Source organism: Arachis hypogaea, chromosome 15 (assembly GCF_003086295.3).
Source record: "Arachis hypogaea cultivar Tifrunner chromosome 15, arahy.Tifrunner.gnm2.J5K5, whole genome shotgun sequence".
Classification (NCBI taxonomy): Eukaryota; Viridiplantae; Streptophyta; class Magnoliopsida; order Fabales; family Fabaceae; genus Arachis; species Arachis hypogaea.
The window spans coordinates 65,427,048-65,499,136 of record NC_092050.1 but is presented as its reverse complement, the minus strand read 5'-3'; the positions used below and the strand labels follow the sequence as shown (position 1 = coordinate 65,499,136).

At 38.0% G+C, this 72,089-nt stretch overlaps 2 non-coding genes across 2 annotated transcripts; one reads left to right on the top strand and one right to left on the bottom strand.

The window, feature by feature from the left end:
* Positions 1–43,650: 43,650 nt before the first annotated feature.
* Positions 43,651–43,757, top strand: LOC112753978 (small nucleolar RNA R71). The gene has a single exon (XR_003178336.1). It is a non-coding gene; the product is annotated as a small nucleolar RNA R71 (small nucleolar RNA).
* A 14,413-nt stretch (positions 43,758–58,170) lies between these two features.
* On the bottom strand, positions 58,171–58,278 carry LOC112753069 (small nucleolar RNA R71). The gene has a single exon (XR_003177469.1). It is a non-coding gene; the product is annotated as a small nucleolar RNA R71 (small nucleolar RNA).
* Between the last annotated feature and the right edge of the window lie 13,811 nt (positions 58,279–72,089).

Genomic DNA, 72,089 nt, shown 5'->3' with positions numbered 1-72,089 from the left:
GAGCTCTGCTGTGTTTCGATGAATTAATGCAACTATTTCTGTTTTCCATTCAAACATGCGTGTTCCTATCTAAGATATTCATTCGCGCTTAATTATAGAAAAGGTGATGATCCTTGACACTCATCACCATTCTCAACCTATAAACGTGTGCCTGACAACCACTTCCGTTCTACATTAGATTGAATGAGTATCTCTTAGATTCCTCAATCAGAATCTCCGTGGTATAAGCTAGAATCTATTGGCGGCATCCTTGAGAATCCGGAAAGTCTAAACCTTGTTTGTGGTATTCTGAGTAGGATTCTGGGATTGGATCACTATGACGAGCTTCAAACTCGCGAGTGCTTGGCATAGTGACAGACGCAAAAGGATAGTAAATCCTATTCCGGTATGACCGAGAACCTACAGATGATTAGCCGTGTGGTGACAGCGCACCTGGACCATTTTCACTGAGAGGAAGGATGGTAGCCATTGACAACGGTGATCCAACAATACACAGCTTGCCATAGGAGGGACGTGCGTGCGTGAAGAAGAAGACAGGGAGAAAGCAGAGATTCAAAAGACAAAGCATCTCCAAAACTCCAACATATTCTCTATTACTGCATAACAAGTATTTATTTCATGCTCTTTTATTCCTCGCAATTCAATTTGATAAGTGAATTGTTTTCCTGACTAAGAGCTACAAGGTAACCACAGATTGCTTCAAGCCAACAATCTCTGTGGGATTCGACCCTTACTCACGTAAGGTATTACTTGGACGACCCAGTGCACTTGCTGGTTAATGGTACGAGTTGTGAAAAGTGTGATTCACAATTCGTGCACCACTACAACATGCAAGTGAGAAAATAGTAGAAGCAAATGGCATACCAGTGGTGCAAAAGTTGCAACAAATGAGGGAGAAGTGTGGGTAATGAAAGACAATATTAATTCATGTCAATGCCAAAGTAATGCCAGTATTATAAAAATTAGCATTGAAATATAATTGATAATACCCAATCAGAATAAAACAAGTCATGAAGCACCAGAATAATTCAAGAAAAGATGTAACAGTTGAATAAGAAAATTTAATACCAATGGAAAAATGAATTTAGAAAAGAAAAATAAAAATATGCACTAAAGTAAAATGCAATGAATGAAAGTATGCAAATAAATTAAATAAAATAAGATGAAAGTGAAAAAGGATGAGAAGTTAAAAAGATGAAGAAAAAGAAAGTAAGAAAGGAGAGAGAAAGAAGAAAAGATAGAAGAAATTACGGTTAGAAAAGAAAAGATAAGATAATTGGCGCTGATCTGGATGAGTTGTGCGGCGCAGGTGACGCAGACGCGTGAGTGACGCGGTCGCGTGGTGCGCGATAAGGTCAGGTGACACGGACGCGTGGGTCACGCGATCGCGTGGCCTGATTTGTGTGATTGGCGCGAGTGCAGCCTTGCGTTCGCGCAACTCTCTATTCGAAACTCTTTTCGCCAAATTTTTGGGTGACGCGGTCGCGTGGTTGACGCGATCGCGTGGATGGCCATACTTTGAAAAACGATGCGGACGCGTGGGGCACGCGTTTGCGTGCTAGGGCTTGTGCTTCTAGCGTGGTTCCAGCCCCATTCCAGCCTAACTTGCTGCCAAACACCCTTTTTACGTCGATTTTCAGGGCACCCGTTCGCGTGGGTGACGCGGACGCGTGGAAGGCATTTTTTCGCAAATGACGCGGACGCGTCAGCAACGCGGTCACGTGGATCAATTTGTGCCAAAGGCACTCCTCTAGCCACGCTCTCGCGTGACTTTCTGTTCAATTTTCTTTTCTTCCCAATGCATTGGTGACGCGGACGCGTCAGCGATGCTTCCGCGTCGCGTGCGTGCTTTTTTTTTATGCAGGATGCAAAATGCAATGATAATATGGATGCTATGAATAATTCCAGGTTCAATGAAAATAGAATAAAATAAAACTCAAAAATAAACAAAATGAAATAAAATCAAAATTGAAGAAAAATGAACGATCATACCATGGTGGGTTGTCTCCCACCTAGCACTTTTAGTTAAAGTCCTTAAGTTGGACACTTGGTGAGCTCTCTATTATGGTGGCTTGTGCTTGAACTCATCCAGGAATCTCCACCAATGTTTGTAATTCCAATGGCCTTCGGGATCCCAAATCTTGTTTCTACACCCGTCTTCAAATTGATTATCATGATTCCATTCGGGTGGTTCAGCTTTAGAATTCTCAGTGAATCGTCCAAACAACTTCCTATACCCATTCAATTGAGCTCTACACCAACCTTTGCATTTAAACTTAAAGATTCCAACCATAATGAACCTTGCAGGACAAAATTTACCACTGACCATCTTCCTCTTACTCTTAATGCCACAAAGAGCTCTAAGCTGACAATCCGTCTCTAGTAGCCCATATTCAAGTGGGAAAGTAAAGGTTAAGGATGAGAATTTTACCCACTTGAATGTTGTGTTCGACGGTAATGGCCTTGGAAGAGGTGTTTCTAATGAACTTTCAAGCTCCACTCCCTTGTGCTCTTCTTTGACAACTTCCACCTCCTTGTAAGTTTCTTCAATATCAACCTCTTCCTCTTGGTAGTTTTCTTCCAATTCAATCTCTTCTTCATTGCTCACCAAGGGCATGGGAGGTTGTGCTTCTTCTTCTGTAATCTCCATCTCTTGACCAACCTCTTCCAAGTCTTCAGCTATGATATGCCTTGGAGGTTATACACCCTCCTCAGTATCAATTTCAATCGCCTTGGAAGGAGGTTCTATAACCTGACTCTCCCATGGAGGTTCAGCATCCCAGTAGTTTTAATATAAAATCATACTCATCCTTGATGATTTTCTTTCCATGACAATTCCTTTCAACTATTCTTTCATCTTCAAGGGTCTTTACTACCTTCACCTTTAGGGCCTCCTCTAGCTCCTTATGAAGTATGGATTCGCGAAGATGATCCCTTCTCTCTTGTTCCATGTCAATAGCATCATTGGGATCATGTTGCTCTTGGATTGATGGATGTGGGTGCTCTTCCATGGATGGTGGTGATGGGATGGAGAGATCATTCTGTGGTTGAAAAAGAAGTGCACTAGAGCTTGAGGGTTGATTGTTGAAGGTATTTGGTGGTCCGATTTGGGCGACAAGAGCTTGTATAGTAGAGTTTAGATCGGTAAGTACTTTCTCCATGGAGGTTTGGGGTGGATAGGATGGTTCATTTGGCTTATAGGGTGGTTGGTATGGTGGATACGGGTTAGGGTCATATGGAGGTGAATGGTTGTAGGTGGCTTGTGAGTATGGTGGTTCAAAGCTGTGTTGAGGAGATGGTTTATAGGTGTATGATGGGGCTTGTCGGTAATTACAAAGGGGTCCACCATAACTATTGTCTTGACATGCATTAGTAAATGGTCGTTGTCCATGGTAGTTTGGAAGGTGTTGTTGCCTAAAGGGTTGATCAGATCTTCGTGGCTCCATCCATCTCTGATTGTTCTGACCTTGATGCATGTTCCTGTTATAGCTTCCATTCCTTACAACAGCATTAGAACCAGCTCAAAGCGATGGAGGTGAGAATTCATAATAACAAATAAAAATTAAAAACGAAAATAAAAATAATTTTAAATTAAAAGGTTATTGAAATTTAAATTTTGAATTTGAAAATTAAATTTTGAAATTTGAATTTTGGAATTTGAAATTTGAATTTTAAATTTTTGAAATTTGAAATTTAAATTTTGAAATTTGAATTTTTGAAGTTGAAATTTGAATTTTGAATTTTGAATTTTAAATTTTTTGAAATTTGAATTTTGTAAAAGTCAACAATATAAGATAAAGTTTTGAAAAAGATTTAACTTTTGAAAAGGTTTGATTTTTTAAAATTTTAAATTTAAATTTTGAAATTTGAATTTTAGAATTTAAATATTGAAATTTGAAATTTGATTTTGAAATAAGATAAGATAAGATTTTGAAAAAGATATGATTTTTGAAAAAGTTTTGAATTTTGAAATTTAAAACTAAGATAAAAAAAATTTTAAAATAAAAATCTGAAAAAAAAAATTTTTTATATATAAAAACAAATAAGCAAGCAAAAAGCAAATATTTACAATAACCAATAATAAGGCACACGTTTGCAATTCCCCGGCAACGGCGCCATTTTGAAGAACGGATGATTGACGGTTTAGAATTTAGAATAAATTCTCGTTGCAAGTATAGTTTCTAAACCAAGCAATCAACCTTTCTTACAAAAGTTTTGGTTGTCACAAGTAACAAACCCCTTTAAAATTTATAACCGAAGTATTTAAACCTCGGTTCGTCTTCTCAAGGAATTGCAGGGAGGTATGTTCTTATTATTGGTTATGAGTTTTGTAAATTGGGGGTTTTTGAAATAAGGAGCAAGTAATTTAAATGACAAGAAAAATAAATTAATAATAATAAAATCTCTTGGCAAGGTATAAGAATTTGGAAGTCCTGTCCTAGTTATCCTTATCAGATGTGATGAGAATTGGGTTTTAATCCCACTTAGTTAAGTCAAGTGGACTAATTAGCTTGATCCTCAAGTCCTAGTCAATCCATGTGGGAAGACTAGCTTTAGAGCGATCTAGATCAATTAGTAATCTGCCAATTTCAACCACTGCTGAGTTTGACAACTCAAGTGTTACCAATTACTTAACCAAATCCAAAAGGAAGAAAATATCTAAATTAAATTAAAAGCATTCATAAATAGAATAAAACAATCATAAACTGAAATACCTCAAATAATATTAATTAAGAAAATCATAACATGAATGTAGCATAAGCCAAATTGAAAAGATAAATAATAATTAAAGTAATAAATAAAAATGGAAAATAAATTAAAGGAATATTAAACCTGTACTTGAAGAGAAGTAATCCTAAAATTAAGAGAAATCCTAATCCTAAATCCTAAGAGAAAGGAGAGAGCCTCTCTCTCTAAAAACTACATCTAAAAACCTGAAATTGTGAATTACGAGAGCATGTTCATGAATGGATGTATTCACCCACTTTATAGCCTCTAATCTGTGTGTTTTGGGCTGAAAACTGGGTCAAAAACAGCCCAGAAATTGCCCCCAGTGATTTCTGGTACGTTCAGGTGGCGGGAAAGTGACGCGGAAGCGTCGTCCACGCGTTAGCGTGGATTGGGGTTTCGCCAGGTCACGCGTCCGTGTGATCCACGCGTTCGTGTCACCTGGATTCAAGGCAGCTATGGCAAATTATATATCGTTGCAAAGCCCCGGACGTTAGCTTTCCAATGCAACTAGAACCGCATCATTTGGACCTCTGTAGCTCAAGTTATGGTCGTTTGAGTGCCAAGAGATCAGGCTGGACAGCTTTAGCAGTTCCTTCAGTTTCCTGTATTCCTTCTAATTTTGCATGCTTCCTTTCCATCCTCTAAGCCATTCCTGCCCTGTAATCTCTGAAAATACTTAACACACATATCAAAGCATCGAATGGTGATAAGAGGGAATTAATTTTTGGTAATTAAAAGGCTCGGGAAGCAAGTTTCCAATTATAGAATAAAATTAGGAAGGAAAATATAAAACCATGCAAATAGTATGAATAAGTGGGTAAAAAGTTGATAAAAACCACTCAAATTAGCACAAGATAAACCATAAAATAGTGGTTAATCAGTCCACCATATCCATTATCTTGGTATGCATCATGGAATGGCTCTTGCTCGTAGTACATTGGAGAGGGTTGTTGCCATGGAGGTTGTCCATAAGCTTGAGGCTCTTCCCGCCTTTGATTGTTCCATCCTTGATGCATGTTCTCATTGTAGCTTCCATTCCCTACAACATAATTTGAACCAAACTCATAGCCAAAGGGGTGAGAATTCATAGTAGCAAGAGAAAATAAAAACAAAATCTAACAAGAAATAATGAAAATAAACTCCTAAAACTAGCAACAACTAACAAAGAAACAAAAAGGCAAACATATTCACAATATTCACAATAACCAATAACAAGGCACACATTTGCAATTCCCCAGCAATGGTGCCAAAAACTTGACAGAGAAAAAATTGTCGGTGAAGAATTTCTCAAAAAATTCTCGTTACAAGTATAGTTCTAAACTGACAAGCAATCATCGGTCAACGTTTAAATTGTTTGTTACTTAAGCGAACCCAATAAAAATAAGCCGAAGTATTCAAACCTCGGGTCGTTGGTGCACGAAATTGTGATCTCAACTGTGCCAACAACTTGGTACACCCGATCATAATCTAAATTCTTTTTCATAATTCCGCACAACTAACCAGCAAGTGCATTGGGTCGTCCAAGTAATAGTCGATCCCACGGAGATTGTCGGCTTGAAGCAGTCTATGGTCATCCTTGTAAATCTCAGTCAGGCAGATTCAAATGATTATGAAGTTTTGATGATTAAAAGATAAATAGAACATAAAATAAAATAGAGATACTTATGTAATTCATTGATGAGAATTTCAGATAAGCGTATGGAGATGCTTTGTTCCTTCTGAATTTCTGCTTTCCTACTGCCTCCATTCAATCATTCATACTCCTTTTCTATGGCAAGTTGTATGTTGGGTATCACCGTTGTCAATGGATACCTCCCATCCTCTCAGTGAAAATGGTCCTCTATGGTTTCTGTACGGCTAATCAACTGTCGGATTTCTCGTCTCGGATGAAAAATACCAGGCACAGCTACCGCATGGCTAATCAGCTATTGGTTCTCGATTGTGTCGGAATAAGATCCAATGATCCTTTTGCGCACTGTCGCTGCGCCCCACAGTCGCGAGTTTGAAGCTCGTCACAGTCATACCTTCCCAGATCCTACTCAGAATACCACAAACAAGGTTTAGACTTTCCGGATCTCAGGAATGCTGCCAATTGATTCAAGCCTATACCACGAAGATTCTAATCTCAGATTCAGATGCTCTGTTGTCAGGAGAGACGATGTGAATCGTTGAAGAGAGATCCAAGAGACACTCATTCAAGCTTGTTTTCATGTAGAACGGAAGTGGTTGTCAGGCACGCGTTCATAAGTGAGAATGGTGATGAGCGTCACATAATCATCACATTCATCATGTTCTTGTATGCGAATGAATATCTTAGAATAAGAATAAGCTTGAGTTGAAGAGAAAAATAATAGTACTTTGCATTAATTCATCAGGAACAGCAGAGCTCCACACCTTAATCTATCGGGTGTAGAAACTCCACCGTTGAAAATACATAAGTGAATATAGTCTAGGCATGGTCGAATGGCCAGCCCCCAAACGTGTACAATATGATCCCAAGATCACTGGTCTAAAAGACTCTTTAAAATAAATCACTAAAAGTCATTTTTATACTAAACTAGTAACTAGGGTTTACAGAAAATGGGTAAATGATGCAGAAATCCACTTCCGGGCCCACTTGGGGTGTGCTTGGGCTGAGCATTGAAGCTTTCATGTGTAGAGATTCTTGTTGGAGTTAAACACCAGGTTGCAGCCTGTTTGTGGCGTTTAACTCTGGTTTGTAACCTGTTTCTGGCGTTTAACTTCAGAATATGGCAGGAAGTTGGCGTTTGAATGCCAGTTTGCGCCATTAAAACTTAGGCAAAGTATGGACTATTATATATTGCTGGAAAGCTCTGGATGTCTACTTTCCAACGCAGTTAAGAGCGCGCCAATTGGATTTCTGTAGCTCCAGAAAATCCATTTGGAGTGCAGGGAGGTCAGAATCCAACAGCATCTGTAGTCCTTTTTCAGCCTCTGAATCAGATTTTTGCTCAGGTCCCTCAATTTCAGCCAGAAAATACCTGAAATCATAGAAAAACACACAAACTCAGTAAAGTCCAGAAATGTGATTTTTTCTTGAAAACTAATAAAAATATATTAAAAAGTAGCTAGATCCTACTAAAAACTACCTAAAAATAATGCCAAAAAGCGTATAAATTATCCGCTCATCAGTCGTTCCTCAAGAAATGGCAGAGAAGTGTATTTATTATTGGTTATAGAAAAGTATATTTTTGGGGTTTTATAATAAGAAACAAAAAAGTAAAATGGCAAGAAAATAAACTAATAGCTAAGAAAGCTCTTAGCAAGGAAAGGGAATTGGAAGTCCTATCCTCATTATCATTGGCAATGGTGATGGTAAATGTAAATTGCCTTCACTTAGTTAACCTCTAACCAATGAAGGAATGTCAAGTGCATCTAATCAACTTGAGTTCACAAATCCTTAACTCATAGTGAGAGACTAGATTTAGTGAAGTTCAAGCTAACCGGCAATCTTCAATTACCAATCAACAAGAGACTTTGACAATTCAAGAGTCTCTAAATCATCAACCCAAGCTAAGAACACAAAAATCTAATTTAAAATCCAACTAAATATTTTATCAAACACTTGAAAGGCACAAAAAAAGAAATATAGAAAATTGACAAGACATAGGAAATTCGAAGACTAACCAAAGCAAGGAAATCACAATAACAAAGCAATTGAACAATAAGAAACATAAAACATAAATTACATTAATGAAAATTGAGAGTAACACATGAACTCATAAACTAAATTAGCAAAATAAAGGAATCAATAAGAGAAGTAGATAGCTAAAGTGCTAGAACAAATAAAAGTAAGAGAAAACTAAATTAAAATAAGATTGAAACCTAAATCTAAATAGAAATTGGAAGAAGAAACCCGAACTCTAGAATTCTATATCTAAAACCTAAAAATTGTGAATGAATGAAAAGTAAATGAATTCCCCATCAATTATCCTTCCAGCTCCACTCTGAAGCCTCTAGTTTGCATTTTCGGGCCTGAAACTGGGTCAAAAGCAGCCCAGAAATCGCCTCCAGCGTTTTCTCGTAACTGAGGCACGTGACGCTTGTCACGCGTACGCGTCAGCCACGCGTATGCATCACTGGACTTTGAACTTTCCACGCGTACGCGTCATCCACGCGTGCGCGTCATTTGTCTGCTGCACCAGCCACGCGTACGCGTCGTCCATGCATGCGCGTCGGCTCCAGCTTCTCAAATCCTCAATTTGTTGTGTTCCTTCTACTTTGGCATGCTTCCTTTCCATCCTCTAAGCCATTCCTGCCCTATAAAACTTGAAAACACTTAACACACATATCACGGCATCGAATGGTAATAAGAGAAGATTACAACTTAGCAATTTTAAGGCCAAAGAAGCATGTTTTCAATCATAACTCAAAATTAGGAAGGAAACTTAAAAACATGCAATTTATATGGATAAGTATGAGAATAGTTGATAAAATCCACTCAATTCAATACAAAATAAACTATAAATAGTAGTTTATCAGATACTAAATGTTGCTTCTTTATTATTTCCATTATCATCAATCTTCTAATAATATGATTCATATTATCTATTATCTTAGGCTTGAAGTTGGTAAAAAAGACTTAGGATCTACCTGGTTGGTAAAAGAAAAGATGTCTTTAAAGTAATCCTCTGGCACTCCTGCAATTTCTGAGTGAGTACTAGTCATTTTGTAGTTTTCCCCACCAATCTCCAAATCTTATTACTCCTTGTTCTAGATTTGAATTTTTTATGGAAGAAGGTTGTATTTTATTTGGCTTCCTTCCTTCAACCAATTAAATTTTAGATTTATCCTTCCTTAAGAATAGCTTTGTACAATTTGTGCTCAAGTTCAGTTATCTTAGGACCACCCATACTATCTGCTGCTCGTTTTTCCTCCAATAAGCTTTTGTATTTCCACCTTAGAGTTAGAGTTATTGTTTGATGGTGGATTTTACAATCCACAAGACACCAGCAAGTGCACCGAGTCGTATCAAGTAATAACTCACGGTGAGATGAGTGTCGATCCTATGAGAATTAACAGATTAAGCAAGCAAAATCAACCAATTAATCTAGTCAGACTAGCAAATTAGGGTTTTGAAATGCTTTAAGCATAAATAGCAAATAAACAAAACTAAAACAAAAGCAACAATGATTATAAAAAGGATATGAATTGAGAAAATCAAGGTTTTAGAGATGTTAATTCTTCCGAATTAATACTTTTCACATTTCACCTTGATCATGCAAAGATACAATCATGGCAAATCATTAGTAATCAAACCCCAATTTCTTGGTGATTTAATATCTATTTAGCCTAATTAATCGCTAATCCCTTAGTCAATTATTTAAGAAAAGAGTTAAGAAATGTCTACTGATTTATAAAGCTACACAAGTCATAAGAATCTCTCTAGTTGATCTTATGCCACTTATCAATCCAGCTTCAAAACTTAAGAATTATGAGAATTGGTTTTCAAGCTAAATTCAATTAATAAACTTTTCCAAGATATTAAAAGGATTCAAATCAGAAAAGAATTGTTTCCTAACACATTCAAACCCTTTAAGATGAAGAATGAAAACCTTTTCTTGAAAAGATATCAATGCATAAATCAAAGATAGAAAATTTATTGTATTAATCCATAGATATAATAGAGCTTCTAACCTTAACTGAGAAGAATTAGAAACTCATTTTCATCCTTGAAATCCATAACAAAAAGCTGCCAAGTGTCGAAGAAGAGCAGAGATCCGAAGATCCCCAGAGGGAGAGAAGACGCCGGAAGAGAGCCTCCCTTTACATTAAATTCTAACCCTAATTTAAAATTCAAATTTAAATTAAAACATAATCAAAACTAAAACAGAATCAAATCTATCTAATTAATGATTTCCTCTAGCATGACTTCCAATCTTTATCTCCTTGCAATCTCCAATTAATGTTGTCATCAATGGGCTTGTGATTGATCTTCCAAAAAGTTGAGAAATTAGAGGAAATCTGGCCTTGATTGAAGTCTTGTGAGAAGCAACAAAGCCCACATAGTGCATGGCTTATATTAAGTTGTACATGAAGCAAACTTTGATCCTGGGACACCATTCGATGGGCTCACATACAACGTGAATTAGACTACGTTGTACGTGAGCCAATTTTCTTTAATTTGGCCTTGTAATAGTGCTCTAGCGTTGTACGTGGTGAATTCCACGTACTACGCGAAAATCAACTCGTGCGTACACGTGATTGCTGCGTTATACGTGAAATCTCCAACGTACTACGTGAAAGTGATGGTCATGTGTACGCGCGCTTCATGAGTATGCGTGACATTCGAAATGCCTCCAACGTAGTACGTGAAAGCCTTCATGTTGCACACCCTTCATCTTCTCCTTCCAGTAAGCTTTTTGTCCTTCACAGAAAGCATTATGTTTGTTACTGTTTATCACAAAGGGCTTTCTGTGTCTTGCTCTCCTTCCTCCTTTCTGTTTTGTTTCTTCCTGTTTTATTTCTAAAATTTTCTGTAATCAACAAAATTCAACTAATCAAAGTAATATCTATTCTAACATTAAATTCATTGATTATACACAAAAATTCTTAATAAATCAATTAAAATTAAAAAGGAAAAATACTAAAGATGCGCATGCATCATTGTTCCATTTCTAATGAACCAATCGGTATATACAAAACTTTAGTTTCTGTGCCGATATGTACATAGGAGATCCCTCAAATTTAGAATTTCAAACCTCACTAATAGTAGCACAAACAACATCATCATTACACCATCTTGATTGGAATTTGAACTTTTCTTTACAACGTTCATATTGAGGATTTGTGTCTAGTAGCAATGGAGAATGATCTAAACATGTTTCAAAAAATCTGAGTACAATTGAATGAGGGTAGAGCTACATCCATTGTTCATCCGCCAAAACTCAGTCAAATCTTTCCTATATCGACTCCCCTTCTTTCCTCTTGTTACTCCAAGTAAATAGTTTACCAACTATTTTTAGATCAAGCAATGTGTTAATGTATTATATCCAATAAAATATTTAAAGGCAATAATAGATGATAGAGTTTTGTTATTACCTCGAGATTTTTCATTTTTGTCAACAATGGCATTAAAATCTACAAAAGCAGCTGATTTACCTTCATATTGGTTCAAGATAGTAGTAATATCCTAAAATTAAGTCAATTTCAGCAACTCATTGCTATGTAAGTAAACTTCTATGAGGTATGAGCTGCCATTCAACATTGGACACCATAACTTTAATCATGGTAGCAATGAAGAAGTCAGAACTACAAGTAATTCGAACCACACTATCATCTTTTCATCCTAGAGCTAGTCCACCTGCACTACCCACTGGGTCTATAAGATGCCAATTGAAAAATCTACACAACCATAACCTCATTTTCACCATTTAAGATTGGTTATTTGTTTTACAGAGAAAAACCATTTCGAGAGAGTGAAATTTAGACATCCCTTTCACATTGTGGATTGTCAGGATCTTTCTAAACCCTTACAATTTCACATGATGAGCTTCATATCAACTGGAGTGCTATTGAACAGCTGGCACCTTCCATCTTCTGATTAGTAATTTGCAACTCATCCACACAAATCTTTTTTGTCAAGTAGTAACTTTCTCCCCCCATGTATCCTCTTTTAGTTCTAACCACCTTATTCTGCATTCCTGCATTATGTCTAGCAAGATTTTTCAATTTCAGTTTTTTACCACTCTTGATCTCGACCATAATGAAATTTACATACCTTGGATTGAGAAACTGATGAGCGGATATTTTATACGCTTTTTGGGGATAATTTCATATAGTTTAGAGTATGTTTTAGTTAGTTTTTAGTCTATTTCTAGTAGTTTTTAGGAAAAATTCATATTTCTGGACTTTACTATGAGTTGTGTGTTTTTCTGTAATTTCAGGTATTTTTCTGGCTGAAATTGAAGGAGCTGAGCAAAAATCTGATTCAGGCTGAAAAAGGACTGCTGATGCTGTTGGATTCTGACCTCCCTGCACTCAAAGTGGATTTTCTGGAGCTACAGAACTCGAAATGGCATGCTTCCAATTGCGTTGGAAAGTAGTCATCCAGGGCTTTCCAGAAATATATAATAGTCCATACTTTGCACAAGGATAGATGACGTAAACTGGCGTTCAACGCCAGTTCTCTGCCCAATTCTGGCGTCCAGCGCCAGAAAAGGATCAAAAACTGGAGTTGAACGCCCAAACTGGCATAAAAACTGGCGTTCAACTCCACAAATGGCCTCTGCACGTGACTCACTTAAATCTCAGCCCCAGCACACACCAAGTGGGCCCCAGAAGTGGATATCTGCATCATCCATCATAGTCCACTCATATTTTGTAACCCTAGGCTACTAGTTTAGTATTTAAACAACTTTTAGAGACTTATTTGGTATCTCATGACATTTCAGATCTAAACTTTGTATTCTCTGACGGCATGAGTCTCTAAACCCCATTGTTGGGGGTGAGGAGCTCTGCTGTGTCTCGATGAATTAATGCAAGTATTTCTGTTTTCCATTCAAACACGCTTGTTCCTATCTAAGATGTTCATTCGCGCTTAACTGTGATGGAGGTGATGAGCTGTGACACTCATCACCTTCCTCAAATCATGAACGTGTGCCTGACAACCACCTCCGTTCTATATACGATTGAATGAGTATCTCTTAGATTCCTTAATCAGAATCTCCGTGGTATAAGCTAGAACTGATGGCGGCATTCATGAGAATCCGGAAAGTCTAAACCTTGTCTGTGGTATTCCGAGTAGGATTCAAGGATTGAATGACTGTGACGAGCTTCAAACTCCTGAAGACTGGGCGTTAGTGACAGACGCAAAAGGATAGTAAATCCTATTCCAACCGGATCGAGAACCAACCGGTGATTAGCCGTGCTGTGACAGAGCGCGTGAGCGTAGTTTTCACTGGAAGGATGGAAGGTAGCCATTGACAACGGTGATCCACCAACACACAGCTTGCCATAGGAGGACGTGCGTGCGTGAATCAGAAGACAGAGGAAAGCAGAGATTCAGAAGATAAAGCATCTCCAAAACTCCAACATATTCTCCATTACTGCACAACAAGTAACCTTTAATTCGCAATTCAACTAATAAACATAATTGACTTCCTGACTAAGATTTACAAGATAACCATAGATTGCTTCAAACCAACAATCTCCGTGGGATTCGACCCTTACTCACGTAAGGTATTACTTGGACGACCCAGTGCACTTGCTGGTTAGTGGTACGCGTTGTGAAAAGTGTGATTCACAATTCGTGCACCAAGTTTTTGGCGCCGTTGCCGGGGATTGTTCGTGTTTGAACAACTGACGGATTATTTTGTTGCTTAGATTAGGAAAAATCTTTCTTTTTCTTTTGGTTTAGAGTCTTTTATTATTTATCCCTTGTTAAAATACTTTAAACTTATAGCTCAATTATTTAGAACGTGGTGTTTATGTTCATGATAATTGGCTATCATATTTTTAAAACCTTTTTCAAAAATAATTTTTCTATTAAATCCTGTGCCAAACTTTAAGTTTGGTGTTCTCAAAAATAATCTTTCTTAAAATTTTCGAAAGGTCCAAAACTCATTTGGCTAGAGCGTTAATCTGTGTTCTTGGTAATTGGGTTAGAGTCTTTTATACTCTTTTCAAAACCTTCTTTTTCATAAATAATATTTTCTCTATTAAAATTGTGTGCCAAACTTTAAGTTTGGTGTTTTCTTGTTGAATTCCCTTTGGTTTTCGAAAATTTTTGGTTTGGTTTTCAAAAAATTTTAAGTTTGGTGTTCTTTCTTCATGTTCTTGTGTTCTTGTGAGTCTTCAAAGTGTTCTTGAGTTTCCCTTCTGTCTTGATCTTAAAATTTTTAAGTTTGGTGTTCCTTGGTGTTTTCCCTCCAAAATTTTCAAAAACAAGGAGCATTAGATCTAAAAATTTTAAATCTTGTACTATCTTATTGTTTTTCTCTCTCCTCACTAAATTCAAAAATATCTTTTCAAAATATCTCTTCTAACTTCCTAACTTCTTATCTTTTCAAAATTTGTTTCAACTAACTAACTAACTTTTTGTTTGTTTCTTAACTTTTTCAAAACTACCTAACTAACTCTCTCTCTCTCTAATTTTCGAAAATATCTTCCCTCTTTTTCAAAAATTTCTGTTTTTTTTTAACTAATTATTTTTAATTTTTTTACGAAAAAAAAAATTTAATTTCAAAATTCAAATTCTTTTTAGTTATTTTATTTTATTTAAGTGTTTACTTCTTATAAAATAAAATAAATAAAAAGATAAATCAGTCCAAGTTATATCCATACATCCATCATGGACATAAGTGGAAATGAACAGTCCAGGAGGACTCTGGGGTCATATTCTAACCCCTCTACTGCTTCATATGGGAGTAGCATATGCATACCCTCCATTGGAGTTAGTAGCTTTGAGTTGAATCCTCAGCTCATTATCATGGTGCAGCAAAGTTGCCAGTATTCCGGTCTTCCACAGGAAGAACCTACAGAGTTTCTGGCACAATTTTTACAAATTGCTGACACAGTACATGATAAGGAAATAGATCAGGATGTCTACAGACTATTACTGTTTCCATTTGCTGTAAAAGATCAAGCTAAGAGGTGGTTAAATAACCAACCTAAGGCCAGCATAAGAACATGGAAACAGCTGACAGAAAAATTCCTGAATCAGTATTTTCCTCCAAAAAGGATGACACAGCTAAGGCTGGACATCCAAGGCTTTAAACAAGGAGATAATGAATCTCTTTATGATGCCTGGGAGAGATACAGAGAGATGCTACGAAAATGCCCCTCTGAAATGTTTTCAGAGTGGGTTCAGTTAGACATCTTCTACTATGGGCTTGCAGAAGGAGCTCAGATGTCTCTAGATTACTCAGCTGGTGGATCTATCCATATGAGAAAGACAATTGAAGAGGCTCAAGAGCTCATTGATACAGTTGCCAGGAATCAGCATCTGTATCTAAGCAGCAACCCTTCCATGAATGAAGAGGTTAAAATAGTAACTGCTGAATTCAGTACTGTAAAACAAGCTGCTGAATTCAATCAGCAATTGGATTTTCTAACAAAGCAGCTAGCTGAATTCAAGGACAGGCTACAGGAGACAAGGATAGCTAATATACATATGGACGAACAGTTTAAGCAAACAAAGCAGCAGCTATCAAGACAAATAGCAGAAGAATGCCAAGCAGTTCAATTAAGAAGTGGGAAAACATTAAATACCCCACCTCAAGGCATCAAAAATTCAAGAAATGAGCAACCCACCAAAGATTCACCTGAGGACAGTAAGAGCCCAGGGAAAAATAATTCTGGCACTAAAACGCCAGAAAATGGGTGGAAGGCTGGCGCTGAACGCCCAGACCATGCCCAAAACTGGCGTTCAGCGCCAGAAACAAGGCAGGATTGGCGTTCAACGCCAGAAATGGGGCAGAATCCAGCGTTGAACGCCCAAAATGGGCATATTTCTGGCGTTCAGGCGCCAGGAACAGACAGTGAGTTGGCGTCTAACGTCACTCCAGCTTATGACTCTGGTACTCAATTGCAAGTGAGGGATCAGACACACACAAGTGCTGATAACAACCCCTCTAAAAAGGCTTCTTTAACCACTAAGGTTGAGGAATATAAAGCCAAGATACCTTATCCTCAAAAACTCCGGAAAGAGGAGCAGGATAAGCAATTTGCTCGCTTTGCAAATTATCTAAGTACTCTTGAAATAAAGATTCCATTTGCAGAGGCACTTGAGCAAATACCTTCTTATGCCAAGTTCATGAAAGAGATCTTGAGTCATAAAAAGGAGTGGAGAGAAACAGAAAGAGTTCTCCTCACTAAAGAATGCAGTGCAATCATTCTGAAAAGCTTTCCTGAAAAGCTTAAAGACCCTGGGAGTTTTCTGATACCATGCATATTAGAAGGTGACTGCACCAAGACAGCTTTATGCGATCTTGGGGCAAGCATCAACCTAATACCTGCATCCACTATCAGAAAGCTTGGCTTAACTGAAGAAGTTAAACCAACCCGGATATGTCTCCAACTTGCTGATGGTTCCACTAAATACCCATCAGGCGTGATTGAGGACATGATTGTCAGAGTTGGGCCATTCGCCTTTCCCACTGACTTTGTTGTGCTGGAAATGGAGGAGCACAAGAGTGCCACTCTCATTCTAGGAAGACCCTTCCTAGCAACTGGACGATCCCTCATTGACGTCCAACAGGGGGAAATAACCCTGAGAGTCAACGATGACGAGTTCAAGTTGAACGCTGTCAAAGCCATGCAGCATCCAGACACATCAACAGACTGCATGAAAGTTGACCTTATTGACTCTTTGGTAGAAGAGATCAACATGGCTGAGAGTCTCGAATCAGAGTTGCAAAACATCTTTAAAGATGTTCAGCCTGATTTGGAGGATTCAGGGGACATGAAAGAGCCTCTGAACTTTCTTCTGAAAGAGGAAAAACCTCCTAAACCAGAGCTCAAGCCACTGCCACCATCCTTGAAATATGCATTTCTAGGAGAAGGTGACACTTTTCCAGTGATCATAAGCTCTGCTTTAAATTCACAGGAAGAGGAAGCACTTATTCAAGTGCTAAGGACACACAAGACAGCTCTTGGGTGGTCCATAGGTGACCTTAAGGGCATAAGCCTAGCTAGATGCATGCACAAAATCCTATTGGAGGATAATGCCAAACCAGTGGTTCAACCACAGAGGCGGCTAAATCCAGCCATGAAGGAAGTGGTGCAGAAAGAGGTCACCAAATTACTAGAGGCTGGGATTATTTATCCCATTTCTGATAGCCCCTGGGTGAGCCCTGTTCAAGTCGTCCCAAAAAAGGGAGGCATGACAGTGATTCATAATGAAAAAAATGAACTGGTTCCTACAAGAACAGTTACAGGGTGGCGCATGTGTATTGACTACAGAAGGCTCAATACAGCCACCAGAAAGGATCATTTTCCTTTACCATTCATAGACCAGATGCTAGAGAGACTAGCAGGTCATGATTATTACTGCTTTTTGGATGGCTACTCAGGCTATAACCAGATTGCAGTAGATCCCCATGATCAAGAGAAAACAGCATTCACATGCCCATCTGGAGTGTTTGCTTATAGAAGGATGCCATTTGGGCTATGTAATGCGCCTGCAACCTTCCAGAGATGCATGCTCTCTATTTTCTCTGACATGGTGGAAAAATTTCTGGAAGTCTTCATGGATGACTTCTCAGTATATGGAGACTCATTCAGCTCCTGTCTTGATCACCTGAAACTTGTTCTGAAAAGATGCCAAGAAACCAACCTAGTTTTAAACTGGGAAAAGTGTCACTTCATGGTGACTGAAGGAATTGTTCTTGGGCATAAAATCTCAAACAAGGGAATAGAGGTGGATCAAGCAAAAATAGAGGTAATTGAAAAATTACTACCACCTGCCAATGTTAAGGCAATCAGAAGCTTTCTGGGGCATGCAGGATTCTATAGGAGGTTTATAAAGGATTTTTCAAAAATCGCAAAACCTCTAAGCAACCTGCTAGCTGCTGACACGCCATTTGTGTTTGACACAGAGTGCCTGCAGGCGTTTGAAACGCTAAAAGCTAAGCTGGTCACAGCACCAGTCATTTCTGCACCAGACTGGACATTACCATTTGAGCTAATGTGTGATGCCAGTGATCATGCCATTGGTGCAGTATTGGGACAGAGGCATGACAAGCTTCTGCATGTCATTTATTATGCCAGTCGCGTTTTAAATGATGCCCAGAAAAATTACACAACCACAGAAAAGGAATTACTTGCAGTGGTTTACGCCATTGACAAGTTCAGATCCTACTTAGTAGGATCAAAGGTGATTGTGTACACTGACCATGCTGCTCTTAAGTATCTACTCACAAAGCAGGATTCAAAACCCAGGCTCATCAGATGGGTATTGCTTTTGCAAGAGTTTGATATAGAAATAAGAGACAGAAAAGGGACAGAGAACCAAGTAGCTGATCATCTGTCCCGGATAGAGCCAGTGGAAGGGACGTCCCTCCCCTTCCTTGAGATCTCTGAGACGTTCCCTGATGAGCATCTATTTTCCATCCAGGAAGCACCATGGTTTGCCGATATTGCAAACTATAAAGCTGCAAGGTTCATACCCAAGGAGTACAATAGAATACAAAAAAAGAAACTAATTACTGATGCAAAGTACTACTTGTGGGATGAGCCCTATCTCTTTAAGAGATGTGCAGACGGAATTATCCGTAGGTGTGTCCCCAGAGAGGAAGCACAGAGAATCCTATGGCATTGCCATGGATCTCAATATGGAGGCCATTTCGGAGGTGAGCGAACAGCCACCAAGGTCCTCCAATGTGGCTTCTATTGGCCCACACTCTATAAAGATTTCCGAACTCTATAAAGATTCCCGAGAGTTTGTACGTAATTGTGACAACTGCCAAAGAGCTGGTAATCTGCCTCATGGTTACGCCATGCCTCAACAAGGAATCTTGGAAATAGAGTTGTTTGATGTATGGGGAATTGACTTCATGGGACCTTTCCCACCATCATACTCAAACACTTACATTCTGGTGGCAGTTGACTATGTATCAAAATGGGTTGAGGCTATCGCCACACCCACCAATGATACTAAAACAGTACTGAAGTTCCTCCAGAAACATATCTTTAGCAGGTTTGGTGTCCCTAGAGTGTTAATCAGTGATGGGGGCACTCACTTCTGCAATAAACAGCTTTACTCTGCCATGGTTCGGTATGGAATTCGCCACAAAGTGGCCACTCCATATCATCCACAAACCAACGGGCAAGCTGAAGTCTCTAACAGAGAATTAAAGAGAATCCTGGAACGGACAGTAAATACCCGTAGAAAGGATTGGGCAAGGAGCTTGGATGATGCTCTGTGGGCTTACAGAACAGCATTCAAGACCCCTATAGGGACCTCTCCATACCAACTCGTGTATGGTAAGGCATGCCACTTGCCCGTGGAACTGGAACATAAGGCCTACTGGGCAACCAGATTCCAAAACTTAGATGCCAAATTAGCAGGAGAAAAACGATTGCTCCAGCTAAATGAGCTAGAGGAATTCAGATTCACAGCTTTCGAAAATGCCAAGCTTTATAAAGAAAAATAAAAAAAATGGCATGACAGAAAGCTGTCATCTAGAATCTTTGAACCAGGAAAGAAGGTCCTGTTGTTTAACTCTAGACTCAGGCTATTCCCCGGGAAACTGAAATCCCGGTGGAGGGGACCATACGTGATTACAAGTGTGTCACCATATGGTTACGTGGAGCTTCAAGATATTGATTCTGATAAGAAGTTCATTGTCAATGGACAAAGAATCAAGCATTATCTTGAAGGCAACATTGAGCAAGAATGCTCAAGGCTGAAGCTAGATTAAAAGCTCAGCAAGGTCCAGCTAAAGACAATAAAGAAGCGCTTTCTGGGAGGCAACCCAGCCATGGGGCATTAATCCTCTAAGCATTTTGCCCTATTTTTCTTTTTTTATTTGTTTATATAAAGTTTACTGACACTAAGGTAAAGGATCAATTGCATAAGTTTACAGGGTTACAGAAGGAATTTGCACACAAAACAGAGATTGGAAGCTCAATGGCAAGAAAACGCCAGTAAAGGGGCATTTTGGGCGTTCAGCGCCCAAAATGGGCATCCACTGGGCGCTGAACGCCAGTAATGGCAGCAATTGGGCGTTCAACGCCAGAAATGGCCACCCACTGGGCGTTGAACGCCAGGAATGACAGCAACTGGGCGCTGAACGCCCAGGAGATCAGCATTTGGGCGCTGAACGCCCAAAACAGGCAGTGTTTGGGCGTTCAAACGCCAGGAGGAAAGGGAGGAGCCAAATCCAGTAATCCCACACGTATTTCCATTTTAATTTCAAATTTTATGCTTCAATGCATGATTTTTACATGAACATATCAAGAACCCTGGTTTCTAAAATCCCTAATTTCTAAAAATCCATCTTTCCAAATTCAATCCAACTCTTTTCAAATCTTTTCCAAAAACAAATCTATCTTTTTCACTCTAAAATCTTTTCAATATCTTTTTCATATTATCTTTTTCAAAAATCCAGATTTATCTTTTTCAAAAATCTATCCTATCTTTTCAAAATCAAATTATATCTTCTATCTTATCTTTTTCAACTAAATCTTTTTATCTTATCTCTTCCAATTTTTCGAAAATCCACCACCCGAACCCTTTAAATTTGGGTTCAGCCTCCCCCCTCCTCCATCAACAAGTGCACCTCGATCTCCTTCTATCCCTCTCCTTTCTTTTCTTTTGCTTGAGGACAAGCAAACCTCTAAGTTTGGTGTGTTTATCCGAGATCACTACTAAGATCATGGCTCCCAAAGGAAAACAATCCACTCCAAGAGGCAAGAAAGAGAGCGTTCCAAAATCACTTTGGAATCAAGGGAAGTTCTTATCTAAAGAACATTCAGACCATTATCTTAAAGTAATGGGTCTGAGATCAGTGATCCCGGAAGTGAGATTCGATCTGAAAGAAGATGAATATCTGGAGATCCAGGAGCAAATTCGAATCAGGAACTGGGAAGTCCTAGCTAATCCTGAAATGAAAGTAGGAAGGAACATGGTCCAGGAGTTCTATGCTAACATGTGGCAGACTGACAAGCAAAGACTATCTGGAACTGCTTGCTACGAATTTCGGACCATGGTCAGGGGAAAGATTGTTCATACCACCCCTGACAAGATCAGAGAGATATTAAAGCTACCTCAGTTAAAGGATGATCCAGACTCCTTCAACAGGAGGATGATGAGAGCAGACATTGGCCTGGATAAGATTCTAGAGGACATATGTATCCCTGGAGCCAGGTGGACCACCAACACCAAGGGCGTCCCAAATCAGCTCAAGAGAGAGGATCTCAAACCAGTTGCCAGAGGATGGCTGGACTTCATTGGGCGTTCTCTGTTGCCCACTAGCAACCGTTCTGAAGTCACAGTTAAAAGAGCAGTGATGATTCATTGCATCATGACTGGGAAGGAAGTGGAGGTTCATCAGCTGATTTCCACTGAACTCTACAAGATAGCTAATAAAAATTCAAGAGAGGCCAGGTTGGCTTATCCAAGCGTGATTTCTCTGCTCTGCAAGGACGCTGGAGTCAAGATGGGAATAACTGAATATATCCTAATTGAAAAGTCAATCACCAAAGCATCAATGGAGAGGCAACAAGCACAGGAGGATCTTATCAAGAAGAGAGCACAGGAATTCCTCCCAGAGATTCCTCAAGCGGAATATTGGGAATATCTTGAGACGTCTGTCACCAAGATACAGGAAGCTATGGAGCAAATAATAAAACAACAGAAGGAACACAATCAAATGCTGACCCATATGTTTAAAGAACAAGAGGAGCAGGGACGTGACTTAAGGGAACTGAAGCGCCAAAAGTCTTCTGTAATAGCAAGCCTCCCAAGGATCAGAGGAACCCCCATACCCCCAGAATAAAGGTTGTTAATTTCCAATTTCTGCCTTAACTCTGTGACAGTGTCCTTATAAAAAGTCTACCTTAGAAGTCATATAATAGTAATTAGTATCTATTTGATTTTATCTCCAATTAAGCTATAGTTTATTTTTCTCATCATCATTAAACATGAATAAAATAGTAGATCTTTTGAATAAGAGGCAATAAAATTTCGAGTTTTAATAAGAGAAATTCTAATTAGCTAAATGTGGTGGCAATGCTTTCTGTCTTCTGAATGAATGCTTGAACAGTGCATATATCTTTTGAATTTGTTGTTTAAGACTGTTAAATATGTTGGCTCTTGAAAGAATGATGAACATGAGACATGTTATTGATAATCTGAAAAATCATAAAAATGATTCTTGAAGCAAGAAAAAGCAGCAAAGAACAAAGCTTGTAGAAAAAAAAAAGAAAAAGAAAGAAAAAAGAGAAAGCAAGCAGAAAAAGCCAAAGCTCTTAAAACCAAAAGGCAAGGGCAATTAAAAGGGATCCCAAGGCTTTGAGCATCAGTGGATAGGAGGGCCTAAAGGAATAAAATCCTGGTCTAAGCGGCTAAACCAAGCTGTCCCTAACCATGTGCTTGTGGCGTGAAGGTGTCAAGTGAAAACTTGAGACTGAGCGGTTAAAGTCAAGTTCCAAAGCAAAAAGAAGAGTGTGCTTAAGAACTCTGGACACCTCTAATTGGGGACTCTAGCAAAGCTGAGTCACAATCTGAAAAGGTTCACCCAATTATGTGTCTGTGGCATTTATGTATCCGGTGGTGATACTGGAAAACAAAGTGCTTAGGGCCACGGCCAAGACTCATAAAGAAGCTGTGTTCAAGAATCATCACACTGAACTAAGAGAATCAATAACATTATCTGAATTCTAAGTTCCTATAGATGCCAATCACTCTGAGCTTCAATGGATAAAGTGAGATGCCAAAACTGTTCAGAAGCAAAAAGCTACTAGTCCCGCTCATCTAAGTAGAATCTGAGCTTCATTCAAAAACTCTGAGATATTATTGCCTCTCAACCTATTAGTCTTCTATTTTATTTGTCTAGTTGCTTGAGGACAAGCAACAGTTTAAGTTTGGTGTTGTGATGAGCGGATATTTTATACGCTTTTTGGGGATAATTTCATATAGTTTAGAGTATGTTTTAGTTAGTTTTTAGTCTATTTCTAGTAGTTTTTAGGAAAAATTCATATTTCTGGACTTTACTATGAGTTGTGTGTTTTTCTGTAATTTCAGGTATTTTTCTGGCTGAAATTGAAGGAGCTGAGCAAAAATCTGATTCAGGCTGAAAAAGGACTGCTGATGCTGTTGGATTCTGACCTCCCTGCACTCAAAGTGGATTTTCTGGAGCTACAGAACTCGAAATGGCATGCTTCCAATTGCGTTGGAAAGTAGTCATCCAGGGCTTTCCAGAAATATATAATAGTCCATACTTTGCACAAGGATAGATGACGTAAACTGGCGTTCAACGCCAGTTCTCTGCCCAATTCTGGCGTCCAGCGCCAGAAAAGGATCAAAAACTGGAGTTGAACGCCCAAACTGGCATAAAAACTGGCGTTCAACTCCACAAATGGCCTCTGCACGTGACTCACTTAAATCTCAGCCCCAGCACACACCAAGTGGGCCCCAGAAGTGGATATCTGCATCATCCATCATAGTCCACTCATATTTTGTAACCCTAGGCTACTAGTTTAGTATTTAAACAACTTTTAGAGACTTATTTGGTATCTCATGATATTTCAGATCTAAACTTTGTATTCTCTGACGGCATGAGTCTCTAAATCCCATTGTTGGGGGTGAGGAGCTCTGCTGTGTCTCGATGAATTAATGCAAGTATTTCTGTTTTCCATTCAAACACGCTTGTTCCTATCTAAGATGTTCATTCGCGCTTAACTGTGATGGAGGTGATGAGCTGTGACACTCATCACCTTCCTCAAATCATGAACGTGTGCCTGACAACCACCTCCGTTCTATATACGATTGAATGAGTATCTCTTAGATTCCTTAATCAGAATCTCCGTGGTATAAGCTAGAACTGATGGCGGCATTCATGAGAATCCGGAAAGTCTAAACCTTGTCTGTGGTATTCCGAGTAGGATTCAAGGATTGAATGACTGTGACGAGCTTCAAACTCCTGAAGGCTGGGCGTTAGTGACAGACGCAAAAGGATAGTAAATCCTATTCCAACCGGATCGAGAACCAACCGGTGATTAGCCGTGCTGTGACAGAGCGCGTGAGCGTAGTTTTCACCGGAAGGATGGAAGGTAGCCATTGACAACGGTGATCCACCAACACACAGCTTGCCATAGGAGGACGTGCGTGCGTGAATCAGAAGACAGAGGAAAGCAGAGATTCAGAAGATAAAGCATCTCCAAAACTCCAACATATTCTCCATTACTGAACAACAAGTAACCTTTAATTTATGCTCTCTTGGTTATTCGCAATTCAACTAATAAACATAATTGACTTCCTGACTAAGATTTACAAGATAACCATAGATTGCTTCAAACCAACAATCTCCGTGGGATTCGACCCTTACTCACGTAAGGTATTACTTGGACGACCCAGTGCACTTGCTGGTTAGTGGTACGTGTTGTGAAAAGTGTGATTCACAATTCGTGCACCAAAAACCTATAGTGAATTGGTAATATTTCCCAAGATGATGGATGTTCATGTTGATGTTGTATCTGACCTCCCAAATCAATAACATTATTATCCATTCTATCAATCTCAGCCAGTTCGGTCCCCTCCATCCCTGAATCTCCAATCATCCCCTAATTTTGCTTATCCTTTTTTGTACAAAGACACTCAAATTATTGAAACTCTCAAGTGACCAACCCAAAGTTGGCGTTCTTCCTGGCTGATTGGGTTTAGAAAATTAGAAGTGATTATTCATATCTTCAACATTATCTCCCTCTTTAATTCTTCTACCAACTTGGTCTGCCTTTACCAAATATCCAATCCTATCTTATTTGATATTTATAGCAGTAGCGTCAGTTGTGAATTTGTTGCAGTGTTTATGATCATCGCCAATATGAGCATAATAAGTGCAAAATATTCCAGTTTTCTCATACCTCAGCCCAATCTCCATAGTTTTATTATTTGAACCACTCAATTGAATACTATCTCTAACCTTTTTATCACCATCAATTAGTTTTTTAGCCTTTATTTATAATGTGAGTCTATCTATCCCTAACTTGAAAAAAAAATTATGTTTGTGATTTCACCAAACCACTCCCCAATCTTCTGACCAACTTCCAAAGTTTTGAACTATTCTAGTAGACCCTAAGATTGAGTCTAAATAGGAAAGTCTTGATCCCATCATTATTCTGCGCATCTGAGTTCTCCAAGTTTTTAAAATGGAGAACGAAGTCCTTGAACAATTAGGTGATCCTTTTTCGTCTTGATAACATCAATTTCATTGTCAAAAAATAATTAAAATCAATTATCTCCTTTCTCAATCCTATGAAATCCATTTGTTCTTCCCCAAATCATTCTTAGTACATTGTCAATACTACCAATAGAAAAGACTTTACTTGTAAATCGTTTAACCAACGAGGCTCTTAGAGCAAGCGGCTAAACTCTCAAAAATATCTTTCTCTACCAAGATAATCACTTTCTTCTCATCTACCTTACTCCCCGGATCATTAGGATTAGAGTCTTTGCCCCCTGTGTTCATTGTAAATTATGGGATGAGAAGATTTGTGTTGAAATTACAATGTAAAATAAAATTGTGAATGAATGGAAAGAATAGTAATAGTAAAAAAAATTGAAAGGTGATTGTTAATGATGAAAGGAGAAAAAACTAGATTAAATATAAGAAACAAAATTTAGAACAACAATAAAAATAAGATGATAAAAATAAAATAAAAACATGACTGTGAATGGAATGGAAGAAGCATACAAGATTAGATGGAAGGAACATAACTAAGAATAATGAAAAAAGTAGATGATGATAAAAGAAAAGAAAACGTGGTTGTGAGTGAATAAAAGAAAAGAACGTGATTAGATGGAATTAGTAGAAATGAGGATCAATTTGATTGATTAGCAAAGGAAAATTTAGAATGTTGAGGGAGACATACTTAGGCGGAACACTTCAAAACCCTAGTATGCTCACTTGGAAACCCTAGGCACGACATTATTTTCTTCAACCCAATATTTTTTATGTCTAATATTTCACATGATTTAAATCGAAATAAATTTTATATAAAATTTCTTGCTTTGATAGGAGATATATAATTCATAGTTTCCGGTAGCTTTGTATTCATTACTCATTAATTAGTTTAAAGGCATCATTCAACGTTGCGTCTTCTCTTCAATTTATACACCTATTCGTATGACTCTTATGTAATATATATTTGGTGAAAACTCAGGTATACTCGACTTTACGTGAAGTTGATAGTCGGGAGCCGTTAGATAAAAATTTAGTCAAATCAATCAAATCATCTAACAGCTCTCAATTATCAACTTCACGTAAAGTCGATTACACCTGAGTTTCTACCTATATATTTTTATTAGCATATAATATAATACGAACAATGGCAGCTCAGTGGCAAAGTGTGGTGCAGCCAAGGTTCAAGCCAAATCTGGGCCATTTTTGTTAATTATTTCACAAGGCAGTCTCCTACTATGGTTCAACGTTCTGCTAGTGTATCGTGGAGGTGTGCGGGACCACTAGTTCACCGGTCGGACCGATCAATACAGGCCAATTTTGACAATAGTGCCTATTAGTTATTTTTTTAAACAAAATGATCTAATATATAAGCTATGAAAGTTAGTGATCATTTTGTTACTCCATTATTAGTTTAAGAGTAACATACGTCAAAATTGATTTAAAAAAAACTAAAATATTATTTTTGTCTCAAATATTTGCATGCTTTAAAGTTGTCCTTAACATTTTAAATATCATATTTAAGTGTTTAACATTTTATTAAATGTGTTACAATATTATTTACCGTCAATTCTGTTAATAATTTTGTAAAAAAAATACACACAAAGACGTTATAATCCACTAATTGTTACCATCACTATTTTAGAATTTTAACGCTAATTATAATTATAATATTCTGATTCGTAGATAAAATAATACTTTAAATAAAATACTGTCATTTTTAACCCCGATTCTTTTTGGGTACATACAATGATGATTTTAATTATTTTGCAGTTGCACCATTTTACAAAAGCTTATCCTTTTTAGTTTTGGCATTTTTATTTAAATAAAGAATTCATTATTTACAGATTTAAATTAGAATACAAAAATTTCTCAGTTTGTGTATTCAGGGATATTTTCGCAGTCACAAAAAAGTTATTTTTACATTTTCAGACATATAGTTTGCAAAAACAAAAAAAAGATTTATACAATTTTTGGACTTTGAGACTGCGAAAATATGACAAAATAATCACTTATTTTTTGTCATGGAACCAGCAAAAACTAGCCTCAAAATTCAAACGTAACATCCCATTCTATCTTATTTTCCTGCCTATGAAAGCAAAAATGGTTTATTTTTTCTGGTTTATTTTCGCTGGTACAGTCACTAAAAGCCTTACACATCTTATTTTCTCAGTTTTTGTGAAAATGAGATTAAGTGCAAAAATTAATAAATTTTTCTATCTTAATTTAAATTTTAAATAATAACTTTTTATTTAAATAAAAAACCTTTTATTTTTTTTATATTTTAGAAATAATTATTTCAAAATAACAAAAAAAATACATTACGGAAACAAAAAGTTGGCACGCTAGAAAATTATATAAGTAAATAGAATTATCTTCATAAACTAAACACTTTAAAAAATACAAATAATACCACATTCATTCTACAAAAAGAAAAATTACATGATTAGAGAAGTGAGTAAGAACTTGTTTTAATGAGTTTCTACAAAAAAAAAATTATTTTTTATTTTGATTTTTTTAATATTTTTATTTTTACTATTAAATTTTTATTTTTTTTAACAAATTAATGACATCCAAACAAAATCTAAATAATATTGTGGTTTGTGACTTTTTGAGTAACTAAAAGACACCTCGTTCTTGTTTGTTTTTTTCAATTGCAAACCTTTAATTTTGGAATTAAATTAAATTAAACACTTCATATATGGAAACCATAATAAAAATATAAACATATTATGTGGACATAAAAAATTAGACACCATGTATTTAACTATGAATAGAAATATTGATTGTAATGTATTTGGCGATGTTGTTGAGTTGCTATTAATTGGATAAACCACTAAAAACGTTTTCAAATAATCAAATTGTTGATAAAAAAAACTTTTTAAATTTATTAATAATAAAAATATTTTTAAAATATGATAAATATTTGTAATATTCTCAAAAAATTCAAATTAAATATATGAGGGATTTGTCAAACACAAAAATCATTTATGCTATTTATAAAAAAAATATTTTTTTATGTTAGTTTTATATTATTTAAAAATATTTTATGTCTATCTTTGTCATTAATAAATTTAAAGAATATTTTTATCTACAACTTAAGGGTTTGAAATTTTTTTTATAAATTACTCTCTAATAAATTAATAATTCGTGCACATGTTAATCCAAAATAGTCAAAATTAATTCACAAATATTGTTGACACAAAAATTCACAAAATTAACTATAAAGTACGGACACTTTACAGATACGATTGATGTGCGAAAAACTTGTCTCTCAACAAATTTTCTTCGGCAAGTGTACCGAATTTGTCATCAAGTAAAAACTCACAATAGAGTGAGGTCGAATCCCATAGAGATTGATTGATCAAGCAACTTTAATTAGAGGAATGTTCTAGTTGAGCGAACCAGAATTTGATTTGAGATTTGCAGAAAATTAAATGGCTGGAAAGTAAATAGCAGAAACAGTAAATGCTAGAAGTAAGAGCTGAATGTAAATGGCGGAAAGTAAATTGCAGAATCTTAAACGGGAATGGGGTAATTGCTCATAAAAGTAAATGGCAGAAATTAAAGAGAATGGGTAAGATCAGAAATGGGGAGTTCATTGGGCTCAGGAGATGTTGCATTCTCCGGATCAAGTTCATTTTCATCTCTTCCTCAATCAATGCATTCATTGATCTCCTTGGCAATCTTAAGTGATCGAATTCCAATTTCTTGGTAATTCAATCTTTCAAATCTTGATCAATAGCCAATTCCTTGGTCAATTGCTCATGAGAAGAGATGAAGTATGGTCACTGATTATACCAAATGCATTTTCCAAATCAAGTGTTGGTAGGATTATAGTCACATATCCATCCAAACCCAATTTGGTCCAGCATGAGAAAGCATTTCTAGCATGATCTCTTCATTCCTCTTTCAAGGTTCAGAAGAGATCCAAGTATAAATAGCTTCTTTTCCAAGATAACTACCCAATTGGATGAAGATCGAAAGTTTTCTAGTAAAATCAAGAGAAAAGATAGAAGAAGGAAAATGAAAACTAATATTGATCCATCAAATTACAACAGAGCTCCCTAACCCAATGAAAGGGGTTTAGTTGTTCATAGCTCTGGAAAATAAAAACAAAGATGGAGAATACATGATGAAAGTAAAACTAGAAGTGCAGAGAAAGTAAAATACAGAGAGTAGTTCTATGCCAAAGGCTCCCTAAAGTTTCCAACTCCCCAAACTAATTCAAAGCTACTCCAATATATACTACTCTTCTCATCTTCTAGTTGGCTCTTCAAGTCTTGGGTATGGGCCTCTGAATCTTGAGTTTAAAGCAGTTATCCTTTTCATTGGGCTTAGCTTTGCTTGCAGAGAGAAAAGGTGAAGTATGCAGGGACTTTGACTCAGGACGTTAGTGGTGTCAACGTTAAGTGAAAGTGTGGGTTCGAGAACGTTAGTGACAATCACCTTTTTCACTAACGTTCCTAACCCAAATATGATCACGTTGACTTCAACGTTAGTGACACTAACATGACCACTAACGTTGCCTCTTAGTCCTTCGCACACGTTATTGGGACTTACCTTTCCCAATAACGTGGAGAGTCCTCCCTTGTCCCTACGTTAGAGTCCACATTAACTAGGTTAACGTGGCTTCTAACGTAGTAATGCCAATCCTTCGAGAACGTTAGTGACACTTACCTTTGTCACTAACGTTCCAATGTGCCCTTATTTCTCACGTTAGAGTCTACGTTAACTAAGTTAACGTGGCTTCTAACGTAGTCATGCTAGCCATCTCCAACGTTAGTGACAAAGGTGAGTGTTACTAATGTTGGCTCATCATCTCTTTATCCACGTTAGCTTCCACGTTAACTAAGTTAACGTGGGAGTTAACGTTGCTCATGGTGGCTCTTGGTGGTGCACCCCAACGTTAGTGACAAAGGTAAGTGTCACTAACGTTTAGGGGTGTGCATGGTTCAGTTTTTCCATAAACTGAACTGAAACTGCACTAAACCATTTTAAATGGTTTAGAAACTGAACCAAACTACTTTGTCATATAAGAAACTGGTTTTAAACCAGTTTATAATACAGTGCACCAGTTTAAACCAGTTCATAAAAATAAAACTGGTTTTAATTAAAAAAACCAGTTTAAACTGGTTTATGCCTAAAACTAGTTTTCACACCCTCTCTCTCCCTCTCTTCCTTTCCTCTCTCTTTCTCTCTCTCTCTCTCTCTCTTTCCTCTCTCTCTCTCCCCTTTTCTCTCCCTTCCCCTCTCTCTCTCTCCTACCCTCCTCTCTCTCTCTCTCCCCCTTTTCCCATTCTCTCTCTCTCCTCTCTCTCTCCTACCCCCTCTCTCTCTCCCTCCTCCTTCTCTCCTCTTCCCCTCTCTCTCTCTCCCTTTCTTTCTCCCCTTCCTCTCTCTCTCTCTCTCCTTCCTCTCTCTCCCCTTTTCTTTCCCTTCCCCTCTCTCTCTCCTACCCTCCCCTCTCTCTCTCTCCCCCTTCCCCTCTCTCTCTCTCTCCACCCACTCTCTCTCCCTCTCTCCCTCTCTCTCCCCCCTTTCCCACTCTCTCTCCCTTCTCCTCTCTCCCTCTCCTCCTTCCTTTCTCTCTCTCTCCCCCTTCCTCTCTCTATCCTCCTCTCTCTCTCCCCTCCTCTCTCTCTCTCTCCCCTTTCTCTCTCTCTCTCTCTCCCTTTCACTTTCTCTCTCCTCTCTTTCTCTTTCTTTCTTTCTCTCCCTTCTACTTTCTCTCTCCCCTCTCTCTAAATCAAAAGTTGAAAGAATCATAAAATATTCACATACTAATAAACTAAAGCATGGTCTTACTTTTTGTTCAATGACAACATTCAAAATATGATATAATATGATACTAACCTAAATGAAGTTAAAATAAACTAATTCAAATCTAACAGACTAACACAATATTGGCCCATTACAATATTCTAATCATCTTCAAGAGAAACAAGCGTGCCAACATTTGTTGAAGAATTTCTCCCTACATAAAAAAAATATCTCATTAATTATAGAAAACTAACAATTAGTAACAAACAAGCAATAAGAAAAAAATATATATTACCTTGTTCAGCTTTTTCAATCTCTTCAAAATTTTCAATTAGTCCAAATGGGTCATCTATTACCCAATCTTGAGTGCATAAAAGAGCTTCCACCATATATGGTGTCAAGGAGCTCCGATAAGGGTCAATAATCCTTCCTCCTGTACTAAACGCACTCTCAGAAGCAACTGTAAAAACCGGCATGGCTAAAACTTCTCGAGCCATACGTGCAAGAATAGGAAATCGGGTTGAATTTTCCTTCCACCAACCCAAAATATCCAACTCTGCCGACTTGTTTATAGGCTCACAATCTTCTTTCAGATATCTGTCAAGTTCAGATTTAGCATCTGAATCACGTCCAGTTGACTGCAAATAAATATTCAGGATATCATCTTCATCATCTTCATTGATCATTGCATCTTGATTGCTTTGAGATTCATCTTCTTTGCCTTGGTAGTGATTATAAAGGGAATTCAAGCAAATAGACAATTTTGACTTGAGTTCTCCTCCCTTTTCAACACCAAATGACTCATCCAAGATCCAATTTACAAAATCCAACTTGTGACATGGATCAAGCACAATTGCAATCAACAACAACATGTTAATGACATTTGGAGTTCCCCAATACTTGTCATATTTCCTTTGCATCTTGGACGCCATTAACCTTATGCTCAAATCAGTATTTTCACAATGCAACTTGATTTTTCTTCCGATGCTAAACACTTCTTTCATGTATTTATTACTAGTGACATACAAACTCCCAGAAATGCGCAATGTAGCATCATAGAATATTTTCAAGAATGGTAAAATTGACTCCGCATAAGTCCAATCATCATCTGTAGGCACACCATAAGATTTTCTCAGCTCATTATTATATTTATCATCTTGCAACTCAAGCAAATCAAACGCTGCTCGAAGCTTCAATGCTGCCTCCAACATTAAATATGTCGAATTCCACCGAGTTTCAACATCCAAAGAAACAAGCCCTTTATAATTGATGCTCTCCCGCTCAATGCACGCTTTGAAGCTTTCACATCTCATAGGAGATGATTTGACATATTTTACTGCATTGCGAATTCTTGTAATTGAATCATCAATCTCTTTCAAGCCATCTTTCACTATCAAATTTAGGATATGAGCACAACAACGCATATGAAGATAGTCCTCCTTTAAAACAAGACTATTCTGCATTTAATCTCTTTTTCAAGTATAAAATTGCACCATCATTAGAAGTTGCGTTATCAACCGTTACAGTAAAAACTTGATGCAATTTCCAAGCATCCAAACAACCTTCAATAGCTCTACCAAGTACTTCTCCTGAATGACCCTCAACCCGGCAAAAATTCAATATCCTCTTTTGCAACTTCCAATCATTGTCAATAAAGTGTGCCGTTAGAGACGTATAAGTCAAATTTTGACTCGATGTCGTCCAAGTGTCAGTTGTAAGGCACACTTTTTGACAATGATGAGAGAGATAACTTTGTAACTTCATTTTCTCTGTTTCATAAAAAGAAAGTATATCACGGGCCAATGTAGTACGCGAAGGGATTTTAAACTTAGGTTGCAAGCTATGCAATAGCGTTCGAAACACATTTCTTTCTACAAATCGGAAAGCTAGCTCTTCAGTCACAAACATCTCAGTGAGGATACTTCGAGATACTGCTTGGTCAAACTTTGTAACACTTGGTGAGGATATAGGTCCACTTGTTCCCCCTTCTATCCTTTGTCTCTTGCTCTGTTCATTGTTCGAGTCAAAACATCGCTTCCAATGTTGCCGCATAGCACTTGTTCCCCCCGCATATTTTATTTGACCGTTGCAGTTTTTACATCTCGCATACTTCTCTATCCCTTTGATTGGAATGAAATGTTCCCATATCTCTGATCGATTCTTACACCCAGAAGATCCACTAGGTTGAGGAGGTAATGAGGGATGAGCAGGAAGAACAGCAGGATTTGAATGCTCCTCTCTCTCAGACATTTTTAATATGAGCAACAAACCTAATTGTAAATTAAAAGTGTTATCTATATATAATAACCAATAATAGGAAAGAGATATATATGTAATGAGGGGAGAAGAGATTTAATTATATCTATGCAGAAAACCCATCTCACTTTGGGTGTTTGGCTTTGTGTTTCAATTGTATAAACTAAGTTCTGCTTATGAGCTGACTAAATTTGAGGATCCAAACAACATTTATAAATTATAAACAATCATGTAAGTGGATATCGAAAATTATATATCAAATTAATTACCAATGTACAATATACATTAAAATATAAAATACAAACTAAAAATAGGTTAAATAATATATATTATATAAATATATAATAACTAATTTTTTGTGTGTCTAACTATTTTCGTTATTCAATTTAGAACAAATAAAACCTCATTTATTGGAGATATGGCAACAACAGAAACCAAAGAAAACCATATTCACCTGATTTGAACATGAACTCTTTCTAATAAAAAATGAGGTTATTTAATTTTTTACTCATGAAATTAAATTCTTTATAAAGTTTCAAATTAACTCATACATTCAATTTACTAAATGCACTAACTTAAGATTGTATGCTTTCACAGATTTTAATTGGGAAGAAGACTTAGAAGATAGAAAATCTGTTACTGCTATTGTGTGTATTTGGAGAGTAATTTAGTGTCTTGAAAAAGTAACAAACAAGATAAAGTGAGCAGGAGCAGTACCAAAGCTGTTAGCATTAACTTGAGTTAGTTAGAATTAGTTTTACCAGCTGTGATTAGTGTATGTTTAAGCTAATCTCAGTTGACATCTCTTATATATACGACCAACTCAGTGTAATCAATATACAGTAAATTCAATCATAATTCAATCAATATACATCATATTTTATAGGAGAGCAAGATTTTGTTGCCCCGTCGGAACCAAACAGCATCCAAAAATGACACATGTGACCAATGCAAACAACTTAACAACACTTTAAAAAGGAAAATAAATAAATAAAATGACACAAACTATGAAGTAATAAATATATCATTACATGCTAACACTAACAGAGTTACTTAGACCAAGTTTGGAACTTACTTTTTCTTCAGCAATGCTCTCTTTAGAAATCTGAGAAACGCCTCCAAAAAATGAAAGCCGCAGGAACCAGTTTGCAAGTCAACAATGCAAGGGCATTTTAGAGCTCTCTGAGCTTTCACCTCATCTAGTCTACAACAACATCAACAATAAGCAAACGTAAGAGTACTGGAAAGCAAACAGAAGAAATAGCACAGTTAAGACTAACAGTGAACTGGAATGAAACTATATAGACTAGAATTATAAAACAAAGTTTATAAGATTTGACAGAAAGCTTTTCTACAAATTGCATACCAACACATTAATTGGGCATTAGTTAGAAATACTAGTATCTAGTTAATTTGGGTACAATATATTATTCAATAACCTACGAGAAATTTGTGGCACAAATTGCAGTAGATTCTTCGTGTAGTTTTTAAGATATATATAACTGGGAGAAAAACCCTTCATTATGTAGGCCTATACACTATATATATATATAACAAGTTAAAACTGACCCAAATTTTCTGCAGACACCCCGCCTTCAAAATCTTTCTGAAAGTGTCCCAGAACATCTTGGATTTTTTCATCCTTATCAAATGAAATCCAAAAGTAAATTATCAAGGAAAATAACAAGAATAGATGATTAAAAATTGAAGACGGTCTCAAATTATATTAATGAAGTTGAATACATGTAATGTAGGCATGTTAATATAGAAACATATGCCAATACATTTGGATGTGTCAGATAGCCATCTTACAGTCGGCTAGTTTACAAATTAAGGAATAGAATTTCCATCTTAAGTTATATCACTTTATGGACCTGATATAATGTATGCATTTCATGCTATCTCATAATTAATAAGCAGACTACACACATAATAACTCCAATATTTGTATGTGCACAGTGGAAATTGTATTTAAGTTTATGTAAAGGGAAAGGAAATTCCAAAACTGTGAATTTTTAGCATTTTAACTGAAGCAAAAAGCACATCAATAATGGAAAACTTTCTACTTCAAAAAAGGTAAACCATGAAAAACCAGAGAAATAGAAAGGGAGGAAAGGAGAGATTGAGAAATCTTTTACACAACCAAGCTAGTTCAAACTGCATTCCCATCAACATCTGATCAAACGGGTTGACCAGAGATTTCTTCAACAATCCAAAACTTTCTCTAACATCCATAATGTAAAAAACACCAAATCCATTCAACTCACACTAACAAAAACACAATTCAGCACAGCAAATCACAAAAAGTACATAAACCATACCAACCAAATTTCAGGTTTTGGATCTAGCAGGCTAAAACAAGTAAACATCAACAATTCAAAGCTTCCGAATCAGAAAAGAGAAATGGGTAACTGTAAAAATGGCTTACTAATTGACTATGTAAAAAAGTATTGTCTCCTCTGCTTCCAATCATAGTAAAACATAAGAGAAAAGAGATTACCTACTGTGTTAGATTGCAGCAGCATGGGTTGGTAGCGACGGTGATGATGGCAGTGGTGGGTTGGTAGCGGCGGCAGCAAGGGAGAGACGAGAGAGAAATGGTAGCGACGGCAGCAACCAGCAAGGGAGAGATGATACTGTGTTAGACGACGGTGAACGACAGTGAGCGACGGCGGCGAATAGTTTGACGGCGGTGAATAGTTCGACGACGGCGGCTCTGACGGTGGCAGCGGTGGGTTGGTTGCGACGGCAGAAGGGGAGAGACGAGAGAGGATGTTGAAACGCGATTAGGGTTTTTGCGTTTTCAGTTTTCACATTTTCAATTTTTGAGTTTGGAAGATTGAATTGAAGTTACTGATGTGAATAAACCAGTTTTGATTTGGTTTAAAACTAAACTGAACCATAAAAACTGGTTTTTAATAAACTGGTTTTTATAAAAAACTATGGTTTCAGTTCAGTTCAGTTAAACCAGTTTTTTTGCACACCCCTATTAACGTTGGCTATCAATTGCTCTCTCCACGTTAGCCTCCACGTTAACTAAGTTAACGTGGCTTATGGAAGCTTGGCCAACGTTAGTGACAAAGGTGAATGTCACTAACGTTGGCTTCTCTTTTGCTTCTTAACGTTAGAGTCCATGTTAACTAAGTTAACGTGGCAACTAACGTGGCCAATTATGAGCTTGGTCCAACGTTAGTGACAAAAGAGAGTGTCACTAACGTTGGCCTTGTTGTCTTCTTCCACGTTAGAGTTCACGTTAACTTAGTTAATGTGACTCTTAACGTGGGCTTATGATGGCTTTGAGGGCGTTATTGGCGATTACCTTTCTCATTAACTTTGCAAATTAGCACCCATTCCATGTTAGAGGTCACGTTAGTGGGACTAACGTGACTGCTAACGTGGTTCTTCTTTGCTTCCTTTGTCCTGAAATCAAGCAACAAAGTGCATCAAAGTTCTAGTCCAAGTCATGAGTCATGCATCATCAAATTTGTCATATAATTCATGCAAAATTCTCATGAAATCATGTAAAGTGCACAATGTATGCTTGAATCAAGATGTAATTGAATATCTACCCAAAACTAGCTTATTTTCTAAGAAAATGCATGAAACTACCTTAAAAACAGTAAAGAAAAGGTCAGTAAAACTGGCCAAAATGCCCTGGTATCACAACACCAAACTTAAAGCTTCCTTGTCCCTAAGCAAGTACTGAAACAAGAGAATGATGAATGGAATGCCAAGAGAAATGAGTCATTCTTGTGGAAGTCATGTTCCTGGTTTTATGGTGGTTTCATGCATAGCAACTTAGGTATATTCCTTCACTGGCTTTCAGACCTTTATCATGTTCTAGAATACTCACTTGATTGCATCCCATGAGACTTTTATCCATTGATCCTTTTGTTGTCATTTCAGGGCTTATTTGTGTTCTTAGGCTAAGTGCTCTGTAAGGGGGCAACTCTTTAGAATAAGCTTTCAGCCAACACTCCCGAACCAGTTGGTTCAAGGTGCTAGGTGTTGAAGCACCCCTAAGGACCTACTTTCTCAAGTCTCTCCCCCATACATACACACCACGGGCACATGGTTTGTTTATTTTCTTTCCTTGAGGTCTTGGTGTCTAGCACCTCTTTGGGTTACTAAATGTTATGTAGCAAAGATTGCTCTTGATAGTGGACTTTCAGCTGATAATCCCGGGTTAGTTAACCCAAGTTACCAGGTGATAAAGCACCCCTGAGAGCTTAGTAATCCAAGCAGATCCTTGGTACAGGAACATTACAGACACATCCCTCAAGACTCAAACCCTTGGTGCCTAGCCTCTTTTCTTGCTATTTTTTTCTTTTATTCTTCAACTTTGATTGTTCTTTCCCTTTTTCTTATTAGGATCTTGTTGTTTAGCTAGTCTCATGGGGTGTGTTCAAAGCATATGATTTAGGACAGATAGTTGTCTTCCCACCTTGTTGGTGAACCAACTTAGCTAACTTATGACTACACCACAAACTTAGGAACTTGCTCCATAGTATGAACTCCACTCTGGTCTTTTATAAAACACTCATTCTCTTTTCATTTGATTCAAAAGGACAAGCATACAAGTAAGCATAGTAAGGATGCAGTGACATCTAGACAGCACACATATGACAAGAGCAAATAAGCAACATTAAACTCTAATTATCTAAATTAATGAGCAACTATAAAACCAAGTTCCTTTGGACTTCCAAGTTTTAGCATTTTAAGTATATGGAATTAAGTAACAACACAACCTTCGGGTGATGTTTTCTTGCTATCTCCTTGTTGTTCTCCTCCCTAGTTTTTGCTCCTTCACTTCCTTGGATGATGGTGCACCCTTTCGTCAGAAGGTTCCTGCAAAGTTATTGGAAGTTGCTTGTTTCCAAAGCACTTGAGACATAGTTAGCTTGCATGTATGCCTGCGAATTTTCTGAACTTAATTTGGTGTGTGAACACCAAACTTAGTTCTTTTGCCTAGTGCAACAGATTGCTTACTTGCAGAGAGCCTCATATGTTGTTATTAACAAAACAACCATTATCTTCAGACTAAACTACTGCTAAGTGGTTCCCCTGATTGTTTGGAGCTAGCAATCTGTCATTGGAGTGTAGTATGATTATAACTCATATCTTTGATGGAACACCAAACTTAAAGCTACACTTTCACTCTTGGATTTGTTTTGGTGTGGAACACCAAACTTAGCTCCTAGCAATACAGGGGAAACAACTTGTGATTTTTATTGAAATGACGATGAAAAAGAAACTACCTCAGGTTGGGTTGCCTCCCAACAAAACGCTCTTTTAGCGTCGCTAGCTCGACGATTCCTCCATTACTTGAGATGATACTTCACTTTGGGGTTTTTCCCCATGTTGCCCAGGTAGTGTTTGAGCCTTTGTCCATTCACAGTGAAAGTCCTCTCCGAGCTTTTATCCATGATTTCTATGTGCCCATATGGCGAGACCTTTGTGACAAGGAAGGGTCCTGACCACCTTGACTTGAGTTTGCCAGGGAACAGTCTCAATTTGGAGTTGTAAAGGAGTACTTGCTGCCCCTTTTTGAAACTCCTTGGTGCCATATGCAAGTCATGTCTTCTCTTCGCCTTTTCTTTATAAATCTTGGCATTTTCATAGGCTTGCGACCTGAATTCCTCCATCTCTTGCAGCTGCAAGATTCTCTTTGCACCAGCAGCAATGCTGCCAAAATTTAGTATCTTGATAGCCCAGAGAGCTTTCTGTTCCAGCTCTAGTGGTAAATGACAAGCTTTCCCATACACCAGTTGATATGGGGACATTCCAAGTGGTGTTTTGAATGCTGTTCTGTATGCCCAAAGAGCATCATCCAGCTTCTTCGACCAATCCTTTCTTGATGCACCCACAGTCTTTTCCAAAATCCTTTTTAGCTCTCTGTTTGATATCTCAGTTTGCCTACTTGTTTGGGGGTGGTAAGGCGTGGCCACCTTGTGTTTTACCCCATATCATAGGAGAAGAGCTTCTAGTAGTCTGTTACAAAAATGGCTCTCCCCCATCACTGATGAGTGCTCGTGGGACTCCAAACCGGCTAAAGATATTCTTCCTGAGGAAGTTCATGACCACCTTGTTATCATTCGTTAGGGTTACAATAGCCTCTACCCACTTGGAAACGTAATCCACTGCTATCAAGATGTACTTGTTTGAATATGAGGTTGGGAATGGTCCCATGAAATTGATTCCCCACACATCAAATAGTTCCAGTTCCAAGATGAAATTTTGTGGCATCTCATTTCTTTTGGGCAAGTTTCCAGATCTTTGGCATTCATTGCAGCTCTTTACTAGTTCTTTGGCATCCTTGAAAAGGGTGGGCCAAAAGAATCCGCTTTGTAATACTTTTGCTGCAATTCTGTCCCCTCCGAAATGTCCTCCATAGCAAGAGCCGTGGCAATTCCATAGGACCTCTCGTCCTTCCTCTTCCGAAACACATCTTCTAAGGATTCCATCTAAACACTTCTTGAAGAGATATGGCTCATCCCAGACAAAGTACTTTGCATCATTTATGAGCTTCCTTTTTTGATGTTTATTGATCCCTGGAGGTAGAGCCCCAGTTGCCTTGAAGTTGTCAATGTCTGCAAACCATGGTGCTTTATGAACTGTCATCAACTGCTCATCAGGGAAAAGCTCGTTCACACTTGTATCATGTGTTCCACCTTCCTCATGAGAGATTCTAGATAGGTGATCCGCTACCTTGTTCTCCACTCCTTTCTTGTCTCTGATTTCAATATTGAATTCCTGCAACAATAAGATCCATCTTATTAATCTTGGTTTTGATTCTTGTTTGGCAAACAAATATTTAAGTGCTGTGTGATTTGTGAAAACAATCACTTTAGCACCAATGAGGTATGACCTGAACTTGTCAAATGCAAAAACTATGGCTAGCAACTCCTTTTCAATAGTGGTATAATTTCTTTGAGCATCATTGAGGACTTTGCTAGCATAGTATATCACATGGACTAAGTTATCTTTCCTCTGCCCTAACACTGCCCCAACTGCAAAATCAGATGCATCACACATCAATTCAAAGGGTAAGTTCCAATCAAGTGGGGAAATGATAGGGGCAGATGACAATCTTTCTTTCAACTGCTCGAATGCTAACATACATGTTTCATCGAAGATAAATGGTGTATCTGATATAAGGAGATTGCTCAAGGGCTTAGCTATTTTTGAAAAATCTTTAATAAACCTTCTGTAAAAGCCAGCATGCCCTAAAAAACTTCTAATTGCCTTAACATCACTGGGTGGAGGAAGTTTTTCAATAAGTTCCACTTTAGCTCTGTCCACTTTAATGCCTTGGTTAGAAACCTTATGGCCAAGGACTATTCCTCCTGTCACCATAAAGTGACATTTCTCCCAGTTCAAGACCAGATTAGTCTCTTGGCACCTTTTCAATACTAAGGCCAGGTGACTCAGGCAGCTAGTAAAGGAATCTCCGAATACCGAGAAATCATCCATAAAAACTTCAATGAATTTCTCTATCATATCTGAGAAGATAGAAAGCATGCAGCATTGGAAAGTCGCAGGTGCATTACATAGCCCAAATGACATGCGCCTGTAGGCAAACACTCCATATGGAAAAGTAAATAAAGTTTTCTCTTGGTCTCTGGGATCAACCACTATTTGGTTATATCCTGAATAACCATCGAGGAAACAGTAATATGCGTGTCCTGCGAGTCTTTCCAACATCTGATCCATAAATGGGAGGGGGAAATGGTCCTTTCGTGTAGCCTCATTGAGTTTCCGATAGTCTATGCACATTCGCCATCCTGTGACGGTCCTTGTAGGAATTAGTTCGTTCTTCTCATTGGGAACTACAGTGATTCCTCCCTTTTTGGGCACGACATGCACGGGGCTGACCCAGGGGCTGTCTGAGATCGGGTAGATTACCTCTCCCTGCCATAACTTTATAACTTCTTTCTGTACCACTTCTTTCATGATTGGGTTCAGCCTCCTTTGGGATTGAATGGATGCTTTGGCATCATCTTCTAGTAGTATCTTATGCATGCATATGGCTGAACTTATTCCTTTCAGGTCAGCAAGAGTCCATCCAATGGCATCCTTGTGCTTTCGCAATACTTTGAGTAGTTCATCCTCTTGATCTTGGCTGAGGCACGAGCTTATGATCACTGGGTAACTTTCATTTTCTCCTAAGTATGCATATTTGAGAGTGGGTGGCAGTGCTTTGAGTTCAAGTTTGGGTGCTTCTGACTTTTCGTTCTCTTCTTTTGATGCCCTTTGTATATGAATCTCTGCTGTTGCAACCTCTTCACTAAACGTTGACTCCTCTTCTGTTAACCCTTCAAGTTCTTCTTCTTCAAAACTCTCCTGCACTGCATCTTCAAGTGAGTCCAACCTCATACATTCTCCCAATTGTTCTGGTGGGTAACTCATGGCTTTGAACACATTAAATGTCATCTTTTCATTGTGTAATCTTAGGGTGAGGTCCCCCTTTTGTACATCAATGACAGCTCCAGCAGTGGCCAAGAACGGCCTTCTCAGGATGATGGAAGCCTTGGTTTCCTCCTGCATGTCCAGCACTACAAAGTCTGCTGGGAAGATGAAATCTCCCACTTTCACCAGCAAGTCTTCTACTACGCCATGAGGGAACTTGAACGATCTGTCTGCCAATTGTAGGGCCATCTTTGTTGATTTAGCCTCTTCAATCTTCATTTTTCTCATCATGGCTAACGACATCAAATTTATGCTGGCTCCTAAGTCACATAGAGCCTTTTCCACTGTGATTTCCCCTATGATACAAGGGATCTGAAAGCTCCCCGGATCCTTTAATTTCTGGGGTAGTTTATGCTGAATGATAGCACTACATTCTTCGGTTAGTATCACAGTCTTGCTGTTCTTCCAGCTTCTCTTCTTAGTCATTAGCTCCTTTAAAAACTTGGCGTAGAGGGGCATTTGCTCTATTGCTTCAGCAAAAGGTATGTTGATTTGTAGTTTCTTGAAGATTTCCAAAAATCTCAAGAACTGGCTGTCATCCCCCTTCTTCTTCAATTGCTGAGGGTATGGGACTCTTGGGACGTCTGGCTTCAGCACTCCTTCCCCTTTTTGCAAACTCGAAGTGGAAGCTTGAGCTCCATCGTGCTTTTCTCCCTTTTCATTTGAGCCCTCTTCTTGTGGTTTCTGGGAGAATTCCTTCAGTTCCTTCCCATTCCTAAGGGTGATAGCTTGACACTCCTCCCTTTTGTGTGAGTCAGTATCACTGCGAAGGTTGTGGCTGGCAATCTGCTTGAATAGGTAGCCAATTTGTGTCTCAAGTTTATTGATGGCAGCATCTTGATTCTGCATATTGGACTGCACTTCCTCTCGGAATGCTTTACTGTCTTGGATCTCTTGGCATATGCCTTCAAGCAGGTTCTCAATCTTTGAGAGTCTGTCATCAGATGATGGTAGGTTGGGATTGGAGGTAGAAGGATGAGGAGTGTTATTCTGGTTTTGATATAGATGTGGAGAGGTGTTGTTATGGTGGTGTTGATATGTTCTCTGTGTTAATTATTGGTGAGCTGCATTGTTGTTGGGGTTGTGACGTCTCTGATCTTGGCTTTGATCTTGTTGATTCCCCCACCCAAAGTTTGGGTGATTCCTCCAACCAGGGTTGTAGGTCTTGGAGTATGGGTCATGATTTTGTCTAGGTGAATTCCCAATGTAGTTGGCTTGCTCCTGCTCACTCTCTGCCTCTGCATTCACTTCCTCTTGGGTTGTTGATGAGGTGGTGATTGCTGCTACTTGGTTCCTCTCTATCTTCTTGGTGAGGTCAGCCAACTGCTTAGTAATGATCTTGTTTTGGGCCAGCAGAGCATCTACATTATTTACCTCCATCACTCTTCTAGTGTTCCCTCTTTCGGAGGCATAGAAGTAGTCATTCTCTGCTACAGTTTCAATGACATTTATGGCCTCCTCAATGGTCTTCTTCTTGTTCAGAGATCCCCCGGATGAGTGGTCTACTGCTTTCTTTGATTCATAAGAAAGACCTTCATAGAAAATGTGTAGCTGCACCCATTCATTGAACATATCTGGCGGACACCTCCTTGTTAGGTCCTTAAACCTCTCCCATGCTTCATATAGAATCTCACCATCCTACTGCTTGAATGTTTGTACCTCAGCTCTCATCCTGTTAATCCATTGAGGAGGATAGAATCTTCCCAAGAATTTGTTCACCACATCTTCCCAGGTTGCTAAACTCTCCTTTGGGAAGGACTCCAACCATTTAGAAGCCTTGTCCTTTAGTGAGAAAGGGAACAGAAGTAGTCTATAGGTGTCAAGATGAACACCATTAGACTTCACAGTATCACATATCCTCAGGAAGGTGGTTAGATGTTGATTGGGGTCTTCTTGGATACTCCCTCCGAATGAACAGTTGTTCTGAACAAGGGTGATGAGCTGTGGCTTTAGTTCAAAGTTGTTGGCATGTATGGTTGGCCTTTGGATGCTACTTCCACAATTTCCTGGGTTTGTGTTGATGTAAGAACCCAGAACTCTTCTCTCCTGCCCAGCATGATTTGCTAAACCTTCTCTGCCATGGTTGTGAGCCTCTTCTTCATGATGGTTCTCCATATTCTCCTCCATGTTTGGTTCAAAGTACTCTTCCTCTTCCTCAGCACCAACTACTCTCTTTCCTCTTGCTTCCCTCATTAATCTAAGGAAGGTCCTCTTAGGTTCAGAATCAAAAGAAGTTGAAGCCCCGCTTCTTCTCCCTGTCATACAACCAACAAGGTACAAGCAAAGAAATAGATCCAGAGACTATTCTAAAAAAAATGCTGTTAGTGTTAGTGATGCAATATATCAAACAGTTAGTGGGTGAGTGAAACAGAGTGTAAACAACTGAAATAAAGGGGTTAAAGGGATGGGAATACAAAACAACTGAAACCGAAAGTAAAGTGTTCAAACAGAAATTTAAATCAACAGAATAAAAAATGCTCAATCTAGTGATCATCCAACTTAATCATTGTTGATACAAAATCAATCCCCGGCAACGGCGCCATAAACTTGATGCGCGGAAAACTTGTCTCTCAACAAATTTTCTTCGGCAAGTGTACCGAATTTGTCGTCAAGTAAAAACTCACAATAGAGTGAGGTCGAATCCCACAGAGATTGATTGATCAAGCAACTTTAATTAGAGGAATGTTCTAGTTGAGCGAACCAGAATTTGATTTGAGATTTGCAGAAAATTAAATGGCGGGAAAGTAAATAGCAGAAACAGTAAATGCTAGAAGTAAGAGCTGAATGTAAATGGCGAAAAGTAAATTGCAGAATCTTAAGCGGGAATGGGGTAATTGCTCATAAAAGTAAATGGCAGAAATTAAAGAGAATGGGTAAGATCAGAAATGGGGAGTTCATTGGGCTCAAGAGATGTTGCATTCTCCGGATCAAGTTCATTTTCATCTCTTCCTCAATCAATGCATTCATTGATCTCCTTGGCAATCTTAAGTGATCAAATTCCAATTTCTTGGTAATTCAATCTCTCAAATCTTGGTCAATAGCCAATTCCTTGGTCAATTGCTCATGAGAAGAGATGAAGTATGGTCACTGATTATACCACATGCATTTCCCAAATCAAGTGTTGGTAGGATTATAGTCACATATCCATCCAAACTCAATTTGGTCCAACATGAGAAAGCATTTCTAGCATGATCTCTTCATTCCTCGTTCAAGGTTCAGAAGAGATCCAAGTATGAATAGATTCTTTTCCAAGATAACTACCCAATTGGATGAAGATCGAAAGCTTTCTAGTAAAATCAAGAGAAAAGATAGAAGAAGGAAAATGAAAACTAATATTGATCCATCAAATTACAACAGAGCTCCCTAACCCAATGAAAGGAGCTTAGTTGTTCATAGCTCTGAAAAATGAAAACAAAGATGGAGAATACATGATGAAAGTAAAACTAGAAGTGCAGAGAAAGTAAAATACAGAGAGTAGTTCTATGCCAAAGGCTCCCTAAAGTTTCCAACTCCCCAAACTAATTCAAAGCTACTCCTATATATACTACTCTTCTCATCTTCTAGTTGGCTCTTCAAGTCTTTGGTATGGGCCTCTGAATCTTGAGTTTGAAGCAGTTATCCTTTTCATTGGGTTTAGCTTTGCTTGCAGAGAGAAAAGGTGAAGTATGCAGGGACTTTGACTCAGGACATTAGTGGTGTCAACGTTAAGTGAAAGTGTAGGTTCGAGAACATTAGTGACAATCACCTTTTTCACTAACGTTCCTAACCCAAATATGATCACGTTGACTTCAACGTTAGTGGCACCAATGTGACCACTAACGTTGCCTCTTAGTCCTTCGCACACGTTATTGGGACTTACCTTTCCCAATAACGTGGAGAGTCCTCCCTTGTCCCTATGTTAGAGTCCACGTTAACTAGGTTAACGTGGCTTCTAACGTAGTAATGCCAATCCTTCGAGAACGTTAGTGACACTTACCTTTGCCACTAACGTTCCAATGTGCCCCTATTTCTCATGTTAGAGTCCACTTTAACTAAGTTAATGTGGCTTCTAACGTAGTCATGCTAGCCATCTCCAATGTTAGTGACAAAGGTGAGTGTTACTAACGTTGGCTCATCATCTCTTTATCCACGTTAGCTTCCATGTTAACTAAGTTAACGTGGGAGTTAACATTGCTCATGGTGGCTCTTAGTGGTGCACCCCAACGTTAGTGACAAAGGTAAATGTCACTAACATTGGCTATTAATTGCTCTCTCCACGTTAGCTTCCACGTTAACTAAGTTAACGTGGGAGTTAACGTGGCTTATGGAGGCTTGGCCAACGTTAGTGACAAAGCTGAATGACACTAATGTTGGCTTCTCTTTTGCTTCTTAACGTTAGAGTCCACATTAACTAAGTTAACGTGGCAACTAACGTGGCCAATTATGAGCTTGGTCCAACGTTAGTGACAAAGGAGAGTGTCACTAACGTTGGCCTTGTTGTCTTCTTCCACGTTAAAGTTCACGTTAACTTAGTTAACGTGACTCTTAATGTGGGCTTATGATGGCTTCGAGGGCGTTATTGGCGATTACCTTTCTCATTAACTTTGCAAGTTAGCACCCATTCCACGTTAGAGGTCACGTTAGTGGGACTAACGTGACTGCTAACGTGGTTCTTCTTTGCTTCCTTTGTCCTGAAATCAAGCAACAAAGTGCATCAAAGTTCTAGTCCAAGTCATGAGTCATGCATCATCCAATTTGTCATATAATTCATGCAAAATTCTCATGAAATCATGTAAAGTGCACAATGTATGCTTGAATCAAGATGTAAGTGAATATCTACCCAAAACTAGCTTATTTTCTAAGAAAATGCATGAATCTACCTTAAAAACAGTAAAAAAAAGGTCAGTAAAACTGGCCAAAATGCCCTGGCATCAACGATGCATAAAGACACTCATTTAACATGCGTGTCTATCGTGTTCATAAGTATCCTATCCAAAAAATCAAAATAATTTGGCAAGCACAACCCATAAAAGAGCAAACACGACCCATTTGTTAAAAAGTTTAATTTTCTTTCCTTAATTTTACAAAAGCAAAATTCCTTTTATCCTTTGCACCCAGACCTAGCCCCTTTGACTCTCTAGTTTCTACCCGTTACATATACAATTACTCACTTCCAAACTCTTTGTAATGATATGATTTTTAGCACATCATGACCAATGTTAGTCTTCATATGTTACCATTAAGTTGACTTTAGGGACTTTAAACAATATATTAAGCATAATAATGTGAGCCTGTAGCGTGTGTTGAAAATCGTGACTTAGTCAAATTTTAAGATACGCAATTAAACATACACACACATCACAGTGCCTAAGGGCACAAGTAGTTTTATACAAGACCATTAGTCAGAGAATGCATCAGACCTCTGATTTAAATACTAATCGTGTGTATATATATATATATACTCTTGAAATTTGTTACCAGGTTTGTGCTTACAAAAGCCACCATAAATTGAAACCTGTCTACTTGTTTATATACAAAAGTCCTAACCCTCAAAGTCTATACATGAGAGGAAAAAAGAAACTAGACTCTTAATATCAAGATAACTGAAAAATTCTTCACAGATGGTGTGAGTCATTCGATCATGATCGTCGGGCTACTGTCCAGGAGCTCCTATTCTCTCCGCCTCAATTTACTCTGATGAACTAGAGGTCAGGTCCTCAATCATCTGGTCTATCCATGATGGTATCTCTACCCACGGGTTTACAAACGGCTCTGCCATGGGCGCACCTAATATCACTGGGTCTTGTGCAGATCGAACCATAGAGGATACTCAGGCTGGGAGAACACATGAGACTCTAGCTCGGCTTCCATCGAGTATAGTGACTGTGGAGGAAAGGGGTAGTGCATATGTCATGACCCGAATCAAGCCATGACTAGCGCTCGAGGAACAAGTCCCTCAGCAAGCCAACCAACCAAATTTATAGTTGAATATTATCGTCCTGTATCAATAATAAACAGTTATTTCTAATAACAACAGCAGCATATTCTAAATATATTCACAAACCAAACATATCAAAAGTCGCATCATATATACTAAGTTGATAACTAAATCATATAGTTGAATCCGTAGCTCTTACATAACCAAATTATAATTAGTATCTAAACAGTTTGAGACTAAAAATAACATAACCCACACGAGGACCCTACTTATTGTAAACCCCGGGTAATTAGTAAATATTTAACTAATAAATTAATTTTTATTTAAAGAAAATAGAAAATTAAATTTGATAAGTTAGTAAGGTAGAAATAATTAAAATATGAATTTTGACACTAATTTTAAAGATTTTGACCTAAAATTGGGCCAAACAGATCGAACCAAACGAATCGGGTCCATAATGGGCCTAAGGCCCAATCCAACTCCCCATATATGAAGAGCTTCAGATCTTCCTTTCCCTCCCTCCATGAAAAACATTGCTGCTTGCATGAGGAGAAGGAAAGAAGCTCCAAACCCTAACTTCCCCTTTCAACCTCACATAACTTTCAATCCGGAACTCCGATTGATAAGCCATCAACAGCCACGCATTCGTCTTGAAATTGTCTACAAAACCCACTAAAAAAATTTGGTATGAATCTAACAATTTCTCACTTATCCACTCTTCTCCTAATTTCAAAAATTTGAGGTTTTGATTATGAGAGATTATGTGAGTTTGGTGTTTAGGTTCAAATTAGCCTTGTGGACTTGCTGGGTCTTGTCCCAAATTTTCATCGGTAAGGTGAGGAACCACTAACTCTTGTGAACCATTAATAATTATGAACCCTAATGAGCGGATATTTTATATACTTTTTGGCATAATTTTCATATAGTTTTCATTATGTTTTGTCTATGTTTTATTCCATTCTCATAGGTTTTAGTGTAAAATTCATATTTTTGGATTCTACTTTGAGTTTATGTGTTTTATGATGATTTCAGATATTTTCTGGCTAAAATTGAGGAGCATTGGAAAAAGTCTGATTCAGAGGCAGAGAAAGGACTGCAGATGCTGTCAGGATCTGACCTCCGTGCATTTGAAGGAGCTTTTCTGGAGCTACAGAAGTCCAAATGGCGCACTCTCAACAGCTATAGAAAGCTAACATCTAGGGCATTCTAGAAATATATAATAGTGCATACTTTGTGATGAGGGAAAAATGATTCCATACAAACTCACCGGCAAGTGTACCGGGTCGCATCAAGTAGTAATAACTCACAAGAGTGAGGTCGATCCCACAGGGATTGATGGATTGAGCAATTTTAGTTAGGTGATGAATTTAGTTAAGCGAATATTTGATGATTTGAGTGATTTTGATTTAACAGAAGCTAAATTGCAGGAAAATAAAGGTGCAGAAGGTAAATTAGGCAGAAAAGTAAAGTGCAGAAGAGATAAATTACAGAAACTTAAAGTGCAAGAAAGTAAAAGAGCTGAAACTTATATTGCAAGAAAAGTAAATTGCAGAAACTTAAAGTGCAAGAAATATAAATTGCTGAATCTAAATTGCTGAGAAATGTAAATTTGCTTGAAGAATAAAAGTATTTGGGTGTTGGGATTCAGAATTGAACAATAAAATGCAAGCTAAAGTAAATCAGAGAGCTAGGAGATGAAGAGATTCAACTCAGTAGCCAAACAGGAATGGAAAATTGCTTGAAAAGACAAACAGCATGAAAGCTTAACTCAATTATGAAATTCTTAAAGAGAAATTGAAGATCGAAGTAGAGCAATGAGATTAGAAAGTAGATCTAGATCTCAATTACTCGCTTGATCAAACAGAAAGAAATTGCAGAAGAAAATGAAATTGAAAACAGCAAAAGAAACTTAGATCCAAAAATTCTCCAAATCCCAAAACTATATGAAAGAAAAGCAAAGATGATTTTCAGATCAGGAATTAATGGAGCTCTTCAATCTCAATTCAAAAACCCAAAACAGAAAAGTAGAAGTTGCAGAAGAAATAAAATGAAGAAAGAAAACTAGATCCAATTCCCAAATCCCAAATTCAAAACAAATGAAAATTAAAAGTGAAAACTAAAAAATGAGCTAAAGGTTTTTTTACAAATCAAACTTGATCCTATTTATACACTTTCTATTTTGGTCTTCAAAGTTTGGAGTGGGCCTTTTGATTTTTGGATTTGATGAAAGATGGATCCGGTTGGCTTCGGTTCAAGTTGGGTTGGAGGCATGGGTCAGCTCCCAGGGAAGCGCTCAGTTCACTTAAGTGAACTTGGTGTTCACTCCTTGTGTGCCTCGACCATGTCATGGCATGCACCTAGCACTCACATGTTAAACGCTACGTTGCCTTGTTTGAGCGCTGCTTCCTTAATTGAGAGCTCCCCCTTCGAGCCTTGGTGTGTGCCTCCCGAAAACGTTTACAAAAGCTAACGCTACGTTCTCTTTGCTGAACGTGGCTCCTTCCTTGCCTTGGCCCTTCTCACTAGCGTTCACTTTGTGAACATTCCGCTCACTCTTTGAGCGCTACATTCCCTTTCTTCCTTAAGCGTGCCTTGCTTCCTTGGTTGAGAGGCACGAAAACTTGCATAATAGTGAACGTAGTGTTCACTCCTTAGAACGCTACTCCTTCCTTGGTGCATTGGCCTTTGCTCCTTTGGCTTGAAAGGCACGAGAAAGGGAAGGATAGTGAACGTAGCGTTCACTTCTCAGAACGCTACCCCCTGGCCTTTGCTTAGTGCGCGAGTTTGGTTCCTCTCTTGGGCGCTCCGTTTGCAAATTCAAATGCTGGCCCTTGCTCCCTTTTTTTATCGCAACGCTTTACTATCATGGGCCACACTTTTCAAAGCGTGGCCTAAGGTCCAAAGCGTGCTCCAAAACTCTTCTTTCCTTTTTTCATCATTTCTTCACCTACAAGCAACCAAACAACTAATCAAAGTCCCACAAAAATCACTAGATCTTTGCATCATTTATAAAATCAATTAATTCTAGCTTAAAACCTATGATTTTATGTAAAATAGATAATGTTTGATTGATTCAATAAAATCATGAAAATCCACTCCAATTACTTACTTATTATGTAAGAAAGTGCATAAAACCTAATGAAACTAATGAAAAATGCTTGTAGAACTAGCATAAGATGACTTGTCAACACAACAGCAAACTTAAATCTTGCTTGTCCCCAAGCAAGCACTAAACATGAGAAGAAATGAAATGAAACAGAGAAGCATACATGTCCTTATTTAGCAGATAATAGAATTTGAACCATGGGATTTTATGCAGACAAAAATGCAGCTCAATTATTCTTTGCTGATAGATAAAAAATGCTTCTTTGAGGATTCACTAGAGTTGCTGTCATAATGCCTTGCTTTTTGATTGATCCCTTTTTGGTTTGTCCTTCTTTCTTTTGCTTAGAAAGCTTATTTCTCAATGATAACTCAATGTCAAGTGTTGCAGCAGCCTTGTGGCTCAATTTTGCTCAACACTTCTTCACTACAGACACTTAGCTCACAAATTCTCTTAGGAATATTGATGCCCAACATCTCTTTGGATAACTAAATGCATTGTAGCTAGGTTGCTCATAATGATGGACTTTCAGTTGGTAATCCCAGATTAGTTAATCCAAGTTACCAAGTTTTAAAAGACTCCTCAGAACCTAATTGTCCAAGCATATCCTAGTACAAAAAGTACCACAGACATATGTCCTAAAGTCCAAGCTATTGGTGTCTAGCCTTATTGTTTGTTTCTTTGCCAAATCTTGGCTTTTCTTTTCTTTTTCTTTCTTACTTTGCTTCATTTTCCAAGGAATTTCATTAATGAAAGGTTTTATGACAGCAATCTAGTTCACACTACAAAGAACACTCTATTATGCAGCTTTTATTATTGAGCTTATCATCTTAATCAAGCAATTACCACCACAAATTTTATTCTAATTCCTACAACATTGGACAATCACTTTCTATTTCAAACATTTTCTCTTATTGATGCAAAAAGGGAAACAAAACATGAGTTTAAGATAGATGAGTGATAACAAGCATAATGCAAATCCTAACAAGAAAACTACTCAAGATATGAAAGTGCAGAATATGAAATATTTGGAGGCATATCATGTTTTAGATATGCATCATCCTTATTTGATTAAAACTATAAAAAGAACTCCACTACCTCTAGTTGTCGCGCTCTTTCCCCTTGCTGCTTTCTCCTTTCTTCTTCTTCTTCTTTCTTTTTTGGGGTTCTTCAACAGGGCACCTACGATCCCAAATTTGGTCTACCTGATCCCAGAGCCCAGCATCTTTCAATCCTTGTTGCATGTGTATTGTCTGTTTATTGGCTAGTGCTCTCTGATGATCTATCAACTCTTGGCATTGCTCAAATGGCTTAATCTGTTGGTTCAATGCTGGCATGCTATGGACTACATAGTCCAACTTTGCTTGAGTTGCTATATCATACTCCATTCTGTCCACATATCTATGCTCTCCAATTGTATGATATATATTCTTCCATTGGTAGAGATTTTGGGTGTACTCCCCATACTTGGCCTATCGTAGGAACAATCCATTAATTGATTCTTGAACGTTTGCTGATTGTTCCTTTTGCCCCTCAAGAATTCTTGCTTGAAACTCTCTCTGTTGATCCAACATTTGGAGATGAAAATTTTTTTGCTTCTCCATCATTTGCTGCTGCCAATGCTGTTGTTGCTCACGATCCTTCAAATATTGCTCTTGTTGCCTCAAGTATTGCTCCTGTTGTTGCTCCTGTACTCTCATGTATTGTTGAGACATTTCTTCAATGGCTCTTTGCATTTAGCTTAGATCCATTGCACCAGGAGCTTTTTCCTCCTCTACTTGTGGTCTCCTCCTTCTTCCTTGAGCTCTCCTCTCTTGCTAATTGTCAGTGTCGTCAGTGACCCCTTCCATGCTTTGCTTAGTGATCCCTCTGCTTCCTTTTACCTTCTCAGTATTTTCATCCTCAAAGAGTACTCTTGCTCTTTTGCACAGCCTCAAAATAGTGCTTGGGTGACCAAGCCTACTTGATTTACCAGTATCCTCAGCTATCTCTTGAATGCTATCTGCTATGAGCTGAGGTTCATTGATTTCTCCTTCCCCTAAGTATGCAATATGTCAGAATTGCACTCATTATTGTGACCTCAGATGTTTTTGCAGTGTGGAGTATGGATCTTCTCACTATCTCATACCACCCTTTGGCTTCAAGTATGAGATCCATTCTCTTCAAGTGGCTTGGATTTCCTTTTCAGTCCCTTTCCCAGTCTTTGCCTTCAAAACATAAGCTATTTAGTATCTCATCAGGATCACTTTCACCTTGTATTCTGTCCTCAAAGCTGAGTTCTCCATAGGTTATCACTCTTATTTGTAAGACTCTCATGATGGATGATGGGCTGAAATCTACCTCAACCCCCCTAACATAACTCTTATATAGAGGGCTGTCCTTGCTTGACCTCACAGTATTTGTATAAAATTCCCTTATCATGACTGCATTGATGTCTGTGAGAGGTTTACACAAAAGCTCCTATCTCCTCTCTGCTTCTATTCTTCTCATGATGGTATATTCTCCATCTTTCAGTCTGAACCCCGTCTCTTGAATGAATTTTTTTGATTCCATTAGCCCATAATACCTTGATTCATGGAATTGAGACTTAAATTTCTTGGTATCATAGGTTGGTGGTTCGGCTACTACTGGTTCCTTTCTCTTTCCTTCTTTTGGAACTTGACGAAGCCATGAGTTAGGAAGGAATGAAAGAAGAAGAAAAGATAGGTCTTGGTTAGAGCACAATTTTGATGGAAGGAATGGGAGGTAAGGTGTTGTGTGATGCCTTTGGATGAGAGAATGGGGATGTACCGTGTTTGGGAGGAATGTTTGAGTGAAACAAAGGTAAATAAGCGAGGAGGTCTTATATAGAGAAAGCAAGGATATGTGAACTCAGGAAGTATCATTGTCAATTTATAGCCAAGGCATGAAGCATAGCAAAGAGTGGGAGGATCCGATTGAGTTGTAAGGAAAGGTGGGGATTGAGCAATTCATTGTTAAAGATCCATGAAATGGACGGCCTGCATGTGAAGATGAGTGAAGACAAGGATTGCTCCTCCATTGGTTGCATGTGGTTTGGCCTCCTAAGTGTTGATTCCATGCAGCATTGTGCTTCCCAAAAATACACATGTGACTTGCCTTTTTTCCTTGGAAAGACCGTCCGTGCATGCTTTCTTTTGTCTCCTTCTCAATCTTCTTTACTTCTATCCACGTGAACCAAACAATTTAGTGAGCTTAAACTTTTAAATGTCATACGGTGGTTGTGTACTATGTATATAGAAAGAAAATGTTGCTATGTGTTCCTTATTATTGAATTACCAACCATGCCCCTTAGAAATTGAACAAAATTTTGGTGGACAACAAACTTGTTTTCTTCTAAGTGATTTATATAAAATCCAATGAATATCCATCACAATTAGTATATTTATTATAAGGAACATTTTATTTGCTACCATGCTACCATAAACTCATAAAATGATGCAATGTATGGTTTATTTATTCATTAATTTTGAGCCTTTGAGTAAAAATTGACTTTCTTGAAATTCATAGCATATACAGACACCAAACTTAAGGTTTGGCTATATACTTAAACAGAAATAATGAGTATATATCTTAGAATGGTTCTATGATCACTCATGGTTGAAAAGCTATTTTAAAGTGCCTTTAGGCACACCAAACTTAGGAGTCAAACATATGCTCTAAAATGATATGTGCAATTATTAAATCCACTCATGAGAGCTCAAATTCATGCTAGAAAAACCAGTAATTATTGAAATTAAAATAACAGCAAGAACATTAAATCATGGGCTGCCTCCCATGGAGCTCTCTTTTATTGTCACTAGCTTGACATTGGTCCGTTATTAGGGTGGTTGATGATTGTGGTGCCTCAATTTGTCTCCTCTCACTGTGAGCCTTCTTCCTGTACGTTGATGGTCAATCTCTACATGCTCCAGTGATAGTATCTTGTTGATGGTGCAGTAATCATCAGTTTGTGGATCTGTGATGAGCATATAATTTATACGCTTTTTGGCATTGTTTTTAGGTAGTTTTTAGTATGTTTTAGTTAATTTTTAGTATATTTTTATTAGTTTTTAAATAAAAATCACATTTCTAGACTTTACTATAAGGTTTTGTGTTTTTCTGTGATTTTAGGTATTTTCTGGCTGAAATTGAGTGACCTGAGCAAAAATCTGATTCAGAGGCTGAAAAAGGACTGCAGATGCTGTTGGATTCTGACGTCCCTGCACTCGAAATGGATTTTCTGGAGCTACAAAAACCCAATTGGCGCGCTATCAATTGCATTGGAAAGTAGACATTCTGGGCTTTCCAGCAATATATAATAGTCCATACGCTTATCTGAAATTCTCACCAATGAATTACATAAGTATCTCTATCTTATTTTCTATTTTAATTACATTTTAATTATCAAAACCTCATAGCCATTTGAATCCGCCTGATTAAGATTTACAAGGATGACCGTAGCTTGCTTCAAGCCGACAATCTCCGTGGGATCGACCCTTACTCACGTAAGGTTTATTACTTGGACGACCCATTGTACTTGCTGGTTAGTTGTGCGGAGTTGTGAAAAGGAGTTGAGATTACAATCGTGCGTACCAAGTTTTTGGCGCCGTTGAGATCACAATTTCGTGCACCAAGTTTTTCGCGCCGTTTTCGGGGATTGTTTGAGTTTGGACAACTGATGGTTCATCTTGTTGCTCAGATTAGGTAATTTTATTTTGTTTTTATTTTGGAAAAATAAATAAATAAATAAATTATTCTATGTCTTCAGAATTCTTAAGAATGAATTCTAGAGTTTCATGATGATTTGTTGAAGTCTGGCTGGCTGTGAAGCCATGTCTAATCTTTTGGACCAAGGTTTGAACTTATCATCACAAGAGCTTATTGATTTCTATCAATCTTGCTGTTGAATGTAATGATCTGCTAAAGCTTGGCTGGCCATTGGCCTTGTCTAGTGTTTTGGACCGAAGCTTTCACTGAAAGCTTGGCTGGCTAGTAAACCATGTCTGATTCCTGGACCGGAGCTTTAGACTAACATTGCATGATTCCTGGAATTCTTATTAAAAATTTTGAAATCTTTATTTTCTTTTCCAAAATAATTTTTGAAAAATCCAAAAAAATTTATAAAGTCATGAAAATAAAAAATAATTTGATGTTTCTTATTTGAGTCTAGTGTCAATTTTTAAGTTTGGTGTCAATTGCATCTTTTTAATTTCCTAAAAATTTTCGAAAATTCATGCATGTGTCCTTCATAATCTCCAAGTTGTTCTTGATGATTCTCTTTGTTTGATCTTTGCATTTTCATGTTTTGTGTCTTTTCTTGTTTTTCATATGCATTTTCAATTTGTTAGTGTCTAAACATTGAAAATTTCTAAGTTTGGTGTCTTACATGTGTGTCTTTTCTTAAAAATTTTCAAAAATAAGTTCTTGGTGTTCATCTTGACATTCAAAGTGTTCCTGGTGTTCATCTTAACATTCAAAGTGTTCTTGCATGCATCATGTGTTTTGATCTTGAATTTTCATGTTTTGAGTCATTTTGATGTTTTTCTCTCTCCTTATTAAAAATTCAAAAAATCAAAAAAATATATTTCCCTTATTCTTCTCATAAATTTCGAAAATTTAGATTGACTTAGTCAAAAATTTTTAAAAATCTAGTTGTTTCTTATGAGTCAAGTCATATTTTCAATTTAAAAATCCTATCTTTTCAAAACCTTTTCAAAAATCAAATCTTTTTCATTTTTCTTTCATTTTTTTCAAAAATTTCAAAATGATTTTCAAAATCTTTTTCTTATTTTTATTTCATATTTTCCAAAATCTTTACTAACAATTAATGTGATTGATTCAAAATTTTAAGTTATTACTTGCCTAGTAAGAAATGTTCAATCTTTAAATTTTAGAATCATATCTTTGTGTTTATTGTTTGTCAAGTAATTAACTTTAATTTCAAAAGTAAAATCTTTTTAAATTTCTTTTTTCAAATCTTTTTCAAAATAAATCTCAATCATATCTTTTTCAAATCTTAATTTCAAATTCTTTTCTAACTTCTTATCTTTTCAAAATTGATTTTCAAATCTTTTTCAATTAACTACTTGACTTTTTGTTTGATTTTAAAAGTTTTCTATTTCAATCATATCTTTTTCAAAACCACCTAACTACTTTTTCTTCCTGATTTTCGAAAATCACTAACACTTTTTATCAAAAATGTTTTTAATTAAGTAATTTATTTAGTTTTCAAATTTTATTTTATTTCTTTTTTTAATTTTTGAATTATAACTGATTTTTAAATAAAAACAAAAATATTTTCCTTTTCTTTTTAATTATTTTCGAAAACTCTCCCTCTCATCTCTCTCTATTTATTTATTTATCTACTAACACTCCTCTTCTACTCATAATTCGAACCCCCTCTTTTTCTCTGTGTTCAAAATTTTCTCTTCCCCTTCTTCTATTCTTCTCTTCTTCTACTCACATAAAAGAATCTCTATAGTGTGACATAGAGGATTCCTCTTCTTTTCTGTTCTCTTCTTTTTCATATGAGCAGGAACAGAGATAAAGACATCCTCATTGAAGCTGATCCTGAACCTGAAAGGACTCCTAAGAGGAAACTAAGAGAAGCTTAAGCACAACCCTCTGGAGAGGACCTGACAGAAATTTTCGAAAAAGAAGGAGACATGGCCGAACTCAATAACAATGGTAGAGATGCAAGGAAGATGCTTGGTGACTTTATTGCACCCTCTTCTAACTTCTATGGAAGAAGCATCTCAATTCCTGCCATTGGAGCAAACAACTTTGAGCTTAAGCCTCAATTAGTTTCTCTAATGCAACAGAATTGCAAGTTTCATGGACTTCCATTGGAAGATCCCCATCAGTTCTTAGCTGAATTCTTGCAAGTCTGTGACACTGTCAAGACCAATGGAGTTGCTCCCGAGGTCTACAGGCTTATGCTTTTCCCTTTTGCTGTAAGAGACAGAGCTAGAACATGGTTAGATTCACAACCTAAGGAAAGCCTGAACTCTTGGGAAAAGCTGGTCAGTGCTTTCCTGGCCAAGTTCTTTCCACCTCAAAAGATGAGCAAGCTTATAGTGGAAATCCAAACCTTCAGACAGAAGGAAGGTGAGTTCCTCTATGAAGCTTGGGAAAGATATAAGCAATTGATCAAAAGGTGTCCTTCTAACATGCTTCCAGAATGGAGCATCATATGTATATTCTATGATGGTCTGTCTGAGTTGTCAAAAATGTCGTTGGACCATTCTGCAGGAGGATCTCTTCATCTGAAAACCCCTGCAGAAGCTCAGGAACTCATTGAAATGGTTGCAAATAACCAGTTCATGTACACCTCTGAGAGGAGTCCTGTGAACAATGGGACGCCTCAGAAGAAGGGAGTTCTTGAAATTGATACTTTGAATGCCATATTGGCTCAGAAAAAAATATTGAGTCAGCAAGTCAATATGATTTCTTAGAGTCTGAATGGATTGCAAGCTACATCCAACAGTACTAAAGAAGCATCTTCTGAAGAAGAAGCTTATGATCCTGAGAACCCTGCAATGGCAGAGATGAATTACATGGGAGAACCCTATCGAAACATTGATGAGATATTTTGGTGAGAAACGAATTTCTACCAAAACACCCAAAACTAACCGGCAAGTGTACCGGGTCGTATCAAGTAATAAAAACTCACGGAAGTGAGGTCGATCCCACAGGGATTGAAGGATTGAGCAATTTTAGTTTAGTGGTTGATTTAGTCAAGCGAATCAAGTGTTGGTTGGGTGATTTGTGATTTGCAGAATGTAAATTGCATGAAATTAAAGAGAGCGGGAAAGTAAATTGCTGAAACTTAAAGGACAAGAAATTAAATGACAGAAACTTAAAGTGCAAGAAATGTAAATTGCAGAATCTTAAAGTGCAAGAAATGTAAATTGCTTGAAAAGTAAAGGGGATTGGGATGAGGATTTGCAGAATTTAAACAAGGGAAAACTAAATTGCATCAAACAGAAGAGGAAAAGGGAGTTGGGATTGAACCGGATCTTATAACAGCAAAGTAAATGAACAATGAAAGCATTAAACAGAGAATTGAAATGAGAATTTAGATCTCAGGACCCAGAGACTAGAAAACCAAGTCTAGATCTCAATGCCTTCCTAGATCCCACAAGAACAATAGCAAGGAAATTGTAAATTGCAAAGAAAAGAGATGAAGATCAAGTAACAGAAACAGAAATGCTAATTCAATTAACAGTAAAGGAAACAGAGAGATCCAAGATTGAGATTGAAACAGAATTTCTTCAATTCTCCAATCCAAGATCCAAGACAAAAGTCAAATGAAATTGAAAGCAATTGAAAACAAGAAATTAAAGTTCACTCAGTGACAAAAGCTTCCCAAAAACTCTTATGAAAATTCTAAAAGGAAAGCTCTCAAAGAAAACTCTCCCGAAAAAGCTCTCCAAACAAATTGAATTCTATCCTATTTATACACTTTCCAAAATGATCTTCAAGCCTTGAGTTGGGCCTTTGTTCTTGGTGGAATTGGGTTGAAAGAGGCCTTGGTTGATTGCTCTTGAAGATTGAAGAAGAACCGAAGTGAACCAATTGAACCGGAAATGGAGTTAGCCAACGTTGGTCTTCAACGTTAGGGTCAAAGTTAGGGGTCTAACTTTGACCCTAACTTTTCATATCAGCAAACCACATTCTTCTGGTTTAGACGTTGGCGCCAACGTTAGGGGTCTAACTTTGACCCTAACGTTGGCCTTGCTTGGTGTGATTGGTGCCAACGTTAGCCTCCACGTTAGGGGGCTAACGTTGGCGCAAACGTTGCCTACTCCCCCATTGTGATTTAAGTGCCAACGTTAGCCTCCAAGTTAGGGGGCTAACGTTGGCGCAAACGTTGGTAGCCCAGGGAGAAACTCTCAAGTTCCAACGTTAGCCTCCAAGTTAGGGGGCTAACGTTGGAGCTAACGTTGGCTACTTCCAAAGAGTGATTCATATGCCCAACGTTAGCCTCCAAGTTAGGGGGCTAACGTTGGGGCTAACTTCATGCAACCCGGTTCAATTTTCACTTATTCCATTGTCCTCTCTTCACTCCTAGCCATTCCTCTTTGCTTCAACCTTTCTCCAAGCCTTCTTCACCTATCATTGATCAACCAAACTAATCAAAGTTTTGCTCAAAATCATGAGGTATTCAATCTTCCACAATATGCAACAAATATAGTTCAAAACCTCATGAAATGGCATGAATTCACATATGGTTGGTTCAATCAAGGGAAACATGAAAATCTACTCAATTAGCTTGCTTGTAGCTTAAGAAAGTGCATAATTCTAATGAAAACAAAAGAAAAAGACTAGCTAAAATGGGCTAGGATGACTTGTCATCACAACACCAAACTTAAAGCTTGCTTGTCCCCAAGCAAGAAATGAATTTATTAAGAAGAAAGAATGAAATGGAAGAGGAAGTTCATGCTAGCAAAGTGTTATTGATAGTTCATGGGGTTTTATGTGGATATGCAAATGCTCACTTCTTATTGACTCCTAGGCCTAGAAAGTTTCCTTCAAGTTTCAAGTGACATACTGCTATGACCTCTCATTATTCCTTTATCCTTGGCTATTACTTTATTCAAAAGCTTTATTTGAGTGTCATGTGTAGCAAGTTCATTTTCTTTTTATACTTGACACATTATTCACCATAGACACTTGGCTCACATTCCTTCTTAAAACATTGATGCCCAGCACCTCTTTGGGCTACTAAATGCTTTGTAGTTAGGTTGCTCTTGATAGTGGATTTTCAGCTGATGATCCCGGGTTAGTTAACCCAAGTCACCAAGTGTTGAGGCACTCCTAAGAGCTTACTAATCCAAGCAGATCCTAGTACAAAAACATCACAGGCATATATTTCAGAGTTCAAGCTATTGGTGTCCAGCTTTATTTCTTTTTGTTTTTCTTTTGTTTTGCCACCTTTTAGCTTTCTTTGTTCTTTCTTTCTTTTTTTTTGTTTTTCTTTCTAACCAAGGAATTCTATTCAATTGAGATTCATAGACAATAGGCCACTCTCTACTTAGAAGGAGATATCTTAGCTCTTTATTCACTAAAGTGAGTTATAATGCAATCACACACACCACCACTTACTTTTATTCCACTTCTAACTAACAGAGACCATTTCACTTCACATTCAAACCGTTCTTTTATTAAATTTAAAGATGCAGGGGACAACACATACTTCTTGTTAAGTGAAAATGAACACACAAGCCAACACATGAACTAGCTTACTTATTTTGAAATAACCAACACAATGCAAAGACTTTTAAATGACTACAAAAAAAAAAAAAAAATTTCAAAAACAGATTGGAACAGATAGAATGCATGTTGTGATGATCAAGGAGCAAATCCACCTTTTATTTGTCATGCCTTTTCTTTCTCCTTTCATATACTTGGCTGCTAGTGTTCCCACCATCTTTGTTTGGTGGTTCTTGATCTTGCCAAAAGCCAGCCTTGTTCATAGCCTCCTCCACTCTATCTTCAAGTCTCATAGCCCTGTTCACTTCCATCTCACTTCTCATTTTGAAAAATTCATCAAAAGTTGGGAATGCCGGATCCATGTGATGCAAATGTTCTCCAATATAGTTTAGTTTGATTTGGCTATTGACATTGTAATCGGCTTGCACTTCATACCTTGCTTCTTGGAGTGTTGTGAACTCCTTGAAGGCCTTCAAACTTTCAGCTTGCATTTGTTCCAACTTCCCAAAAGATTCATGAGATTGAAAGGCATGTTCTTCTTGCATCGCAAGAAATCTTGACTCGAATTCATTTTGTTTGTTGATTATTCTCAGCTCTCTTTCTTCTTGTGCTTGTTGGTTTTGCATGTACAGAGAATGATATTCCTCTTGCCTTGCTTGGATTCTTGTGTATTGCTGAGATAACCTCCCTATTGCTTCTTGCATTTGAGTCATGTCCATATTGCCTTGTGAGAAAAAGTGTGGCTGTTCCTCCTCCTCTTGTGGCTCTTCTTCCATGTGGGGCTCATCTTCTTCCATTTGCTCTTCTCTTTCCCTTCCTCCATGTGGCCTTCGGCCTTGGTGTGCTTCAAGGGGCATCGTCATTCGTTCAATAGTTATGGGCATGCCTTGGCTTAGCCACATTGGATTCTCCTCTTCCAATGGAACTTTGGCCTTTGCACACAACTTCCAAATGGTGCTTGGATAGTACAACCAAGATCCGGCCGAATTTTTTTCAGCTATCTTTAGGATGTCTCTTGCAAGGATCTCATGAACTCTTATCTCTCCACCCACCATGATACAATGCAGCATTAAGGCTCTCTCCCTGTTAACTTCTGAGGTGTTCACTGTCCCCAGAATTGACCTTTTCATCAACTCATACCATCCTTTTGCCTCCGGAATGAGGTTACATCTCTTCAAGAACTTGTATCTGTTCTTGTCATCTCCCTCCCATCTTGAGTTCTCAAAACAAATGTCTCTTGCAATCTCTTCATAATTTTGATCCTCAGTCAATCTTTGTTGGTATCCCGGTTCATCAAAGCGCACTGACTTTAGTTTCAAAACTTTCTTGATTGCATCTGGGCCAAAGTCTACTTCCACCCCACGCACATAGCTCTTGTACGTTGGGGGTTCACGCATGTCAATCCTTGGGGCATTTGCATAAAACTCTCTTATAATATTGGCATTAATTCGAGAGATTGGTGATGTAAGTTCCTCCCATTTCCTCTTCCGGATCTTGTTCTTTATTTCTTGACACCCATCATCCGGCAACATGAATGGAATCTCAGGATAAATTTTTTTCTCGTTCATCCATTGAATTTGCATTTGATGAGACCAAGACTTGAACTTCCATTGGTCATACTCATGTGTTTCTTCCTCTACTATTGGATCTTTTCCTTTTCGTCGTTTGGTTCTTGAGGAGGATGCCATAATCACTTGGTTGGTTGAGAGGGAATGTGGAGAGTGTTGGAGAATTTGATGTGTGGTTGGAGGAAAAAAGAGGTTCGGACTGAACTTGCTAGGGAATTATGAAGAGAAGATTGAGTGTTTGGAGTTTAAAGTAAAAGAAAAGGTTGCACAAGACTTGTAATGTTGAGGAGTGATTCGGTCATGTGCATGGCTTGAAGGTGGTATGCTTTTATATGAGAAATAGAGGGCTAGGATGCAATTAAGCACCATGGGGATCAAGGGTGTGCATGTATGGATGAATGAAGACAAAATTTGCTCCTTCCCTAGCCTTTGCCGTGATCATTTTCAATGAGGGGCAGATTTCTTCCTTGAAGCATGTGATATGATTTTGTCCTTATGCTAAGCTTTCTTTTGTCTTGTCCTTCTTTTCATTGAAGATTCTTTGACCTCCTAGTCATCACAACAAGACACATGCATTAGTCTTATCCCACCGTAGCAATATTATTCTTTTTAGTTAAAAATATGTGAACTATCAATTCTTATCTCATGTGAGCCGTGACACTTCCTTTGGGGGACACCAAACTTGATGTTTGGTAATATATAAGGAAAATGAGTTTCTTCCTCCAATTAGTGAAGTTTAAATGTTCATAAGAATTGTTTTCATCATACTTTTCTTTTTCTCTTTTTTTTTTTTTTTTTTTTTTTTTTTTTTTTTTCATGAAGGATTAATTGTATCCTTGAATTGGTGCATCAAGGTTTGATGAACACCAAACTTGCTTCTTGTCAAAGGGTTCATCACAATTAATACCTTCATTAAAAGAAAATTCTATTTATAAGGTTTTGAAAAAAATGACAAATGTATGATTATTGATGCATGAATTTCAGATTCTCATGAAGCTATGTGGACACCAAACTTAGTGTTCGGCCATATGCTCTATCAAAACATTTTAAGCATGTAAAACAAAATTCTTTATGATATTGGTTAAGTGTGCTTAAAGATATATCAACTTAGCATATGTTTCAAAATAGTGCATGCAATAAGTGGACATGTTCATGAAAAGAGAAAAGAATTCATGCATCAGGTGACCATAGTTTATTGAATGTAAAATGACAAGAATCTTAAAGCATGGGTTGCCTCCCATGGAGCGCTCTTTTATTGTCACTAGCTTGACATTGAAGCTTTCTTTTATGGTGGTTGATGACTGTAGTGCCTCAACTTGTCCCCTCTGATCGTGAGCTTCTTCTTTGTTCCTTGGTGCTCTATCTCAGCATGTTCTAGTGATAATATTTTGCTCACAGTGTAGTAATCGTTAGTCTGTTGGTCTGTTCCCAGTTGTTGATAGACTAACTGCACTTTGTCACCTTTGAAGAGCCCTTCTGTTGGGATTTTTTTGTTCTTCCACCCCTTTTTGATTCTGTTTTTGTTTTTCTTCCTTCCTTTTGTTAATTCTTCTTCTTTGAAAACAGGCTCCCTTTTGAAATTCCTTTTCTTAGTTGCCAATACTACAATGTTCCCTTGAGCTTCTTCATTACTTTGCACAGTCTCTTTCTCTTTTTGGCCTGCTGTATCGTCTATCTCTTGCTTGGGAGGGCAGTTGTTGTTTGTCTTGTTGATTTCCTCCCTCCACTGCAGATTCTCCTTGTCTGTTTCTGTACCATCCTTCTTTTCATTACTGTTCGGTGTTTCTGGTAGTACACTCAGAGTGATACTTTCATTATGCATCCTGAGGGTTAATTCTCCTTGCTCTATGTCTATGATGGCCCTAGCAGTGGCTAAAAACGGTCTTCCCAGTATAATGGAATCGCCCTCATCCTGATTCGAATCCAGGATCACAAAATCTGCTGGGAAGATGAATCTGTCTACTTTGACTAGAAGGTTCTCAATTATACCACTGGGGCATATCACTGATTTGTCCACCAATTCTAGAGACATCTGTACCGGTTTTACCTCTTTTATGCCTAACTTTTTCACTAGAGAAGCAGGCATCAGATTGATACTAGCTCCCAAGTCACACATCGCCTTCTTGATAGTCATACTGCCAATGGCGCAGGGTAGAAAGAAACTCCCAAGGTCCTCAAGTTTGGGAGGAAGTCCCTTCTGGATTAGTGCTCTGCATTCCTCAGTGAGCAGTACAGTTTCATTAACTTGCCAACTCCTCTTCTTGTTGATAAGTTCCTTCAAGAACTTTGCGTACAGGGGCATTTGCTCAAGTGCTTCAGTTAAGGGAATATTGATTTCTAACTTCTTGAAGATTTCAAGAAATTTTGGGAAGTGTTGGTCCTTAGTTTCCTTGTTAAACCTTTGAGGATATGGCAAGGGAGGAGTGAAGTTATTTCCCTGCCTTTGGTCCTCAGTTGGCTCTTCAATTACTTCCTTTCCCTTTCTTGATTTTTGTGGCTGATCTTCTTTTTCTTGAGCTTGATCCTGAGTTGGCTTGCTTGCTGCCTCCTTCTTGTCATTGACTTTCTCTTCTTCAGCTTGTTTCTTGTCACTTTCCTTTGGCTTCTTGGTTGCTTCTTCATTTTTCACCAAGACTTTTCCACTCCTCAATTGTATTGCCTTGCATTCTTCCTTAGGATTTGGGATTGTGTCACTTGGCAGTGAGCTTGAAGATTTCTCAACAGAAATCTGTTTGGAGATTTGCCCAATTTGCCTCTCTAGGCTCTTCATGGAGGCTTCATGGTTCTTGGTTGTCATTTCTTGGTGTTTCCACATTTTGTCTATCAAGGTTTCCAAGTTGGTGAGTCTGTGAGATTCAGGTGATGCTTGTGGTGGGTTGTGAAATGTGGATGGTGGATGGTAGACATTTTGGTTGGTGGGTTGGTTATTAGATTGGTAATGGTTGGGGTTGGAGTAGTTGTTTTGAGGTTTTCTGTAGGGGTTTTGGTTGGTTTGCTGCTGGTTGTGGTTTTGGTTGTTTCTTAAAGTGTTTTGGTTTGAGTTTCTCTGCCATGGTTGTTGATTTTGGTTGTGATTGTCTCCCCACCTAAGGTTTGGGTGGTTCTTCCAAGAAGGGTTGTAAGTGTCACCATATACTTCATTTGGCCCAGAATTTTGGTTGTGCATGTACTGGACTTGTTCTTGTTGTTGCTCCTCTTGAGTCTCTTCACTCTGACCCCATGTGGTTGATGGCTGGCTAGTGTTGACTGCTGCAACTTGGAGACTGTCAATCCTCTTAGCCATTTGCTCAAATTGTTGTTGAAATTGCTGCTGCATCATCTTGTTTTGAGCTAGGATTGAATCCACTCCGTCTAGTTCCATTACTCCTCTTCTTTGTGATGGTTGGCGGCTTCTTTGATGAGCAAAGAAATATTGATTGTTGGCCACCATGTCCACAAGATTCTGAGCTTCCTCAGCAGTTTTCATTAGTTGTAGTGAACCTCCAGCAGAATGATCTAATGCCTCCTGAGATTTCAATGTCAGGCCTTCATAGAAATTTTGCAGCACATCCCATTCATTGAACATCTCTGGAGGGCACTTTCTGATTAAGGCTTTGTACCTCTCCCATGCTTCATACAAGGATTCAGCATCTAATTGTGTGAATGTCTGCACCTCAGTTTTCAGCCTGATGACTCTCTGGGGTGGATAGAATTTGGCTAGAAATTTAGCCACCAAGTCATCCCAACTAGTGATACTTGCTTGGGGAAAAGTTTCAAGCCATTGTGCAGCCTTATCCCTTAATGAGAACGGGAACAGCAGAAGCTTGTAAGTCTCAGGATTCACACCATTGGATTTGACAGTGTCACAGATCCTCAAGAAGGTAGATAGATGTTGATTTGGATCCTCCAATGGTCCTCCTCCAAATGAGCAGTTATTCTGGACCAATGTGATGAGTTGTGGCTTCAGTTCAAAGTTATTTGCATTGACATTAGGGGTGAGAATGCTGCTTCCACAATGTCTAGCATTTGCAAAAGTATAGGAAGCCAATACTCTCCTCTGTTGTGGTGGATTATTAACTCCTTCTCCTGGATTAGATGTATCTCCTTCCATCTCGTGGTATTCTTCCTCAGATTCTTCTTCTCCAACAATACTTTTCCCTCTTTCGGCTCTTCTTAACCTCCTGAGAGTTCTTTCGTCTTGTTCATGAAAATTGGGTATGGCTCTTTGTGTACCTGACATACAAGCAGAACATAAGAGCACACAAACCAGTGATACTTCAATCTACTGCTAGAATGAAGTTTTAGTTAGCTTAAGCAAAAATTCAAACAGTTAGTGGGTTAATCAAAAGTTAAAGAAAAATAAAGAAAAAGTGCTTGATCTAGATTACCACCTCACTTAATCATTGTCAATCTAATCAATCCCCGGCAACGGCGCCAAAAACTTGATGAGATATTTTGGTGAGAAACGAATTTCTACCAAAACACCCAAAACTAACCGGCAAGTGTACCGGGTCGTATCAAGTAATAAAAACTCACGGAAGTGAGGTCGATCCCACAGGGATTGAAGGATTGAGCAATTTTAGTTTAGTGGTTGATTTAGTCAAGCGAATCAAGTGTTGGTTGGGTGATTTGTGATTTGCAGAATGTAAATTGCATGAAATTAAAGAGAGCGGGAAAGTAAATTGCTGAAACTTAAAGGACAAGAAATTAAATGACAGAAACTTAAAGTGCAAGAAATGTAAATTGCAGAATCTTAAAGTGCAAGAAATGTAAATTGCTTGAAAAGTAAAGGGGATTGGGATGAGGATTTGCAGAATTTAAACAAGGGAAAACTAAATTGCATCAAACAGAAGAGGAAAAGGGAGTTGGGATTGAACCGGATCTTATAACAGCAAAGTAAATGAACAATGAAAGCATTAAACAGAGAATTGAAATGAGAATTTAGATCTCAGGACCCAGAGACTAGAAAACCAAGTCTAGATCTCAATGCCTTCCTAGATCCCACAAGAACAATAGCAAGGAAATTGTAAATTGCAAAGAAAAGAGATGAAGATCAAGTAACAGAAACAGAAATGCTAATTCAATTAACAGTAAAGGAAACAGAGAGATCCAAGATTGAGATTGAAACAGAATTTCTTCAATTCTCCAATCCAAGATCCAAGACAAAAGTCAAATGAAATTGAAAGCAATTGAAAACAAGAAATTAAAGTTCACTCAGTGACAAAAGCTTCCCAAAAACTCTTATGAAAATTCTAAAAGGAAAGCTCTCAAAGAAAACTCTCCCGAAAAAGCTCTCCAAACAAATTGAATTCTATCCTATTTATACACTTTCCAAAATGATCTTCAAGCCTTGAGTTGGGCCTTTGTTCTTGGTGGAATTGGGTTGAAAGAGGCCTTGGTTGATTGCTCTTGAAGATTGAAGAAGAACCGAAGTGAACCAATTGAACCGGAAATGGAGTTAGCCAACGTTGGTCTTCAACGTTAGGGTCAAAGTTAGGGGTCTAACTTTGACCCTAACTTTTCATATCAGCAAACCACATTCTTCTGGTTTAGACGTTGGCGCCAACGTTAGGGGTCTAACTTTGACCCTAACGTTGGCCTTGCTTGGTGTGATTGGTGCCAACGTTAGCCTCCACGCTAGGGGGCTAACGTTGGCGCAAACGTTGCCTACTCCCCCATTGTGATTTAAGTGCCAACGTTAGCCTCCAAGTTAGGGGGCTAACGTTGGCGCAAACGTTGGTAGCCCAGGGAGAAACTCTCAAGTTCCAACGTTAGCCTCCAAGTTAGGGGGCTAACGTTGGAGCTAACGTTGGCTACTTCCAAAGAGTGATTCATATGCCCAACGTTAGCCTCCAAGTTAGGGGGCTAACGTTGGGGCTAACTTCATGCAACCCGGTTCAATTTTCACTTATTCCATTGTCCTCTCTTCACTCCTAGCCATTCCTCTTTGCTTCAACCTTTCTCCAAGCCTTCTTCACCTATCATTGATCAACCAAACTAATCAAAGTTTTGCTCAAAATCATGAGGTATTCAATCTTCCACAATATGCAACAAATATAGTTCAAAACCTCATGAAATGGCATGAATTCACATATGGTTGGTTCAATCAAGGGAAACATGAAAATCTACTCAATTAGCTTGCTTGTAGCTTAAGAAAGTGCATAATTCTAATGAAAACAAAAGAAAAAGACTAGCTAAAATGGGCTAGGATGACTTGTCATCAAACATCTATAATCCTTCATGGAGAAATCATCCAAATTTCTCATGGAAGGACCAACAGAAGCCTCAATAAGGCTTCAACAATAATAGTGGAAGAAATAGGTTTAGTAATAGCAAGCCTTTTCCATCATCTTCTCAGCAACAGACAGAGAATTCGGAACAGAGCCATTCTAGCCTGGCAACCATAGTCTCTGATCTATCTAAGACCACACTAAGTTTCATGAATGAAACAAGGTCATATATTAGAAATTTAGAGGCACAGGTGGGTCAGCTGAGTAAGAAGATTACTGAAACTCCTCCCAGTACTCTCCCAAGCAATACAGAAGAAAATCCCAAGAGAGAGTGCAAGGCCATAACCATGGCCAACATGGCCGAACTTGGAGAGAGTGAGAAGGACGTGAGTCCCAGTGAGAAAAGCCTCATGGGACATCCTCTGGACAGAAAGGAGTTTCCCTTTGAGGAACCAAAGGAATCTGAGGCTCATACAAAGACCATAGAGATTCCATTGAACTTTCTTCTGTCATTCATGAGCTCTGATGAATATTCTTCCTCTGAAGAGGATGAAGACATCACTGAAGAGCAAGTTGCTAAGTATCTATGAGCAATCATGAAGCTGAATGCCAAGTTATTTGGTAATGAGACTTGGGAGGATGAACTCCCCTTGTTCACCAATGAACTGAATGCATTAATGAGGCAGACATTACCTCAGAAGAAATCGCATCCCGAAAAAATTTTCATACCTTGTACCATAGGCACCATGACCTTTGAGAAGGCTCTGTGTGACCTGGGGTCAGGGATAAACCTCATGCCACTCTTTGTAATGGAGAAACTGGGAATTTTGAGGTAAAAGCTACAAGAATCTCACTAGAGATGGCAGATAAATCAATGAAATAGGCTTATGGACTAGTAGAGGACGTGCTAGTGAAGGTTAAAGGCCTTTACATCCCTGCTGATTTCATAATCATAGACACTGGGAAGGATGATGATGAATCCATCATCCTTGGCAGACCCTTCCTAGCCACAGCAAAAGCTATGATTGATGTTGACAGAGGAGAGTTGGTCCTTCAGTTGAATGAGGACTACCTTGTATTCAAGACTCAAGGTTCTCCTTCTGTAACCATGGAGAGGAAGCATAAAAAGCTTCTCTCAATACGGAGTCAAACAAAACCCCCACATTCAAACTCTAAGTTTGGTGTTGAGAGGCACCAACCCTGCTCTGATTATCTGTGAGGCTCCATGAGAGCTCACTGTCAAGCTATTGACATTAAAGAAGCACTTATTGGGAGGCAACCCAATGTTATTTAATTATATCTATTTATTTTCCATTGTCATTTAATGTTTTCTTTAGGTTGACGATCATGTGAAGTCACAAAAACAACTGCAAAATCAAAAATAGAATGAAAAATAGCATTAAAAAATAGCTCACCCTGGAGGAAGAGCTTACTGGCATTTAAACGCTAGTAAGAGTAGCAGAATGGATGTTAAATGCCCAGTCTGGCACCATTCTGGGCGTTTAACGCCAGAAATAGGCACCAGACTGGCGTTTAACAACAGAACAGGGCACCAAGTTGGCACTAAATGCCAAGAAGGGGAGAAAAGCTAGCGTTAAATGCCAGAAACAAGCAGCAACCTGGCGTTTAACGCCAGAATTGCACTCTAACGGCATTTTGCACGCCTAAATGGAGCAGGGATGCTAAATCCTTGACCCCTCAGGATCTGTGGACCCCACAGGATCCCCACCAACCTCAACTCACTCTCTCTTCTTTACACCGTTTCATAACACTCTTCCCCAAATACCCTTCACCAATCACCTCCATATCTCTTCCCAAATACCCTTTACCAATCACCTCATTCACTTTTCCCCAAAATACCACCTACCTTCAAGTTCAAACCTCTTTTTCTCTCCCAAACCCAACCCCTAATACATGAACCTAACTCTCCCCCCACTTCTATATATACCCCTCATCACTCCTTCAATTTCACACATCACAAACACCTTATACCCCCTTGGCCGAATTCACCCTCTCCTTCCATCTCCTCCATTTTCTTCTTCTTCTCCTTCATTCTTTCTTTTTTGCTCGAGGACGAGCAAACTTTTTAAGTTTGGTGTGGTAAAAGCATTGCTTTTTGTTTTTCCATAACCATTTATGGCACCTAAGGCCAGAGAAACCTCTAGAAAGAAGAAAGCGAAGGCAAAAGCTTCCACCTCCGAGTCATGGGAGATGGAGAGATTCATCTCAAAGGTTCATTAAGACCACTTCTATGAAGTTGTTGCCAAGAAGAAGGTGATCCCTGAGGTCCCTTTCATGCTCAAAAGGAGTGAGTATCCGGAGATCCGACATGAGATTAGAAAAAGAGGATGGAACCATGAGGGAGGAACAACAAAGGCAAGGAAGAGACATAGAGGAGCTCAAGAGCACCATTGGTTCTTCAAGAGGAAGAAGATGCCACCATCACTAAGGTGGACCCGTTCTTTAATTTCCTTGTTCTTTATTTTTCTGTTTTTCGTTCTCTATGCTTTATGTTTGTTTATGTTTTTGTCTTTATTTACATGATCATTCGTGTCTAGTGTTTATGCCTTAAAGCTATGAATGTCCTATGAATCCATCACCTTTCTTAAATGAAAAATGTTCTTAATTGTAAAAGAAAAAGAAGTACATGGATTTTGAATTTTAAAATAGTTTAATTATTTTGATGTGGTGGCAATAATTTTTGTTTTCTGAATGAATGCTTGAACAGTGCATATTTTTGATATTGTTGTTTATGAATGTTAAAATTGTTGGCTCTTGAAAGAATAATGAAAAAGGAGAAATGTTATTGATAATCTAAAAAATCATAAAATTGATTCTTGAAGCAAGAAAAAGTAGTGAAAGACAAAGGCTTGCGAAAAAAAAGGGGGCGAAAAAAATAACAAAGGAAAAATAAAGAAAAAGAAAAAGCAAGCAGAAAAAGCCAAAAGCTCTTTAAACCAAAAGGCAAGAGCAAAAAGCCAATAACCCTTTAAA